Genomic DNA, 71,780 nt, shown 5'->3' on the forward strand with positions numbered 1-71,780 from the left:
CCCCAAACTATTGAGGCAATGGTTCTGGGCGAGGCTTGGAAGGCAAAGGATGGGATCCTTAAACTGGAATGAGAAGGGTTCGGGGTCAGGCCTGCAAGGGAAAGGCAGAGGGGCTAGGTTTGGAAGTCAAAGGCTGGAGTGCCAAAACTGGAAAGAAAAGGATTCAGGGCCAGGCCTGCAAGGCAAAGGCTGTGGGACCAAAACTGGAGAGAGAATGGTTCGGGGCCAGGGCTGGAAGGCAAAGGCTGGGGGGCCAATACTAGAATGAGAAGGGTTCTGGGTACGCCTGGAAGGGAAAGTCTGGCGGGGCAAACCTGGAATGAGGAGGGATCCGTTTCAGGCCTGCAAGGGAAATGCTGTGGTGGCAAAACTGGAACGGGAAGCTTTCTGGGTCAGGTTTAGAAGGTAAAATTTGGGAGGCAAAACTGGAATGAAAAGTGTTAAGGGCCATGCCTTGAGGCCCACGGCCAGGGGGCTCAAACTGGAACAAGAAGGGTTTGGGGCTAGCCCTGGAAAGGTAAGGTTGGGGGACCAAAACTGGACCAAGAGTGTTTGGGGCCAGGCCTCGATGGCAAAGCTGTGGGGCCAGGCCTGGAAGGCAAATGCTGAGGGCCAAAAACTGGACCGCAAAGCGTTCCTGGCCAGGCCTGGAAGGCAAAGGATGGAAGGCCAGGCCTCGAAGGCAAAAGCTGGAGGGCCAGGCCTGGAAGACAAAGGCCAGGGGGCCAGACCTGGAAGGCAAACACAAGCCGACTAAAACTGGAAAGAGAAGGCTTGGGGGCCAGGCCTGGAAGGCAAAGCCTGGAGGTACAAAACTGGAATGAGAATGGTTTGGGGACAGGCCTGGAAGGTACAGGATCTAGGGCAAAACTAGAGAAGCAGCGGGGCTCAGTGGAAAGAGCATGGGCTTTGGAGTCAGAGGTCATGGGTTCAAATCCCGGCTCGGCCATTTGTCAGCTGTGTGACTTTGGGCAAGTCACTTAACTTCTCGGTGCCTCAGTGACCTCATCTGTAAAATGGGGATTAAGACTGTGAGCCCCACGTGGGACATCCTGATTCCCCTGTGTCTACCCCAGCGCTTAGAACAGTGCTCGGCACATAGTAAGCGCTTAACAAATACCAACATTATTATTAACTATTAAGAGAAGGGTTCGGGGCAAGGCCTGGAAGGCAAAAGATGTGGAGCCAAAGCTGGGATGAAAGGTTTTCTGGGCCAGGCCTGACAAGCAAAGGTTGGGGTGGCAAAACTGGAAAGAGAAGGATTCAGGGACAGGCCTGGAAGGCAGAGACAGGGGTACCAGGCCTGGAAGGCAATGACTGGGTGGGGACGAGGCTTGGAACAAAAAGTGTTCGGAGACAGGCCTGAAAGGCAAAGTTTGGGGTGGCAAAACTGGAATGGGTTAGTTTTGGGGCCAGGCCTGCAAGACAAAGGCTGGAGGGCCAAAATTGGAACGAGAGGACTATGAACAGGAAAGGTTCGGTGCCAGGCCTAGAAGGCAAAGGCTGGAGGGGCAAACCTGGAAAGAGAAGGGTTCCGGGCCAGTCGTGGAAGGCAAGGGCTTTGGGGTCAAAACTGGAACGAGAAGCTTTTGGGGTCAGGCCTGGAAAGCAATCTCCTGGAGCCAGGCCTAGAAGGCTAAAACTGGAACAAGAAGGGTTGGGAGCCAGGCCTGGAAGGCTAAGGTTGGGGGGCCAAAACTGGAACAAGAGGGTTTGGGTCCAGGCCTCGAGGGCAAAGGCTGGGGAGCCAGGCCTGGAAGGCAAAGGTTGAAGGGGAAAACTGGAACGGGAAGGGGTAGGAGGAGATCTGGAAAGACCTGGATGGGGGACAATCCTGGAAGGCCAAGCCTGGGGGGCCAGTAATGGAGAGCAAAGGCTGGGGTGGCAAAGGGGAATGGGATGGTTTCTGGGCCAGGCCTGGAAATCATAGGTTGTGGGGGTGGCGGAGAAAACTGGAAAGAGAAGGATTCGATGACAGGCCTGGAAGACAAAGGCTGGGCGGCCAAAACCCGAATGAGAAGTGTCAGGGGCAGGCCTTGAAGACAAAGACTGGGTGGCCAGGCCTGGAAGAAGAAGGATTTGGGGGCAGAAGGATTTGGGGGCAGGTCTGCAAGGCAAAGGCTGGAAAACCAGGCCTGGAAGGCAATGGATGGGGGACCAGTCCTGGAAGTCAAAGGCGGGGGGACAAAACCGGAAAGAGAAGAATTTGGACACCGGCCTGGAAGGGAAAGGCTGTGGGGCGGGGTTTCCAAAACTGGACCGAGAAGGGTTCTGGACAAGACCTGGAAGACAAAGACTGGGGAGTGAAAGTGGAAAGAGTAGGGTTCGGGGCCGGCCTGGAAGACAAAGGTTGTGGAGGCAAACTGGAACGAGAAGGGTTCAGGGAAAGAGCTGGAAGCCAAATGCTGGCGAGCCAGGCATAGAATGAGAAGGGTTTGGGGCCAGGTCTGGGAGGCAAAGGCTCGGGGGCCAAAAGTGGAAACAGAAGGGTTTGGGTCCAGGCTTGAAAGACAAAGGCTGGGGTGGTGGTGGGGGGCAAAACTAGAAAGAAAAGGGTACGGGGCCATGCCTGGAAGTCAAAGGCTCGGGGACCCGGACTGGAAAGCAAAGGCTAAGGAGCCCAAACTGGAACATGAAGTGTTAGGTGAAAGTGTTCGGTAACAGGCCTGGAAGGCAAAGGCTGGAGAGCGAGGCCTGGAATTCAAAGGTTGAAGGGCCACACCTGGAAGACAAAGGCTGGGGGGCCAAACCTGGAATGAGAAGGTTTTAGAGCCAGGCCTGGAAGGCAAAGGATGGGGGCTAAACCTGGAATGAGAAGGGTTGGGGCCAGGCTTAGAATGCTGGGGTGCCATAACTGGAACGAGACGTTTTCAGGGTCAGGTCTGGAAGGCAAAGCCTTGGGGGAGCTTAACTGGATAGGGATGGGTTCAGGGCCAGATCTGGAAAGCAAAGGCTGCGGGGGGAAGTGCCCGGAACAAGAAGGGTTTGCGGCCAGGACTGAAAGGCAAAAGCTCTAGGGCCAAAAGTATTAAGAGAATAGTTCTGGGCCAGGCTTGGAAGGCAAAGGATGGGAGGCCCCAACTGGATCAAGAAGGGTTCTGGGCCAGGCCTGGAAGGCAAAGGCAGAGGAGCCAGGTCTGAAAGTCAAAGGCTGAAGAGCCAAAACTGGAAAGAAAAGGATTCAGGGCCAGGCCTGCAAGGCAAAGGTTACGGGACAAAAATGGAAAGGGAAGGGTTCAGGGCCAGGCCTGGAATGCAAAGGCTGGCGGGGCGGTTGGGGGGCTAGGTGGGGGGGGGCAAAACTAGAACGGGAAGGGGTAGGAGCCAGACTTGGAAAGACCTGGATGGGGGACAATCCTGGAAGGCAAGGTCCGGGGGCTCAGGCCTGGAAAGCAAAGGCTGGTGTGGCAAAAAGGGAATGGGATGGTTTCTGGGCCAGGCCTGGAAGGCATAGGTTGGGAGCGGGCCGGGGACAGAACTGGAAAGAGAAGGATTCGGGTCACGCCTGGAAGACAAACGCTGGGGGGCCAAAACTGGAATGAGAAGTGTTAGGGGCAGGCCTTGAAGGCAAAGACTGAGTGGCCAGACCTGGAACAAGAAGGATTTGGGGACAGGTTTTCAAGGCAAAGGCTGGGGGACCAGGCCTGTAAGGCAATGGCTGGGAGACCTGGCCTGGAAGTCAAAGGCTAGCGGACCAAACTGGAACGAGAAGGATTTGGGCACAGGTCTCGAAGGCAAAGGCTGTGGTGTGTGGGGGGTGGCAAAACTGGAACGAGAAGGGTTCTGGACAAGGCCTGGAAGGCAAAGGCTGAGGTGTTCAAGTGGAAAGAGTATGTTTCTGGGGCAGGCCTGGAAGGCAAAGGTTGTGGAGGCAAACTGGAACGTGAAAGGTTCGGGGAAAGGGCTGGAAGCCAAATGCTGGGGAGCCAGGCTTAGAATGAGAAGGGTTTGGTGCCAGGTCTGGAAGGCAAAGGCTCGGGGACCAAACCTGGAATCAGAAGGGTTTTGGGCCAGACCTGAAAGACAAAGGCTGGGGTGGGGTTGGGGGGCAAAGCTAGAAAGAGAAGGGTACAGGGCCATGCTTAGAAGGCGAAGGCTCGGTTACCTGCATTGGAAAGCAAAGGCTAGGGAGCCCAACGTGGAACAAGAAGTGTTCGGTGAAAGTGTTCGTTGACAGGATTGGAAGGCAAAGGCTGGGGGGCCAGCCCTGGGCCACACCTGGAAGACAAAGGTTAGGGTACCAAACCTGGAATGAGAAAGGTTCCTGGCCAGACCTGGAAGGAAAGGGCTGGGGGGCCATGCCTTAAAGGTTAAGGCTGGGGGCCCAAAACTGGGAGGAGAAGGCTTTAGAGCCAGGCCTGGAAGGCAAAGGATGGGGGCTAAACCTGGAATGAGAAGATTTGGGGGCAGGCTTTGAAGGCTTGGGTGTCATAACTGGAACGAGAAAGGTTCAGGGTCAGGTCTGGAAGGCAAAGCCTTGGGGGAGCTAAACTGGAAAGAGATGGGTTCAGGGCCAGGCTTGGAAGCCAAAAGCTGGGGGGGAAGTGCCTGGAACAAGAAGGGTTTGGGGCCAGGCCTGGAAGGCAAAAGCTCTAGGGCCAAAACTATTAAGGGAATGGGTCTGGGCCAGGCTTGGAAGGCAAAGGATGGGAGGCCCGAACTGGAACAAGAAGGGTTCGGGACCAGGCCTGGAAGGCAAAGGCAGAGGGGCCAGGTAGGGAAGTCTAAGGCTGAAGAGCCAAAACTGGAAAGAAAAGGATTCAGGGCCAGGCATGCAAGGCAAAGGCTGTGGGACCCAAACTGGAGAGCGAATGGTTCGGGGAAAGGGCTGGAAGGCAAAGGCTGGGGGGCCAAAGCTAGAATGAGAAGGGTTCTGGGAAAGACCTGCAAGGCAAAGGAAAGGGTATTAGGTCTGGAAGTCAAAGGCTGGAGAGCCAAAACTGGATAGAAAAGAGTTCGGGGCCAGGCCTGCAAGGCAAAGGCTAAGGGACAAAAATGGAAAGGGAAGGGTTCAGGGCCAGTCCTGGAATGCAAAGCCTGGGGTGGCTAAGGGGGCAGGATGGTGGGGCAAAACTAGAACGGGTAGGGTTCAGGGCCAGGTCTGGAAGGCAAAGTCTTGGAAGGTAAATCTGGAAAGAGAAGGGTTCGGGCCAAACCTGGAAGTCCAAGGCTGTGGGGGCAAAGCTGGAACGAGAAGGATTCAAAGTCAGGCCTGGAACGCAAAGGCTGGGGGCCCTGGCTTGGAACGATAAGGGGTCGGGGCCAGGCCAGGAATGCAAAGGCTGGGGGACCAAAACTGGAACAAGATGGGTTCTGGGCCAGGTGTGGAAAGCAGTGGTTGAGCGGCCAGGCCTGGAAGGCAAAGGCAGGTGGGCTAAAAGTAGAAAAACAAGAGTTTATGGCCAGGCTTGAAGGAAAAGGCTGAGGGTACAAAACTGGAAGGAGAAGGGATAGGAGCCAGACCTGGAAAGATCTGGCAAGACCTGGTAGGGGGGCCAGTCCTGGAAGCCAGAGCCTGCATGGATAGGCCTTGAAGATAAAGGCTGGGAGGCCAAAACTGGAATGAGAGGTTTCCGGGTCCAGACCTGATAGGCAAAGCCTGGGGGACCAGACCTGGAAGGCAAAGGCTAAGGGACCAAAACTGGGACAGGAAGGGATAGGGGCCAGACCTGGAAAGACCTGGAGGGGGACAGTGCTAGAATGCAAAATCCGAGGGGCCAGGCCTGGAAGGCATAGAGTCTGTGGCTAGGCCTGGACAGCAAAGGTTGGAAGGCCAAAACTGAAATGAGACATTTTCAGGGCCAGGCCTGATAGGCGAAGTTTCGGGGGCTAAAACTGGAACGAAAAGGATTCAGGGCCAGGCCTAGAAGGTAAAGGCTTGGGTGGCAAACCTGGAATGAGAGGGGTTCTTGTCCAGAGCTGGAAGGCAAAACCTGGGGGCCAAAACTGGAAAGAGAAGTGTTCGAGGCCAGATCTGGAGGGCAAAGCCTGGGCGGGGGGAGGGAGAAGCAAAATTGGAGTAAGAAGGGTTAGGGGCTAGGCCTGGAAGGCAAAGGGTTTGGGGCCAAAACTGGAGCAAGAAGGCTTTGGGGCCTGCCATGAAAGGCAAATGCTTGGGGGTCAAAACTGGAATGAGAAGGGTTCAAGGTACGCCTAGAAGGAAAGGTCTGGCGGGGCAAACCTGGAATGAGAAGGGTTCGGTGTTAGTCTTGGAAGGCAAAGGCTGGGGTGGCAAAACTGGAACAGGAAGGAAACTGCGTCAGGTCTGGAAGGCAAAGGTTGGGGGGCAGAACTGGAATGAGAGGTGTTAGGGGCCAGGCCTTGAAAGCAAAGGCCGGGAGGCTCAAACTGGAACAAGAAGGGTTTGGGCCTAGGCCTGGAAGGCTAAGGTTGGGGAGCCAAAACTGGAAAAAGAGTGTTTGGGGCCAGGCCTCGAGGGCAAAGGCTCTGAGGCCAGGCCTGGAATGCAATTTCTGAGGGCCCAAAACTGGACCTCCACGCGTTCCTGGCAAGCAAAGGATGGAGGGCCCGGCCTCGAAGGCAAAGCCTGGAGGCCCAGAGTTGGAAGACAAAGGCCGGGGGGCAGACCTGAAAGGCAAAGACAAGCCGACTGAAACTGGAAAGAGAAGGGTTGTGGGCCATGCCTGGAAGGCAAAGGCTGGGGGGACAAAACTGGAATGAGAAGAGTTAGGGGCCAGGTCCTGAAAGCAAAGGATGGGGGGCTCAAACTGGAACAAGAAGGGTTTGGGGCTAGGCCTGGAAGGATACGTTTTGGGGGGGACAAACTGGAACAAGAGGGTTTGGAGCTAGGCCGTGAGGGCAACGGCTGTGGGGCCAGGCCTGGAAGGCAATGCTGAGGGCCCAAAACTGGACCACGAAGGATTCCTGGCCAAACCTGGAAGGCAAAGGATGGAGGACCAGGCCTCGCAGGCGAAGGCCGTGGGCCAGGCCTGAAAGGCAAATGCTGAGGGCCCAAAACTGGACCGCGAAGCATTCCTGGCCAAACCTGTAAGGCAAAGGATGGAGGGCCAGGCCTCGAAGACAAAGGTTGGAGGGCAAGGCATGGAAGACAAGCTGACTAAAACTGGAAAGAGAAGGGTTGGGGGCCAGGCCTGGAAGGCAAAGGCTGGGGGGACTAAACTGGAATGAGAATGGCTTGGGGACAGGCCTGGATGGTACAGGATGTAGAGCGAAAACTATTAAGAGAAGGGTTCGGGGCAAGGCCTGGAAAGCAAAAGATGTTGAGCCAAAACTGGGATGAAAAGTGTACTGGGCCAGGCCTGACAAGCAAAGGTTGGGTGACAAAATTCGAAAGAGAAGAATTCGAGGACAGTCCTGGAAGGCAAAGGCAGCGCTACCGGGCCTGGTCGGCAAAGACTGGGTGGGGACGAGGCTTGGAACAAAAAGGGTTCTGGGACAGGTCTAGAAGACAATGGTGTGGGGGGGGCAAAACTGGAATGGGATGGTTTTGGGGCCAGGTCTGGAAGGTAAAGGCTGGGGGACCAAAATGGGAGCGAGAAGACTTTGAGGACAAGCCTGGAAATCCAAGGCCTGGGGGCCAGGGCTCGAAGGAAAAGGCTGAGGGCCAAAGGTGGCAGTAGAAGGGTTTGGGGCTTGGCCCAGATGGCAAAGGTTGGGGTCTAAAACTGGAACCAGATGGGTTTGGGGACAGACCTCCAAGGCAAAGCCTGGGGGGCCAGGCCTGAAAGGCAAACGCTGAGGGGCCAAAACTGGTCCGTGAAGCATTCGGGCCAAGCCTGGAAGGCAAAGGCTTGAAGGACCAAAACTGACAAGAGAAGGATTCGAGGTCTGGAGAAACCTGGCCGGGAAGACAGGCTGGAGGGCCAGGCCTGGAAGACAAAGGCCAGGGGAACAGACCTGGAAAGCAAAGGTTGGAAGGCCAAAACTGGAATGAGACATTTTCAGAGCCAGGCCTGACAGGCGACGTTTCGGGGGCTAAAGGTGGAACGAAAAGGGTTTAGGGCCAGACCTAGAAGTCAAAGGCTAGGGTGGCAAAACTGGAATGAGAAGCGTTCTGGGTCGAGATATGGATGGCCAAACCTGGGCGCCAAAAGTGGAAAAAGAAGGGTTTGAGGCCAGGAGGGGAGGGCAATGGCTGGGTGGGGGGGGAGGGGGAGGGCAAAACTGGAGCGAGGCCAGGAGGGGAGGGCAATGGCTGGGTGGGGGGGGAGGGGGAGGGCAAAACTGGAGCAAGACATGTTAGAGGCCAGGCCTGGAAGGCAAAGGCTTTGGGGTCAAAACTGGAACAAGAAGGCTTTGCAGCTTGGCCTGAAAGGCAAGTGCTTGGGGGCCAAAACTGGAATGAGAAGGGGTCGGGCCAGACCTGGAAGGGAAAGTCTGGCGGGGAAAAGCTGGAATGAGAAGGGTTCAGTATCAGGCCGGGAAGGCAAAGCTTGGGGTGGCAAAACTGGAACGGGAAGGTTTCTGGGTCAGGTCTGGAAGGCAAAGGTTGGGGGGCAGAACTGGAATGAGACGTGTTAGGGGCCAGGCCTTGAAGGCAAAGGATGGGGGGTTCAAACTGGAACAGGAAGAGTTTGGGCCTAGGCCTGGAAGGCTAAGGTTGGGGGGCCAAAACTGGAACAAGATGGCTTGGGGCCAGGCCTCTAGGGCAAAGGCTGGGGGGCCAGACCTGGAAGGCAAAGATAGAGGGGCCAAAACTGGAACGGGAAGGGTTAGGGGCCAGACCTGGATGGGGGACAATCCTGGAAGGCAAAGCCTGGGTGGCCAGGCCTGGAAAGCAAAGGCTGGGGTGAAAAACGTGACTGGGATGGTTTCTGGGCCAGGCCTGGAAGGCATAGGTTGGGAGGGGGCGGCGGGCAGATCTGGAAAGAGAAGATTCGGGGACAGGCCTGGAAGACAAAGGCTGGGGGCCAGAAATGGAATGAGAAGTGTTAGGGGCAGGCCTTGAAGGCAAAGACTGGGTGGCCCGGCCTGGAACAAGAAGGATTTGGGGACAGGTTTGCACAGCAAAGGTTTAGGGACCAGGCCTGGAAGGCAATGGCTGGGGGACCAGGCCTGGAAGTCAAAGGGTGGGGGACAAAACTGGAACGAGAAGAATTTGGACACCAGCCTGGAAGGGAAAGGCTGTGGGGCGGAGTTTCCAAGACTGGACCGAGAAGGGTTCTGGACAAGACCTGGAAGACAAAGACTGGGGAGTGAAAGTGGAAAGAGTAGGGTTCGGGGCCGGCCTGGAAGACAAAGGTTGTGGAGGCAAACTGGAACGAGAAGGGTTCGGGGAAAGGGCTGGAAGCCAAATGCTGGCGAGCCAGGCATAGAATGAGAAGGGTTTGGGGCCAGGTCTGGGAGGCAAAGGCTCGGGGGCCAAAAGTGGAAACAGAAGGGTTTGGGTCCAGGCCTGAAAGACAAAGGCTGGGGTTGTGGTGTGGGGCAAAACTAGAAAGAAAAGGGTATGGGGCCATGCCTGGAAGTCAAAGGCTCGGGGACCCGGACTAGAAAGCAAAGGCTAAGGAGCCCAAACTGGAACATGAAGTGTTTGGTGAAAGTGTTCGGTAACAGGCCTGGAAGGCCAAAAGCTGGAGGGCGAGGCCTGGAATTCAAAGGTTGAAGGGCCACACCTGGAAGACAAAGGCTGGGGGGCCAAACCTGGAATGAGAAGGTTTTAGAGCCAGGACTGGAAGGCAAAGGATGGGGGCTAAACCTGGAATGAGAAGGGTTGGGGCCAGGCTTGGAACGCTGGGGTGTCATGACTGGAACGAGAAGGGTTCAGGGTCAGGTCTGGAAGGCAAAGCCTTGGGGGAGCTAAACCGGAAGGAGTTGGGTTCAGGGCCAGGCCTGGAAGGCAAAAGCTGGGGGGGAAGTGCCTGGAACAAGAAGGGTTTGAGGCCAGGACTGGAAGGCAAAAGCTCTAGGGCCAAAACTATTAAGGGAATGGGTCTGGGCCAGGCTTGGAAGGCAAAGGATGGGAGGCCCAAACTGGAACAAGAAGGGTTCGGGACCAGGCCTGGAAGGCAAAGGCAGAGGGGTCAGGTAGGGAAGTCTAAGGCTGAAGAGCCAAAACTGGAAAGAAAAGGATTCAGGGCCAGGCATGCAAGGCAAAGGCTGTGGGACCCAAACTGGAGAGAGAATGGTTCGGGGAAAGGGCTGGAAGGCAAAGGCTGGGGGGCCAAAGCTAGAATGAGAAGGGTTCTGGGAAAGACCTGCAAGGCAAAGGAAAGGGTATTAGGTCTGGAAGTCAAAGGCTGGAGAGCCAAAACTGGAAAGAAAAGAGTTCGGGGCCAGGCCTGCAAGGAAAAGGGTAAGGGACAAGAATGGAAAGAGAAGGGTTCAGGGCCAGGCCTGGAATGCCAAGGCTGGGAGGGCGGGCTAGGGGGGCTGCTGAGGGGCAAATCTGGAACGAGTAGGGTTCAGGGCCAGGTCTGGAATGAAAGGCTGGGGGGGGGGGGACAAGGGGGGCTGGGGTGGGGAGGGGAAATTTGAACGAGTAGGGTTCAGGGCAAGGTCTGGAAGACAAAGTCTTGGAAGCTGAATCTGGCAAGAGAAGGGTTCGGGCCAAGCCTGGAAGTCCAAGGTTGTGGAGTCCAAGCTGGAATCAGAAGGATTCAAAGTCAGGCCTGGAACGCAAAGGCTGGGGGCCCTGTCTTGGAACGATACGGGGTCGGGGCCAGGCCTGGAATGCAAAGGCTGGGGGACCAAAACTGGAACAAGATGGGTTCTGGGCCAGGTGTGGAAAGCAGTGGTTGGGGGGCCACGCCTGGAAGGCAAAGGGGCGGGGGCTAAAACTACAACAACAAGAGTTCATGGCCAGGCTTGAAGGGTTGAATGAGAAGAGTGCCATGTCAAGCCTGGAAGGCAAAGGCTGGGGTGGCAAAACTAGAATGGCAAGGTTTCTGGGTCATGTCTGGAAGGCGAAGGTTGGGGGGCAGAACTGGAAAGAGAGGTGTCAGGGGACAGGCCCTGAAGTCAAAGGCCGGGGGGCTCAAACTGGAACAAGAAGTGTTTCGGTCTAGGCCTGGAAGGCTAAGGTTGGGGGACCAAAACTGGAACAAGAGGGTTTGGGGTCAGGCCTCGAGGGCAAAGGCTTTGGGGCCATTCCTGGAAGGCAAATGCTGAGTGCCCAAAACTGGACCATATAGCATTCCTGGCCAAGCCGGAAGGCAAAGGCCGGAGGGCCAGGCCTGGAAGACAAAGGCCAGGGGGCCAGACCTGGAAGGGAAAGAGAAGCCGACTAAAACTGGAAAGAGAAGGCTTGGGGGCCAGGCCGGGAAGGCTAAGGCTGGGGAGTTAAAGTGGAAAGAGTAGGGTTCAGGGGTAGGCCTGGAAGGCAAAAGTTGTGGAGGCAAACTGGAATGAGAAGGGTTCGGGGAAAGCGCTGGAAGCCAATGTCTGGGGAGCCAGGCATAGAATGAGAAGGGTTTGGGGCCAGGTCTGGAAGGCAAAGCCTCTGGGGCCAAAACTGGAAACAGAAGGGTTTGTTCTAGGCCTGAAAAACAAAGGCTGGGGTGGAGCTGGGGGGCAAAACTACAAAGAGAATGGTATGGGGCCATGCCTGGAAGGCAATGGCTCGGGGACCCGGCCTGGATAGCAAAGGCTAAAGAGGCCAAACTGGAACAAGAAGTGTTCAGTGAAAGTGTTCAGTGACAGGCCTGAGAGGCAAAGGCTGGCGGGCCAGGCCTGAAGTGTTATGGCCACAGGTCTGCAAGGTATAGCCTGGGCGACCAGGCCTGGAAGTCAAAGGCTGGGGGACAAAACTGGAACGAGAAGGATTTGGGCACAGGCCTGGAAGGCAAAGGCTGTGGTGGGGGGTGGGTGGCCAAAGTGGAAGGAGAAGGCTTCTGGACAAGGCCTGGAAGGCAAAGGCTGGGAAGTTAAAGTGGAAAGAGTAGGGTTCAGGGGCAGGCCTGGAAGGCAAAGGTTGTGGAGGCAAACTGGAACGAGAAGGGTTAGGGGAAAGAGCTGGAAGCCAAAGGCTGGGGAGCCAGGCATAGAATAAGAAGGGTTTGGGGGCAGGTCTGGAAGGCAAAGCCTTGGGGCCCAAAACAGGAAACAGAAGGGCTTGGGGGCCAGAATGGTTCTGGGCCAGGCTTGGAAGGCAAAGGATGGGAGGCCCCACTGGACCAAGAACGGTTCTGGGCCAGGCCTGAAAGGCAAAGGTAGAGGGACCAGGTCTGGAAGTCAAAGGCTGGAGAGCCAAAACTGGAAAGAAAAGAGTTGGGGGCCAGGCCTGCAAGGCAAAGGCTAAGGGACAAAAATGGAAAGAGAAGGGTTCCGGGCCAGGCCTGGAATGCAAAGGCTGGGGGACCAAAACTGGAACAAGATGGGCTCTGGGCCAGGTATGGAAAGCAGTGGTTGGGGGTTCCAGGCCTGGAAGGCAAAGCCAGGGTGGCTATAACTAGAACAACAAGAGTTCATGGCCAGGCTTGAAGGCAAAGGCTGACGGTACAAATCTGGAATGAGTAGGGATAGGAGCCAGACCTGGAAAGACCTGGCTGGGGGGCCAGTCCTGGAAGCCAGAGCTTGCATGGGTAGGTCTTGAAGACATAGGCTGAGAGGCCAAAACTGGAATGAGACATTTCCGCGTCCAGGCCTGATAGGCAGAGCCTGGGGGACCAGACCTGGAAGGCAAAGGCTAAGGGGCCAAAACTGGGACAGGAAGGGATAGGGGCCAGACCTGGAAAGACCTGGAGGGGGACAGTCTTATTATGCAAAAGCCAGAGGGCCAGGCCTGGAAAGCTAAGGTAGGAAGGCCAAAACTGGAATGAGACATTTTCAGGGCTAGGCCTGATAGGCAAAGTTTCGGGGGCTAAAACTGGAACGAAAAGGGTTCAGGGCCAGGCCTAGAAGACAAAGGTTGGGTGGCAAAAATGGAATGAGAAGGGTTCTCGTCCAGACCTGCAAGGCAAAACCTGGAGGCCAAAACTGGAAAGAGAAAGATGGGAGGCCAAACCTGGAGGGCAAAGGCTGGGCGGGGGGGATGGGGGGCGAAACTGGAGCAGGAAGGGTTAGGGCCTTGGGGCCAAAACTGGAACAAGAAGGCTTTGGGGCCTGCCCTGAGAGGCAAATGCTTGGGGGCCAAAACTGGAATGAGAAGGATGCGGGCCAGGCCTGGAAAGGAAAGTCTGTTGGGGCAAACCTGGAATGAGAAGGGTTCGGTGTCAGGCCTGGAAGCCAAAGGCTGGGTTGGCACAACTGGAATGGGAAGAGTTCTGGGTCAGATCTGAAAGGCAAACGTTGGGGGGTGAAACTGGAATGAGAGGTTTTAGGCGCCAGGCCCTGAAGGCAAAGGCCGCGGGGCTCAAACTGGAACAAGAAGGGTTTGGGGCTAGGCCTGAGGGGCTAAGGTTAGGGGCCCAAGGCTGGGATGTCAAAACGGGAATCAGATGGTTTCTGGGCCAGGCTCTGAAGGCATAGATTGGGCGGGGGGGCGGGGAGCGGGGGCAGAACTGGAAAGAGAAGGATTCGGGGACAGGCCTGGAAGACAAAGGCTGGGGAGCCAAAAGTGGAATGAGAAGTGTTAGGAGCAGGCCTTGAAGGCAAAGACTGGGTGGCCAGGCCTGGAAGAAGAAGGATTTGGGGACAGGTCTGCAATTCAAAGGCTGGGGGACCAGGCTTGGAAGGCCATGGCTGGGGTACAAAACTGGAACGAGAAGGATTGGGGCACAGGCTGAGAAGTCAAAGGTTGTGGTGGGGGTGTGGCCAAACTGGAACGAAAAGGGTTCTGGATAAGGCCTGGAGGGCAAAGGCTGGGGAGGTAAAGTGGAAAGAGTAGGGTTCAGGGGCAGGCCTGGAAGGCAAAAGTTGTGGAGGCAAACTGGAACGAGAAGGGTTCGAGGAAAGAGCTGGAAGCCAAAGGCTGGGGAGCCAGGCATAGAATGAGAAGGGTTTGGGGCCAGGTCTGGAAGGCAAAGGCTCGGGGGCCAAAACTGGAAACAGAAGGGTTTGGGGAGCAGGCCTGAAAGACATAAGCTGGAGTGGGGGTGGGGGACAAAACTAGAAAGAGAAGTGTACGGGGCCATGCCTGGAAGGCAAACGCTCGGGGACCCGGACTGGAAAGCAAAGGCTAGGGAGCCCAAACTGGAACAAGACGTGTTCAGTGAAAGTATTCGGTGACAGGCCTGGAAGGCAATGGCTGGGGGGTCAGGCCTGGAATTCAAAGGTTGAGGGGCCACCCCTTGAAGACAAAGGGTGGGGGGCCAAACCTGGAATGAGAAGGGTTCCTGGACAGCCCTGGAAGGCAAAGGCTGGGGTGCCATGCCTGAGAGGTTAAGGCCTCGAGGGCCAAAACTGGAATGAGAAGGTTTTTGAGCCAGGCCTGGAAGGCAAAGAATGGGGGCTAAACCTGGAATGAGAAGGGTTGGGGCCAGGCCTGGAACGCTGGGGTGTCATAACTGGAACGAGAAGGGTTCAGGGTCATGTCTGGAAGGCAAAGCCTTGGGGGAGCTCAACTGGAAAGAGATGGGTTCAGTGGCAGGCCTGGAAGGCAAAAGCTGGGGGGGAGGTGCCTGGAACAAGAAGGGTTTGGGGCCAGGCCTGGAAGGCAACAGCTCTTGGGACAAAACTGTTAAGAGAATGGTTCTGGGCCAGGTTTGGAAGGCAAAGGTTGGGAGGACCAACCTCGAACAAGAAGGGTTCTGGGCCAGGCCTGGAAGGCAAAGGCAGAGTGGCCAGGTCTGGAAATCAAAGGCTGGAGAGCCAAAACTGGAAAGAAAAAGATTCAGGGCCAGGTCTTCAAGGCAAAGGAAGGGGCATCAGGTCTGGAAGTCAAAGGCTGGAGAGCCAAAACTTGATAGAAAAGAGTTCGGGGCCAGGCCTGCAAGGCAAAGGCTAAGGGCCAAAAATGGAAAGAGTAGGCTTCAGGGCCAGGCCTGGAATGCCAAGGCTGTTGGAGCTAGTGGGCCTGGTGGGGGGCAAAACTGCAACGAGTAGGGTTCAGGGCAAGGTCTGGAAGGCAAAGTCTTCGAAGCTAAATCTGGAAAGAGATGGGTTCGGACCAAGCCTGGAAGTCCAAGGCTGTGGGGGCAAAGCTGGAACGAGAAGGATTCGAAGTCAGGCCTGAAAGGCAAAGGCTGGGAGCCCTGGCTTGGAACGATAAGGGGTCAGGGCCAGGCCAGGAATGCAAAACCGGGGGACCAAAACTGGAACAAAATGGGTTCTGGGCCATGTGTGGAAAGCAGTGGTTAGGGGGGCCAGGCCTGGAAGGCAAAGGCGGGGTGGCTCAAACTGGAACGACAAGAGTTCATGGCCAGACTTGAAAGCAAAGGCTTAGGGTACAAAACTGGAAGGAGAAGAGATAGGACTCAGACCTGGAAAGATCTAGCTGGGGGGCCATTCCTGGAAGGCAGAGCCTGCATGGATAGACCTTGAAGACCAAGGCTGGGAGGCCAAAACTGGAATGAGAGGTTTCCAGGTCCAGGCCCGATAGGCAAAGCCTGGGTACCAGTCCTGTAAGGCAAAGGCTAAGAGGTCCAAACTGGGACAGGAAGGGATAGGGGCCAGACATGGAAAGACCTGGAGGGGGACAGTCCTAGAATGCAAAAGCCGGGGGGCCAGGCCTAGAAGGCAAAGGCTGTGTGGCCAGGCCTGGAAAGCAAAGGTTGGAAGGGCAAAACTGGAATGAGACATTTTCAGGGCCAGGCCTGATAGGCAAAGTTTCGGGGGATAAATCTGGAACGAAAAGGGTTCAGGGCCAGGCCTAGAAGGCAAAGGCTAGGCTGGCAAAACTGGAATGAGATGGGTTCTGGTCCAGTCATGGAAGGCCAAACCTAGGGGCCAAAACTGGAAAAAGAAGGGTTCGAGTCTAGACCTCGAGGGCAAAGGCGGGGCGGGGGTAAGGGGGAGGGCAAAACTGGAGCAAGAAGGGATAGGGGCTAGGCCTGGAAGGCAAAGGCTTTGGGGCCAAAACTGGAACAAGAAAGCTTTGGGACCTGGCCTGAAAGGCAAATGCTTGAGGGGCCAAAACTGGAATGAGAAGAATTCGGGCCAGGCCTGGAAGGGAAAGTCTGGCGGGGCAAACCTGGAGTGAGAAGGGTTTGGTGTCAGACCTGGAAGGCAAAGGCTGAGGTGGCAAAACGGAAAGGGGAAGGTTTCTGGGTCAGGTCTGGAAGGTAAAGGTTGGGGGGCTAATCGGGAATGAGAAGTGTTAGGGGCCAGGCCTTGAAGACAAAAGGCTGGAGGGTTCAAACTGGAAGAAGAAGGGTTTGGGGCTAGGCCTGGAAGGTTAAGGTTGGGGGGCCAACACTGGAACAAGAGGGTTTGGGGCCAGGCCTCGAGGGCAAAGTCTGTGGGGCCAGGCCTGGAAGGCAAATGCTGAGGGCCAAAAACTGGACCGCGAAGCATTACTGGCCAAACCTGGAAGGCAAAGGCTGGAGGGCCAGGCCTCGAAGGCAAAGACTGGAGGGCCTGGCCTGGAAGACAAAGGCCAGGGGGGCAGACCAGGAAGGCAAAGACAAGCCGACTAAAACTGGAAAGAGAAGGGTTGGGGGCCAGGCCTGGAAGGCAAATGCTCGGGGGACAAAACTGGAATGAGAATGGTTTGGGGACAGGCCTGGAAGATACAGGATCTAGGGCCAAAACTATTAGGAAAAGGGTTCGGGGCAAGACCTGGAAGGCAAAAGATGTGGAGCCAAAACTGGGATGAAAAGTGTTCTGGGCTAGGCCTGACAAGCAAAGGTTGGGGTGGCAAAACTGGAATGGGCTGGTTTTGAGGCCAGGCCTGGAAGGCAAAGGCAGGGGGGGCCAAAATTGGAACGAGAAGACTCTGGGGACAAGTCTGGATAGCCAAGGCCAGGGGGCCAGGCCTTGAAGGAAAAGGCTCAGGACCAACAGTGGCAGGAGAAGGGTTCGGGGCTTGGCCCAGATAGCAAAGGTTGGGGGTCTAAAACTGGAACCAGAAGGGTTCGCTGCCTGACCTCGAAGGCAAAGCCTGGGGGGGCCAGGCCTGAATGGCAAACGCTGAGGGGCCAAAACTGGACCGTGAAGCATTCGGGCCAAGCCTGGAAGGCAAAGGCTTGAAGGGCCAAAATGGAAAAGAGAAGGATTTGCGGACAGACCTGGAAAAACCTTGCCGGGAGGACAAGGGCAAAGGCTGAAGGGCCAGGCCTGAAAGGCAAAGGCTGCGTGACCAGACCTGGAAGGCAAAGGATGCATTGCCAGGACTGGAAGGCAAAGCCTGGGGGACCAAAAGTGGAACAAGAAAGGTTCTGGGCCAGGCCTAGAAGGCAAAGGCTGGAGGGGCTAACCTGGAAACAGAAGGGTTCTGGGCCAGGCGTGGAAGGCAAAGGCTTTGGGGTAAAAACTGGAACGAGAAGCTTTTGGGGTCAGGCCTGGAAAGTAATGTCTAGGAGCCAGGCCTAGAAGTTTAAAACTGGAACAAGAAGGGTTGGGAGCCATGTCTGGAAGGCTAAGGTTGGGGGGCCAAAACTGGAACAAGAGAGTTTGGGGCCAGGCCTCGAGGGCAAGGGCTGGGGGGCCAGGCCTGGAAGGTAAATGTTGAGGGGCCCAACCTGGAATGGGAATTGGTAGGGGCCAGACCTGGAAAGACCTGGATGGGGGACAATCCCGGAAGGCAAAGCCTGGGGGGCCAGGCATGGAAAGCAAAGGCTGGGGTGGCAAAATGGAAATGGGATGGTTTCTGGGCCAGGCCTGGAAGGCATAGGTTGGGGGCGGGGCAGAACTGGAAAGAGAAGGATTTGGGGACAGGCCTGGCAGAGAAAGGCTGGGGGGCCAAAACTGGAATGAGAAGTCTTAGGGGCAGGCCTTGAAGGCAAAAACTGGGTGGCCTGGCCTGGAAGAAGAAGGATTTGGGGGCAGGTCTGCAAGACAAAGCCTGGGGGACCAGGCCTGCAAGGCAATGGCAGGGGGACCAGGCCTGCAAGGCAATGGCTGGGGGACCAGGCCTGGAAGTCAAAGGCTGGGGGACAAAACTGGAACGAGAAGGGTTTGGGCAGAGGCCTGGAAGGCAAAGGCTGTAGGGGGGGCGGTGGCAAAACTGGAACAAGAACAAGGCCTGGAAGGCAAATGCTGGGGAGTTAAAGAGGAAAGAGTAGGGTTCAGGGGCATGCCTGGAAGGCAAAGGTTGTGGAGGCAAACTGGAACAAGAAGGGTTTGGATCTAGGCCTGGAAGGCTAAGGTTGGGGGGCTAAAACTAGAACAAGAATGCTTTGGGGCTAGGCCTGGAAGTCTAAGGCTGGGGATCTAAAATTGAAATAAGAATGGATCAGGGCCAGGCCTGGAATCAAAGGCTGGGGTTCCGGGCCTCGAAGGCAAAGGCTGTGGGGCCAAAATTGGTGCAAGAAGGATTCGGGGCCAGGCCTGGAAGGCAAAGGCTGGGGGGCAAATTTGGAACGAGAAGTATTCGGTGCCAGGCTTGGAAGGCCAAGTCGAGGAGTCAGACCTCAAAGGAAAATTCTCAGGCCCAAAACTGGCAAGAGAATGGTTTAGGGCTTGGCCTGGAAGGAAAAGACTGGGGGGCCAGGCCGGGACGGCAAAGGCTCGGAGGACAAAACTGGAATGAGAAGGGTTCAGGGCCAGGCCTGGAAGGCAAAGGGTGTTGAGGAAAAACTGGAATCAGAAGGTTTGGAGGACTCGTCTTGGTAGAAAAGACTAGGGGGACAGGCCTGAAAGGAAAAGACTTGGGGAGGGCAAAACTGATAAGAGAAGTTTTCCAGACAGGACTTGGAAGAAAAGCCATGGCCGGGAGAGGTGGGGGAGACTGCAAAGTGAAGTTTTGGGGGACAGGCCTTGGAGGAAAAAGCATGGGGGAGAGGCCTGGAAGGATAATGCTGGGGGACAGGTCTGGAAGGAAAGCCTGGGGGGAGGGGGATTGGAAAGAAGGTTTGGAGGACAGTACTTGAAAGAAAAGGCTTGGGGGACAGGACTGGAAAAAAATTCTGGAGATGCAAAACTGGAAAGAGAAGGGTATGTTTCTCTCCATCCTATCAAAAGTCACTTGTACTGAAAGCTTATATTAAAACCATTTAGTGACAGAGAACAGTTTAATGATATTTTCTCTACTGAAGCCACTGAACTTATTTGCACGAAATTAATAGGCTAAGAGAAACATGACTCAAATAGAGTCCTCTAGTGAGCTGTATGCTAATTGAGCACAGAAGAATTAATTCTTCTTCAGTTAATTTATTTTCATTGTACGTGGAACTGAAAATTGGGGTTATCAAAATGAATTCATATATGATTTCGTGTCAAATGAGATTTAACGAGAGATTTATTTTCGTGTTAGTGAGATTTAGTTTGACGACACAGAGAAGAATAAACTCCAATTAAATCAACAACCTCATTTCATTCTACTTAATAAGAAAGATAGAAAAAATGGTGCCAGAGAGGGTTTCAAGCTAATGACTCATACAAAAGACTTCATTAGTGATGAACTGAACACTGTAGAAGAAGCAGTAATGTACATATTTTCTATTACTCTAGATTTGCAATTGAAATTTCTAGAAGATTGCATATAACTTTTCTGACCAAAAGAAGTCCATAGCAAGCGGCTTCATTAGGATTGAGAGACATACACATCCAATCAAATTAAATTGTATACAAATTAAGATAGAAAGAAAATGATTCAGCCATAAAAGTACAATCTTGGTAACTTGCAAGTTGCATTGCCCAGACATGTTTAGACGTCTTATGTCGCATGGTACTAACATGTGTGAAATATCCTGAACTTCACAGTTGGCATTTCGTGCTAGTTGAAGTTTAAATCGTGACTTTTATAAACTAGACAACACGACTTTTACTCAACAAACTCACACTTTGCAAGCTAAAAGAAAAAACTCAAGTAAATCAATTGATTCTTTGCAGTGCTGTACACTGTAACGTTAGAATCAGGGTAGGTATCGTATATTTCTGAATTCTTGTTGTGTATGGAACTGTTCTTTGAAAGTACAATGAACATAGTCAGTATTCGTGCCAAAGAGTTTTAATCTCATAGGATAAAAACTCACATTCTACCAACCTTTTATTTACGGTATCTTCTTTAAAAGTATAGAAAGAAAATGATTTTTGCAGACCACTACATTCCAGATAAGCTGCATATGGTAGAACAAGGAACAAGAGTAAACAATATTTATTTCTGTGTTGTTAGTTTAATTGAACTGACTGTTATGTTCCAGAGGGGAATTCAAAAAACGTGACTTGTACAGATTGCAAGAAATGCACAATTCAATTAACCCATTCACACTGATTTACTAAGCTAGGAGAGAAATGAACATACAGAGAAGATTAGAATCCAGATGAGTTGTAATTTGCAAGTATAGAAACAGTGAAGGTATATTACTTACCATTCTGTTGCAGTGTCTGAAATTGAGCAATTGTAATTTCAAGATGACTTCATAAAATATTTCGGGCCAACTTGGTTTCCACAAAAGTCGCAGGAATAGGATAGAGAGAAACACATATAGTCAATTGCAATTTTATCTCTCTTCATAACAGGATAGCACAGTCATTTCTTTCTTATACTTACAGAACGCTTGGTGGGTTGCATACTGCCGTGCAAAGAATCAAGGTAGGCAGCCTCTGTTCCTGTATTTGATATTTTACAATAAGCTTAAGAGTTGAAATTTGCGGCAGGACCGAAATAACATTTTATCCCAGAGGAGGATTCAATGAAAGTAGCTCATACAGATTGGAGGAAATGCCAATTCACTCAACACAATTACAACTGCTTCACAGTCTAGAAGAAGAAGAAATACTCAAGAAGAGAACTAGACTTCTGCTATGTTGTACGTTGCAAGACAAGAATTGGTGTAGATGCCTTCTGTTTCAGTATTTCTGTTGTGAGGTCATAGGAAATTACAGGAAAAGCTGATTTGTTATTTTGGTCCTAATCGCTCTGTTAGAGCATTAAATCATAAAGCATAAAATCAACCAACTTTTTATTTGCCATGCCTTCTTAGCATCGGAAGATGACTCAAAAGATTAGATTCCTACTGGGCTCTTTACTGCAAGACCATTTCTTTCTTATTTCTTTGAGAACACTAGAGCTAGATGGGCAGCATAGTACTGTGCAAGAATCGAAGTAGGCATTTTCTGTTTCTGTATTGGTATTTTACATGACACTGAAGGGTTGAAATTTTCTGAAGCTCCGAATTAGATTTCATGCCAAAGGAGGTTTCAACAAACTAGCTCATATAGATTAGAGAAAACGCCAATTCACTCAACACATTCACAATTGCTTCAAAGAGTAGACGGAGCACTCAAAAGAAGAAATAGACTCCTGCTGTGCTGTACACTGCAAGGCAAGAATTCGTGCATATTAAACTGGATCTTGAAAATTCAGAAGGAGCTTATTTAGTACTTTGTGCCAAACGGGTTTCGATGTAAGTGGCTCTAATAAGATTGAAACAGACAACTTTTCACTTACCTTGCTTATTGAACAAGATAGAAAGAAAATAAATAAGCTGGACTTATAAAAGGCACTACAACTACAACTACTAGACTACAACTACTAGAGCAACTAGACTTTCCACATTAGTTCACATGGCATTTCATGCTAAACAGATTTCAATGCAATAACATAAATAGGATTGAGAGAAACACATAGTCAAATCACTTTGTTCATTTAACCTGCTAACTTCTGCAGGATAGAAGGAAAATAATGTAGGCAGAAAACTAGATCCCTGAAACTATTGCAATGAAAAGATCAGTGTTGGCATCTTCTGTTTCTGCAATAATACAGCTTTTTTTTCTATATTTTATTTTGTATTACTGTTTTGAATGTTTATTTTTCATGAAACCACCATTTATCATTCTTTGTTTCAGGGGTTTCGATGCAAGCAACTCTTAAAAAATGGAGAAAACGACAATTCACTTAACTTAGTACTGTTATCAAGCAAGCTAGAAGAAAAATGACTGACACAGGAGACTTGAGTCTTCATGAGCTGGACAATGCAGGTCAAGGATCGGTGTAGATATCTTCTGTGACTGGATTGCAGGGTATGGTAAGGTCCCGATATGTACATGAAACTGAACAATTGACATACGGGTTTCACCATTCGTGTTTTTGAAAAGATGGGAGACAATTACCCAATCAACTTTCTAATTTAACTTGCCTTCTTTGCAGGAAAGAAAAAAATGGTACATAACAGAAGACTAAGCTTCCGTTGAGTTGCTTACTGCAATGCAAGGGTCGGTGTAACTATCTCTATTACTGTATTACAATTTTCCAGCTAATATTTCATGTCAGAGGTCTGTCACCACAAGTGACTTTTACAGAATGGAAAAAAGGTACATTCAGCAGACCAGAAAAAATAACTCTTCTTGATAGACTTGCAGAGCAATAATCATTTTAGGTAGCTTCTGTGACTGAAATGGAACCGAACATTTAAATTTTCAAGACAAGCCTATTGGACAATGGTTAGAGTTAGTGTTAGGACAAGAGTGAGCTTTAGGATTTAGTGTTAGGGTTAGCTAAAAGGCTAAATTTAAGGTGACGGTTAGTTCAACACTAAGGTTAGAACCAAGTTAAGAAATATGCCTGGGGTTTGGTTAAAGTGAGATTTAGGTTTCAGGTTACGATTAGACATACACTGAGGTTTATTGATCAGGTGAAGTTTAGGATTAGAGCTAGGGCTATATTCAAGTTCATAGCTAAGAATGTTTTTAAGGTTACAGCTAAGCCTAAATTATGGTTTGGTTTAAAGTCTTTTAGGATTAAACATGAAGGTTACGGCTCCTGCTGGGTTTAGGTTTAAGGTTAGCATTAGATTTGGTTATTACTGAAGTTAAAGTTTGGGTAAGAGTTTTGGGCTAATTTCAAAGATCAAGTATAGCGTTAGAGTAAGGGTTAAGGCTAAGGCTAAGACTGAAATTAAGGCTAAGTTTAGGCTCACTGACAGGCTTCAGGTTAAAAGTAGAGCTAGTCCTAACAATAGGGCTAAATGTTGGGATTAGAAATTGAGTTTCTGGCTATTTCTTTGATTATAGTACCAGTTAAGGTTTGAGTCATAGTTAGGCTTAGGGTTAAGAATAAAGTTATAATTTGGAGTAACTGTTGAAGTTACAGTTATGTTCAGATTTGATATTATGGACAGATTTAGAGAAGCATCATTGGAAAGAGCAGGGGTCAGAGGACATGCGTTCTTTGCTCACCCTCTCCACTTGTCAGATGTGTGACTTTGGGCAAGTCACTTAAGTACCTCAGTTACCTTATCTGCAAAATGGGGATTAGGACTGTGAGCCCCTTGTGGGGCAACCTGATTACTTAGTATCTTCCCCAGAGCTTAGAACACTGCTTGACACATAGTAAGAGCTTAACAAATATATCTTTTTATTATTATTATTGTGATTATTGGAATGCAAATTATTAGATAGTATGACCTTGAGAATCGGAATCAAGACAAAGACTGACATTGATTTCTGTGAATTAAATTTTTTATTGCCAACATCTTCTTTATCCAACCTAAGCGATGACAGTACACACGGATTTCACCAGATAGATTATATAGGAAATCGAATAGACTATATTGTCTATAGAATCGAATCTCACAAACCCCAGGCCCAAACCTAGTCCCAAAACTAACCTTATCCTTAACTCTTGCCCTAGTCAAACTATTAACTCTAGTTAATAGTTAACTATTAACACTATATATTATCGGGTATAAATTATAGTTAAGTGTAGCAGATATATGTTTCAGATAGTTTTTAAGCTCAGGGTGAAGGTAGCTCAAACCTCTTTGCGTTAGCTCAAGGTTTGGAGTTAAATTAGAGTTTGGGAAAAGAAGAGGAGAAGAAGAGGAGAAGAGAAGAGGAGAAGAGAAAAGAAGAAGAGAACATAAATTAGAGCGCGGATTAAGATTTGGTTTAGGGTTAATATTATATATACCCGTAGGATTGGTTTTCGTGTTAGGGCTAGGGCCAGTGTCATATCTTGCATTCGAGGTAGGGGCAATTCTACAGGTCGTTTTGGGTTTAAGACTTGGCCAGGGTAATGGCTAACATATAGCTAGGGCATAACCCAGTATTAGAGACAGGGTTAGGGTTTTAGCCAGGACCAGAGTGAAGCACAGTGTGATGTATAGTATGTTATGTATACTGAGGTCTTCGTAAGGGGGAGGAGGAGGAGAGAGCTGGAAAGGAACAGTCAAGAATGAAAGGGAGTTTATTTATAATGGTTCCATAGGGCATACTTGGCAGCTGCTGTAGAGAAGGGGAAGGGAGCGGGGGGCGGTGGATGGGAATGAAATGGCAGGGATATGAGCGGGGAGAGGGAGGGTGAGGTGTGGTGGTGGGACAGGAGAACTGGAACGGGACGTGAGCAGGGAAGAGGGAAGGTAAAGGTTCGGTGGGGAAGAGAGCAAGAAGAGGGGGATGAGGCATGGCGCTGGTAAAGTGGGATTCTAAGGAGGGGGGTAGGGAGGAGGGGAGGAGGCAATGGAAAGTGAGGGAAAGAGCTGGGTGGGAGAGGGGAAGGGGAATGTGAGAATTGAATTTATTGAATCATATTTATTGAGCACTTACCGTGTTCAGAGCACTATACTGAATTCTTGGGAAAGTACAATACCACAATAAAGAGAAACAATTCCTGCCTATAATGAGCTCACAGTCTGGTGGGGGGTGGGAGACAGACACAATACAAGTAAACAGACATCACTGTATATAAATAAAATTGCAGATATATGCACAAGTGCTTTGGGGTGTGGAGGGGGGAGTGATGCAGTAGGGAGTGCGAGTTGAGGAAAAGTGTGGCTTAGTTTCAGAAGGATTTTTGAGGAGATAAACCTTCAGTAAGGCTTTGAAGGGGAGGAGATTAATTAATCTGATATATTTGAGGAGGGAAAGTGTTCCAGACCAAAGGTCGGACATTGGTCAAGGACTGGTGGCGAGACAGGCGAGAATGAACCACAGGCGAGAAGGAGGAGGAGAGGAGCAAAGTATGTATGTAGAAGGAGAGAAGGGAGTTGAAGTAGGAAGGGGCAAAATGATGGAGAGCTGTAAAGCCAATAGTGTGGGGTTTTTGTTTGATATGGAGATGGGTAGGCAACCACTGGAAGGTAGGAAGGAGATGGCATGCCCTGAACATTTCTATAGAAAGATAATCCAGACAGCGAAGTTAAGTGTGGCCTGGAGTTGGGGGAGGCAAGAGGTTGGGACATCAGAAAGGAGGCTGTTACTGTAATCTAGGACGAGTGATTGCACTTAACATGGTAACGGTTTTGATGGAGCGGAAAGGGTGCATTTTAGCGATGTTGTGAAGGGTGAGACTGACAGGTTTTGGTGACGGATTGGATATGTGGGTTGAATGAGAGAGCGGAGTCAAGGATGATGCCAAGGTTACGGACTTGTGATAAGGGAAGGATGGTTGTGCCATCTACAGTGATGGGAAAGTCCGGGAGAGGACTGAGTTTGGGAGGGAAGATAAGGAGCTCTGTGTGGATATGGATCTCTGTTTTGAACACTTTGGACTCCACCTGAGATTTCTGCAGCACTTGTAAAGGCCACTGTTGTGTGATGGTTCATGCGGTAATAATAAAGATGGTATTTGTTAAGCACTTAATATGTGCTAAGCACTGTTCTAAGCACTGGGGTAGATACAAGACAAACAGATTGTCCCATGGGGGGCTTACAGTCATAATCCCCATTTTACGGATGTGGTAAGTGGTAAGTGAGACTCAGAGAAGTTAAGAGAATTGCCCAAAGTCACAGTCACACAGTCACACAGTGATAAATGGTAGAGCTGGGATTAGAACCCATGACCTCTAACTCCCAAGCCCAGAGCTCTTTCCACTAAGCCACGCTCCTCTTTATCCTGGTGGTGTCCCCCACTGTCAATCCATTCCCTGCTTCTCAAACTGAAGTTTTCAAACTCTTGGCCACAGTTGAAAACTTGGTCTTTGTTAACTATCCAATTAGGTGTCTGAAACCTTTTTGCATAAATTGTTGGTTTTCTTAAGTGACTGGAGAGTTTGACTGTCAGCTCCTTCTCAACTCCATCAACTCGGTATCCTATTCCCCCAACATGTCCTGCAGTGCTGGGCATAGAATAAATGTTCAATAATTATGAGTAGGTTTTCTCTTCATTTTCTCTTTGCAACTATCTCCTCAGTGCTTACACCCATCCATCACATTTCTGTACACAAAGAGCATAGTTTACAGATATGCATATAATTGCTGGAGGGCCACTAGCGAATGTTCAAAGTTCACAGATCCCAGTGTGTAGACGATGCAGAAGGGAGAAGGAGTCGTGGGGAAAGAGGGTTTAATTGGGGAAGTTGTCTTGGCGAAGTTGTTACCTTTCTGTTTTGGAGATGGGGGAGTAATGGTGGTCTGGCATATGTGGAGGGAGAGAGAGGGAGTTCCAGGCCAGGAGAAGGACTTGGGTAAGGAGTCAGAAGCCAGGTAGAGGAGATGGAGGCCCAAGGAGTAAAGCCGGCGCTGGAGGAGCAAAATGCCAGCAGGTGGCGATAGAGAGACACGGCCTTCCAGAATCACTATCTAGGACAGCAGCGCCGCCTAGTGGATACAGCTCGGACCTGGGGGGTCAGAAGAACACGACTTCTAATTCAGGCCCTGCCTCTTGTCAGCAGATTGACCTTTGGCAAGTCACTTCATTTTTCTATGTCTCAGTTTTCTTGTCTCTAAAATAAGAATAATATTAGAACTGTCTCCCCCCACCCTCTTTAGACTGTGAGCCCATTGTGGGCAAGAATTGTCTCTCTTTACTGCTGTATTGTACATTCCAAGCGCTTAGTACAGTACTCAATAAGCACACAATAACCACTCAATAAATACGATTGAATGAATGCGTTCAGGTGCAGCCTCTCTGAACAAGCCATCTGTTACCAGAGGTTAATAGAAGTGTGCAGCCCCCGAGAATAACGATTAGTGCCACCAGGGGGCAGGCTACTGCTCTCAGAACAGAGGATGGTTCTGATTCCAGGGGCCAGGGGAATCTCTTCATAGCAGCTGCTCAGTGCTTCTACTTGGCCTCGAGGATCATCCCCTTTACTCTAAGGACACATTTGACTCCAAGATTTACCCCATTACTGAATGGGCTGAATTGCTACCCCAAAGAGAAGGCTCTGTGTGTGGTGTGTGTGTGTGTGTGAGATAGTGAGTAATAGAGGGGTGGGAGAAGAAGAGTACTGAGGCAACTGCCCTTCATGAGAGAACAGGGGCTTCTGGAGCTCTGTACAGGAAGCTAGTTCTGGATTGGACTGAGAAGATCCAGGGCCTTTAATTCTATAGACGGGTCAAACTTCCCTGCGACTATAGCAAAAGCTCCTCACCTTTGGCTTTAAATCAGTTAACCACCTTTCCCCTCTTACCTCCCCTTGCTGCTCTCCTACTACAACCCAGCCCACATACTTCACTCTTCTGGTGCTAACTTTAGCATTGTAATTTGATCTTGTCTATCTCACCACTGACCTCTCGACCACATCGTACCTCTGGCCTATAATACCTTTCCTCCCGTATCAGACAGATAATTGCTCTCCCCCACTTCAAAGCCTTATTGAAGGCACATCTCCTCCAGGAAACCTTCTGACTGAGTCCTCCTCTCCTCTTCTCCCTTCTCCCTCTCCCTTCCACAACACTCATACTTGATCCTTCACTCGGCTTCTCTCCCTTCTTCAAGCACATATGTATAGATCTGTAATTTATTTATCTATTCATTTATGTTAATGTCTGTTTCCCCCTCTAGGCTCTGAGCTCGATGTAGGCAAAGAAAGTGTTTGAAGTTATCTGGTACTCTCCCAAGCACTTAATACAATGCTTAGCACACAGTAAGCACTCAGTAAATGTGATTATTAATAACAAAAAATAATAATGATATAATCTTCTCTGCAGGATCACTGCACAGGCTCAGTCCCCAGAGAAGGGACCCTTTGGGGCTCAACGCAGAAGCTTGTACAGTCTAATGCTAGGAGGAAGTCAGGGTGTCTAACAGTATCTCTAAGCTATTTTTCTGAGAAGTGGAGTGTCCTGCCCACGACCAAGCCAACAGGGATGTGGGCAGGGGGGACAGAAGGTGGATATTGTACTAGAAACTGCATTCTATTTATTCTATTAAAGGGGAGAATAGTGAGGAGGGGACTGCCACACCCAGTACAGGGGCTGGGAATCTGTTTAGGGCACCGGTTCTGTTTGACTTGGCAAGAACATTGAAAAGACTCATGGCCCTTAATTCTGTAGAAATGTATAACATCCTTGTGCCCACCTGTCTTGCTGGGCCACCCTGCATATCCTCAGCCCAACTCAGAAATGAACGCTTGTCTGTCAAAGAAGCTTTGTGACAAACAGAGTTGGCTTCTGGGGATCGGTGTCAGGGGGACACGATGTAGCTTAGAGTTTCCACTCAATTTGTCTTTGAGAAACAGAGTTGTTTGGGCTCCTGTGACTAAGTCACCAGGGGTGCAAGTGTGAGAGCAGAAGGTAAGTATTGTAGCAGAAACAGGTCTACTGGGTCTGCAGTTCTGGACTTCCAGTCCCTATGAAATGAGTCTCTCCTGGGGATTGGAGGAATGTGGGGTGGGGAAGTGTTAGTAGGGCAGAGTGTAGCAATTGGCTTAGCTACAGTTTTTTGGGTGTCCACCTATTCTCTGAAATGGGGGCAAGTGTTGGCCAAATCAGTCAATCTATCAATCAAGTAATGGTATTTATGGAGTGCTTACTCTATGCAGAACCTTGTTCTAAGCCCTAGGGAGAATACAGTACATGAAAATTAGCAGACAGGTTTCCTGCCTATAATGTAGTTTCGTTTAGCAGCTAAGCAGCCAGGTACCGTATTAAGTGAAGGGGTGGATACAAACAAATTAGTGGGGTTGACACTCTCAACCCCCATTTTACAGATGAGGGAACTGAGGCCCAGAGAAGTGAAGTGACTTGCACAAGGTCACACAGCAGACAAGTGGCTGAGCAGGATTAGAATCCATGACCTGCTGAATCCCAAGTCCCTGCTGAATCCACTATGCCATGGATGTCTATCTCCATCCCTTTGTCCTGAGGGATGAAGACAGATGTGAATATGAATGCATTATTCATAATCAATAATTGAAAGCAAGTCATTTCCTGCCGCCCATAGCACTCCCTCTCCAGCTGTGAGCACTCTCATTTCCTGGCAGCAGATGTGGTCCTCATCTGTTGACAGAAGGCAGGATGGGGGAATCTGAACCATCCTTAATCCAGGTTCCCCAGTTCTGCATGTCCATTGACTGGAGACAGTGGAGAAGCTCCAGTGTCGCCTCACTCTCGTGAGGCCAAGGATCCTCTTCCCCATCCCCAGAAGAGGCTTTGATGGTGAGTCCCAAAGTTGTCTGGCCAGTTGGCTCTAAGGTCTGAGAGGAAAAGTCTCACAGGCCTCCTCCTCCAGAAATATGCAGGTTGGGGCTGGATAACCAAGGTCAGAACCCGACTAGTTGTTGCTCCTTCTGTAGATGCAGCTCATCCCAAGTCCCCAGTCCTGAGGACTTTCCCCCTGCACTTGGGCATTCAGCTAAATTCTCAAATGCACCCAGCCACTGAAAGCCCTATAGTACAGTCCCACCCAAAAGAAAGGTGTGGGGGGGTGGAGTTTGGGAATATGAGTGTGTGTGTGTGTGTGTGTGTGTGCATGTGTGTGTGTGCGTGCATGCATGAACATACAACCCAGCCCACATCCATCTACTCTTTCTTACCACCGACCTCTTACCCACATCCTGCATCTGGCCTGGAATGCCCTCCCTACTTACCTGACAGACAATGACCCTAACCTCCTTTGAAGCCTTACTGAAGATCTCCTCCAATAGGTCTTCCCTGATTAAGCCCTCTTTTCCTCTTCGCCCACTCCCTTGAGCATCGCCCTGACTTTACTTACTTCCTTATTGCTTTCCCCTACCTCACTCTTCCAAGCCCCTCAGGACTTATAAAGCAGCATGGCTCAGTGGAAAGAGCACGGGCTTTGGAGTCATGGCTCATGAGTTCGAATCCCAGCTCTGCCACTTTTCAGCTGTGTGACTGTGGGCAAGTCACTTAACTTCTCTGTGCTGTCCCTCATCTGTAAAATGGGGATTAAGACTGTGAGCCTCACGTGGGACAACCTCATTCCCCTGTGTCTACCCCAGTGCTTAGAACAGTGCTCGGCACATAGTAAGCGCTTAACAAATACCAACATTATTATTACATATCTGTATTGTATTTCTTTATATCAGTGTCTGTCCCCCCGCACCCAGCCTCTAAAGTCATGCTGGTCAGGGAATGTGTCTGTTATATTGTTATGTTGTACTCTCCCAAGCTCTGCACACAATAAGGGCCAAACAAATAGAACTGACTGACTGACTGACTGACTGACTGACAGTAAGGGCCAGAAAAATAGAACTGACTGACTAACGCTGCTTAGCCAGGGGTTTGGCCCTGTTGGTTTGGGTGCAAGGCAGAAGTCATTTTAGGCCACTGGTAGTTGGTCTTCTGTTTGGGCAAAACCTTGAACAGTAACTAAACGGTCCACTGACACTTGCCTGGCTGGATGATTATCCAACCCTCGTGTCCCTACTTTCCTCACCCCTGATTCTCCACCAATGACCCAACTTAGACCATCCAATACTCCCACCTCTCTTCTTCCCATCTCTGACTCTCCCCCAGTTACCAGGCAGGGACTGTCCAGTACCTCTCACTTCTCCATTAATTTCTGGGCCTCAGTTTCCTCATTTCCTCATTTTTAAAATGGGGATTTCCTCAGTTTCCTCATTTTTAAAATGGGGATTAAAACTCTGAACCCATTGTGGAACAGGGACTATGACCAACTCAATTATCTTGTGTCTACCCCAGTGGCTAGTACAGTGTCTGGCACATAATAAGTACTTAACAAATACCCCAGTGCTATTGTTATTATCTCGGAAGTCAGATTTGGCCATTCTTTAGGGGATTGATCCGCATAGGTGCTGCTCTAATTTCTTCTGCCATCTATTTTTAAAATGTCTTTATTTTAATTATGATTTTAAAGGTATTTTTTAGGCCTTGGTTCTGTCTGTTGGGCTGCACTGTATATCTATTAACCGTCTTCAAGCAGTGGGGTCACTAGTGAAAACGGGTCTGGGCCAAAATGCCAGATCATACAATCAATCCAATCGATGGATCAATGCTAATTTATTGAGACCTTACTCTGTGCAGAGCACTATAGAGGAGGAGGAGATGTTCGGAAGCTAATGGGTTCTAATCCTGGCTCCATCACTTGTTTACTGTGTGACCTTGGGCAAGTCATTTAACTTCTCTGTGCCTCAGTTCCCTCAAGATAATTTGGGGATCAAGACTATGAGCATCATGTGGGACAAGGACCAGGGTCCAGAGTTCTACATGCCCAAGGGCTGAGACCAGAGGAGATGCTCCCATACCACTTAACTCCTACGAGACTAAAGTTCTTCTGTCCATCTGCAGAAGAAGCCTGACGGAGTACTGAGAACCCCCTCTCCTCCATTTGCATGTCCAGTCTGCTCGAAGCCCTACAGTCACAACTCCCTGGCAGCACAAAGATCAGATTGAGGGGAGAATACAATTACTCATTTTAGAAAAACTGTTCAATGCATCATTTTTCTAATGTGGACCAAGGTAAATGCCCAGACATGCCCTGTTGTCAGAATGGAGCCATGGCTTACACAGTCCTCCAAAAGGGAAGGACTGTATGTGTGTATGTCAGTATTTTCACATGTGTGTAAAAATAATAGCATTTGTTAAGCACTTACTATGTGCAAAGCACTGTTCTAAGCGCTGAGGGGGAATACAGGTGATCAGGTTGTCTCACATGGGGCTCACAGTCTTAATCCCCATTTTACAGATCAGGTAACTGAGGCACAGAGAAGTTAAGTAACTCTCCCAAAGTCACACAACTGACCAGCAGCAGAGGCAGAATTAGAACCTATGACCTCTGGCTCCCAAGCCCAGGGTCTTTCTATTGAGTCAGGTTGCCTCCCTTGTACAATCTGCCCTACTAACACTTGTCCAGCTCACACTCCTCTGATCTCCAGGAGAGGCACATTTCACAGGTCCAGAACTGCAAGTACAGAACTGCAGATCCAACACAAAATTTTCTAGTATAATACTTATTTTCTGCTCTCCCAGTTGCACCCCTGGTTGACTGTTAGCCCGTCACTGGGTAGGGATTGTTTCTATTTGTTACCAAATTGTACATTCCAAGCACTTAGTACAGTGATCTGCACATAGTAAACGCTCAATAGATACTGTTGAATGAATGAATGATTTGATCACAGGAGCCTGTGACCAACTCTGCCTCTCAAAGACAAATGGAGTGGAATCAATAAGTAATATTGTGTCCTCCTGACATAGATCCCCAGAAACCATCCCTGTCACAAAGTTTCTGTGGCTGATATGAGTTTATTCCTTTGTTATTATTATATTAGTGGGGCTGAGGATATATGGAGAGTAGCCTAGCAGACGGGACTGAGTACAGGGGTGTTGGACCTTTCTACAGAATTAAAGGCCTTGGGTCTTCTCAGTGTTGCAGTCAAGTCAAACCCAACTTGTGCCCTGCACAGAGGCTCAGCCCCTCTACTGGGTATGGCAGCCCCTTCTTCATTAATTCTTCCCTTCAAGCTTAGGCTTTCATAAATAATAATAATGATAATAATAATAATAATAATAATGAATGTGGTATTTGTTAAGTGCTTAATGGGTTCCAGGCACTGTACTAAGTGCTGGGGTGCACACCAGAAAAATGGGTTGACACAGTCCCTGTCCCACTTGTCCCATCAATCCCCATTTTATAGATGAAGGAACTGAGGCTCAGAGAAGTGAAGTGTCTTGCCCAAGGTCACAAAGGAGACACAAGGCAGAGCCGGGATTAGAACCCAAAACCTTCTGACTCTCAGACCCAAGCTCTCTCCATCACACCAGGCTGCTTCTCAATTATGGTATTTGCTAAGCGCTTACTGTATACCAAGCACTGTTCTAAACACTGGGGTGAATTCAAGCAAATCGGATTGGACACTGTCCCTGATTTATGAGGGGGCTCACAGTCTCAATCCTCATTTTACAGATGAGGGAATCGAGGCCAAGAGAAGTGAAGTGACTTGCCCTACATCAAACAGCAGAAAAGTGGTGGAGTTGGGATAAGAACCCACGACCTCTGACTCCCAAACTTGTGGCACAGTGTCACTAGGCCATGCTGCCTCTCTACATACATACACAGTGTGGCTTACTGAAAAGTGCATGGATGTGGGAGTCAGAAGCCGTGAGTTCTAATGCCACCCCTGCCACTTGTCTGCTGTATGACTTTGGGAAAGCCACTTAACTTCCCTGTGCCTCGGTTCCCTCATCTGTAAAATGAGGATTAAGACTGTGAGTCTCACATGGGACAATCTGATTACCTTGTAACTACTCCAGCGCTTAGAACACTGCTTGGCACATAGTAAACACTTAACAAATACCATAATTATTATTATCATAATTATTATATACACGTGCAAATACAGACACACACACAGACACACACAGGACTGTGTAAGCCATGGCTCCAATCTGATAGCAGGGTATGTCTGGGTCCACATTAGAAAGACAAGCCTCAAGGTTGGAGAGATGCATTGAACAGTTTTTCTAAAATGAGTAATATTCATTCATTCAATAGTATTTATTGAGCACTTATTATGTGCAGAGCACTGTACTAAGCGCTTGGAAGGAACAAGTCGGCAACAGATAGATACAGTCCCTGCGGTTTGACAGACAGACAAGAACAATGGCAATAAATAGAGTCAAGGGGAAGAACATCTCGTAAAACAATGGCAACTAAATAGAATCAAGGCGATGTACATTTCATTAACAAAATAAATAGGGTAATGAAAATATATAGAGTTGAGCAGACAAGTACAGTGCTGAGGGGATGGGAAGGGAGAGGTGGAGGAGCAGAGGGAAATGGGGGGAAAAGAGGGTTAAGCTGTGGAGAGGTGAAGGGGGGGTGGTAGAGAGAGTAGAGGGAGAAGAGGAGCTCAGTCTGGGAAGGCATCTTGGAGGAGGTGAGTTTTAAGTAGGGTTTTCAAGAGGGGAAGAGAATTAGTTTGGCGGAGGTGAGGAGGGAGGGCGTTTCAGGACCGCTGGAGGACGTGGCCCAGGGGTCGACGGCGGGATAGGCGAGACCGAGGGACGGTGAGGAGGTGGGCGGCGGAGGAGTGGAGCGTGCGGGGTGGGTGGTAGAAAGAGAGAAGGGAGGAGAGGTAGGAAGGGGCAAGGTGATGGAGAGCCTTGATACCTAGAGTGAGGGGTTTTTGTTTGGAGCGGAGGTTGATAGGCAACCAATGGAGGTGTTTAAGAAGGGGAGTGACATGCCCAGATCGTTTCTGCAGGAAGATGAGCCGGGCAGCGGAGTGAAGAATAGACTGGAGCGGGGCGAGAGAGGAGGAAGGGAGATCAAAGAGAAGGCTGACACAGTAGCCGGGATATAACGAGAGCCTGTAGCAGTAAGGTAGCCTTTTGGGTGGAGAGGAAAGGGCGGATCTTGGCGATATTGTAAAGATGAAAGCGGCAGGTCTTGGTAACGGATAGGATGTGTGGGGTGAACGAGAGAGATGAGTCAAGGATGATACTGAGATTGCGGGCCTGAAAGACGGGAAGGATGGTCGTGCCATCCACGATGATTGGGAAGTCTGGGAGAGGACCGGGTTTGGGAGGGAAGATGAGGAGCTCAGTCTTGCTCATGTTGAGTTTTAGGTGGCGGGCCGACATCCAGGTGGAGACATCCTGGAGGCAGGAGGAGATGCGAGCCTGAAGGCAGGGGGAGAGGACAGGGGCAGAGATGTAGATCTGCGTGTCATCTGCGTAGAGATGGTAGTCAAAGCCGTGAGAGCGAATGAGTTTACCGAGGGAGTGAGTGTAAATGGAGAACAGAAGAGGGCCAAGAACTGACCCTTGAGGAACTCCAACAGTTAAAGGATGGGAGGGGGAGGAGGCGCCAGCAAAAGAGACCGAGAATGACCGGCCAGAGAGGTAAGAGGAGAACCAGGAGAGGACGGAGTCCGTGAAACCAAGGTGAGATAAGGTATGGAGGAGGAGGGGATGGTCGACAGTGTCAAAGGCAGCAGAGAGGTCAAGGAGGATTAGAATGGAGTAGGAGCCATTGGATTTGGCAAGAAGGAGGTGATGGGTGACCTTAGAGAGAGCAGTCTCGGTAGAGTGGAGGGGACGGAAGCCAGATTGGAGGGGGTCCAGGAGAGAATGGGAGTTAAGGAATTCTAAGCAGCGATTGTAGACGACTCGTTCTAGGATTTTGGAAAGGAGGGGTAGTAGGGAGATAGGGCGATAACTGGAGGGGGAAGTGGGGTCAAGAGCGGGTTTTTTTTAGGATGGGGGAGACGTGGGCATGTATTGTATGTATGAATACATACAATATGTATGTATGAATACAATAATGTATTCATGTATGAATACAATAATATTGTATTCTCCCGTCAACCTTCCCACCCTGAGCTGTGTGTTGCCAGGGGATTGTGGCTGTAGGGCTTCAAGCAGACTGGACATGCACTTGGGGGGGAGGTACTCCTCAGTATTCCCTCAGGCGTCTTCTGTAGATGGACAGAAGAACTTTAGTCTCATAGGAGTTAAGTGGTATGGGAGCATCTCCTCTGGTCCCAGCCCTTGGACATGTAGAACTCTGGACCCTGGTTCTTGTCACACAACTTTCCTACTACAACCAAGACTGCGCACTTCACTCCTCTGTTGCTCACCTTCTCACTGTACCTAGATCGCGTCTACCTCACCGCCAACCTCTCACCCACAACCTCCCTCTTGTCTGGACTGCCCTCCTTCCTCATATCAGACAGATAATTGCTCTCCCCCACTTTGAGGCCTTATGGAAAGCACAGTTCTTCCAGGAAGTTTTCGTGACCTAGCCCTCCTCTCTTCTTCTCTCAATCCCTTCTGCGCCTCTCATGCTTGTTCCTTCATACATCCTCTTTCCTTTCCCCATGCCACATATGTGTGAATCTGTAATTTATTTATTTGTTTATTTATTTCTCCTTTTATTTATTTATTTTGATGTCCGTCTCCCCCTCTAGACTGTGAGCTTGTTGTGGGCCGGATATGCATTTGATGCTATATTGTACTGTCCCAAGTGCTTAATACAGTGCTTGCACATAGTGCTCAATGAACACAATTATCATTATTAATAATGGTAATAATACTAATTAAGTCCTCAATGCAGGATAATTTCACAGCCTCAGTTTCCAGAGAAGGGACCCTTTTTGGCTCAACATAGAGGTTTGTAGGACCTAATGTCAAGAGGAGGACAGAGTGTCTTTCAGTGACTCTACTTTATTTTTCTCTGAGAAGTAGAGTGTGCAGACTCCTGCCTGAGATCAAGTCAACAGGGATGTGGGCTGGGAGGACAAAAAGCGGGTATTGTACTACAGACTGCATTCTATCCTGTGTGCACTTCTGTACCTTCAATCAATACATCGGGTTGCTGGAGCACTTACTGTATGCAGAGCGCTGTATTAAACACTTGGGAGAGTGCAATATGACAGATACTATCCCTGCCCACAGCAAGCTTACAGTCTGGGGGGGGGTCTGGAGTTCTTAGACTAACAGAAATGAGGGACTGGGGGAGAGGGGGAGCAGGGACAAGTCTTAGTAGGACATTGTAACAATCTGTCTGTGCACATCCTCTCTTGAACGTTATGGCCAGTGATCTTAGAGAATGGGGAGACTAGTGTTTGCCCTAAACTAGTCTGTCTACAACCTCTTACCCATCTCTTTCTAGCTCTGATACTACTGGTTTCTTCTTTCTGGCCACGAGACTGAAATGTCAACCATGGTCCTCAGCTGTTTCCAGAGATTAGGATGCTGGAACCTGGACCTCGGGATCAGTAGTCCAGTCATCTCTCATGATCTGGTTGCACAGGTCTAGAACTGCCAAACTTGGTGGCGAATGATGAGTCTTTCTCTTTCTCCTCTCCTCACCCCCAGTGGTGCACGGCATGACCAAAGGTGGTCTGTTGAACTGTTTCTCTTTCTACAGACTGTCCCAGTGAAGCATGGGTTTATGGTTGTCAGTTCCCAACCTTGCCCAACCTTGCCCGACCACTGGAAAGGCCTTGATGCCCTGCTAAGGGAAGGTCATGTGTGTGTGAGAGAATGTTGGGTGAGGGCAAGAATAGTGCAGAGGGGACTGTCACCATCACGGAGCCCCGAGAGAAGTACCCCTTCTGTAACTGAGAGCGATGGCTTCTGGGGAATCTATGTCAGGAGGAAGACCCTATGTCAATCAGTTTGTCCATCCCAGTCTTTTCTGAGAAATGGAGTTTGTGGTGAGCAAGAGTGTCTTTTAACGCAGAAGCTAATTCCTGAGAGTCTACTCTGAGAGCACTTGAGCAACAAGGGCAAAGGAGGAATAGGAAGGGAAACTGAATTATCTTGTGGGAAATTTTGAGGAGGACTTAAATTGCTGAGGAAGAACTGATTTATCTTGCTCAAAAGTTTGAAGAGGATGTGAATGGCTGAGGAGAAACGGAATTTGTTTGCAGAGAGGTTTGTAGAGAAGTTAAATTTTTCTCCTGGGCAGGAGAAAGACTGCTGGATCGGTTTAAGCCCGAGGGGCTAGCAAGGGAGTGGTGAGGGGTTGGTATGGGCAGAGTGGGGTCCCTGTCCTCCCTGTCTTCTCTGAGCTGAAGACAGCAGGGAATTGGAGCAGGAAATCTGAACTCTGCAAACTCCCCCCAGCCACCACCCCTCTAAACAACCCATAAAAGTGGGAAATAATTGGTCTCCGGGGGCCCTGGAACAAAGACAAAAGCTATCTTACACAGGCGCTGAGACACCTTACTGGGGTCGAGGCCAAAGCACCTAAGACCTGAACTAGATGACTTGCTGCGGGTGGCCAGACTTTTTGAAACTCCTCTCACAAAACATGGGGAAGCTAGTCAGATTGGTAACTTTTTTTTGGTCGTAAATGTGTGTGTGTGTTGTAAATGTGTGTAGGCATCTACCTCCCTTTTAATTAGTCCAAGTATGGGCTAAATTGTTCCACTGCATACAGTGGTGGCTTGGTTTCATTTTTTAACTTGTTACTGAGAGCCTGAAATTGAAGGGGAGACGATTCTCCTTTTACAGGCTCATCCTTTGAGCACCTGAATTGAAAGGGGAGACAATCCCCAGGGAAGGGTTCATACATTGAGTACCTTAAACTAAACGGGGGGACAATCCCCCCCGTGACAGGCTCAAAACAAGATTTGTGTGGGTTTCTAGCTGAGATCAAGTCAGTAGAGCAGGGAAGGGCTGGGGTTGTGGGGAAAAGAGAGGGGAAGTGGGATGGCTTTCTGAACAGTGGTGGCTGGTGACTCTGCCGAACAGGTGATCCTGAACCACTAACCTCATGGATAGACCATGGGTCTTGGAGTCACAGGACCTGAGTTCTAACCCTGGCATGTCACCTGTCTGCTGTGTGACCTTGGGCAAGTCACTTTTTTGCGCCTCAAGTTACCTCATCTGTGAAATGGGAATTAAGACTTCATGTGGGCCATGGGACTGTGTCCTACCTGATGAACTTGCATATAACCCAGGGCTCAGAACAGAACTATGGTAAGCACATAGTAAATGTTTAACAAGTACCATTAAAAAATAATAAGCAAGCCTTACCTAGGGAACATTGGAGAGGTCAGGCAACCCCTGTCTACATGGTACTGGGCCCAAACCACCAATGGAGTAAAATCCAAAATGCATTTTCTGGACTCTGACAACTCTCACTTCCTCCATAGCTGCCACTTCTTCCCTGCCTGTTCCCAGTAGATCTGGTGTGCAAAACTGACCCAGTCAGCTACACCTGGGCTCCTGGCTCTCCAGCTCCCTGCTGTCCATTACTGGAGGGTTGACCTCTCCTGCTGGATCATAAGCTCCTTTAGGGCAGGAGCTCTCCTGTACTCATTACAGCGACCTGCAGGCAATATGTCAGCAAATGTTACTGATGGATTTGTGTCCATCCTCCTGTTGGCCTCATGGATGGATTGCTTGGTAATAAGCCCTGAAACAAAGATTCATTTTTTCACTCATTCACTTATATTTATTGAGCGCTTACTGTGTGAAGAACACTTTACTAAGTGCTTGGAAAGTACAATTCAGCAACAAAGAGAGACAATCCCTGCCCACAACGGGCTCACAATCTAGAAGGGGGGAGACAGACATCAAAACAAGTAAAAAGGGATTAATAGCATCAGTATACATAAATAGAATTATTCATTCATTCATTCATTCAATAGTATTTATTGAGCGCTTACTATGTGCAGAGCACTGTACTAAGCGCTTGGAATGTACAATTCGTCAACAGATAGAGACTATCCCTGCCCACTGACGGGCTTACTGTCTAATCGGGGGTGACAGACAGACAAAAACAATAGCAATAAATACAATCAAGGGAATGTACATCTCATTAACATCTCATTAATAATTATAGATATATATAGACATCAGAACAAGAAAAACAGACATTAATATAAATAAATAGAATTATAGATATGTACATATTTACACAAGAGCTATAGGGGCGGTAGAGCAAAGGGAACGGGTCAGGATGACGTGGGGAGCTGAGGAAAAGGGGAACTTAGTCTGGGAAGGCCTCTTGGAGGAGGTGACCCTTCATTAAGGCTTTGAAGGTGGGTAGTGTGATTGTTTGGTGGATTTGAGGAGGGAGGGCAGTCCAGGCAGAGGTAGGATGTGGGCCAGGGGTTGATGGCGGGACAGGCGAGAATGAGGCACAAAGAGAGGGTTAACACCGGAGGAGCGGAATGTGCGGGCTGGGATTCAACCTCCAAACCCCATTCTCCCACCCTCCAGCCTGAAACTCTTGCCACACTAATCCTTATCCCATTTCTTCTTCTCCCACTCCCTTCCGTGTCGCCTTTGCCCACCCTTTATTCATTCCTCAGCTCCACAGCACTTAGGTCCATTTTATCTATATTAACATAGATAAATATTAATTTATCCTCTAGAGACTGTAAGGACACTTTGGGCAACCAATTCTGTTTATCTTGACCTCTCCCCAGCTCTTTGTAAAGTGCTCTGCACAGAATAAAAGTTCAATAGAAATGATTGATGGATTTCTCCTGGCAGATACTCCCTGGGTCACCAACTCTGAAAGCAGGTAACAGGGACCTCCCTGTTGCTGCCAATACCAGCAACTCACCAGGGCTTGTGCTTCTGTTGTCTCAGCAGAGTCGTGAGCACTGAGAATGGGGGTTAATAGGAGGAGGAGGAGGAGGAAGATGACTCTGCCATGCTAACATTTGCCCACCCGGCACTCCTCCGATCCCCAGGAGAGGCTCATATCACAGGGACTGGAAGTCCAGAACTGAAGATCGAACAGCCCTATTTCTAATACAATACTTACCTTCTGCTCTCCCACTTGCATCCCAGGTAACTTAGTCTCAGAGGCCCACACAACTCTGTCTCTCAAAGAAATGTGAACTGGAAAATAATCAAGCCAAAACTATGAAGCAAAAACTCACTATTGGTTTCACAGCTCTCCATCACCTTGCCCTTCTTACCTCATCTACCTGTTCTCCTTCTACGTCCCAGCTGGCAAACTCAGTTCCTCTGGTCCTAACCTTCTCACTGTGCCTCGTTCTCACCTGTCCCGCCGTCGACTCCTGGACCACACCCTACCTCTGACCTGTAATGCCCTTCCTCAAATCTGCCATACAATCACACAATCCCCTTCAAAACCCAACTGAAGGCTCACCTCCTCCAGAAGGTCTTCCCAGACTTAGCCCCCCCTTTCCTCTGCTCCTTCTCCCCTCCCTATCTCCCTAACTCTCTCCCTAACCCCCTGTCCACAACAGCACTTGTTCCCCCCAAGCCTTTTCCTTCAATCCATGTCCCCCCTGCCTTTTCTATCAAGTCCTGTCCTCAAAACCTTCTTTTTACAATTTTGTCTCCCCAGCCTTTTCCTTCCAGTCTTGTCCCAACTGCCTTTTCCTTCCAGGCCTGTCCCCCCAGCCTCTTCTTCAAGTTCAGTCTTCTAAATCTCTTTCCAAATTCCGCATCCCCCCAGCCTTTTCCTTGCAGCTCTGTCCCCCCGCCTTTTCTTTCAAGTCCTGTCCCAACACCTTCTCTTTCCAGTTTTCCTCTCCCAGCACTTTCCTTTCAGGCCTGTCCCCACAGCCTTTTCCTTCCAGACCTGTCCACCCAGGCTTTTTCTTCCAGCCCTGACCCCCCTGCCTTTTTTCTCAAAACCTGTCCCCTCTGTTTTTTCTTCCAAGACCTGTCCTCATACCTTCTCTTTCCAGGTTTGCCACCCAACCTTTTCCTTCCAGGCCTGTCCCCCCAGCCTTTTCTTCCAAGTCTAGTCCTCCAAACCTTCTCTTGCCAGTTTTTACCCCCAGGCTTTACCTTCCAAACCTCAACTTTCTTATATAGCAAGAAAGTACCCAAATAACACATGGGGGAAGAAAACAATCCTGATGTCGTGAACATGTTACGGGAAGTATCGACTTTGATTGCTTGATTGATTACGCTCCTACTAGTGCCCATGGAAAGGAACATATGAAATTTCAAAAAACCCTCAAATGACATTCTGTGCAAGGACGGTATCCTTGCAAGCTCCTTGGACACAGTGAAGATAAGCACACAGTATCTGATGTACCTTTCTTAGCAAGATAGATTAAAAAAAAAATATGCTAATTAATCAAAACAGTTCCGTGTTTAGATGTTTTGGCTAACGTTGTCTGAGTTATAGCTAGGATTTAGTTTGAAGAAGAAGACTGGGATTCCTGTTAGGTATTGGCATAAATTTAGGGATCATGATAGAGTTGGCCTAGGACTAATGAGAATGTTAAGGTTATTGATAAGGTTAAGTTTGGAGTTAGGGTGAGTGTTCCTGGTAAAATTAAGCTTAATGTTTCAGTTGTGGTTAGGCTTAGTGTCAGGGTGAGAGTCCATTCTATATGTAGGATTAAGTTTAGAACTAAAGAGAGTTGTTAAGGTTTGGTAGACTGCAAGATTTAAAAAAAGATTAGTGTGAGTGCCGGGCTGAAGGTAAAAATCTAGTTTCGGGCCAGTTACAATTTGGTTTGAGCTACTAGGCTGACTAGGCCTAGGTTGAAATTTTAGAGTTAACGTTATTGTTAAGTTTAACTGTCTGGTTAAAAATGTCGGCCAAGGACTAAACTCAAGATCAGGCATAAGGAGAAGGTGAGGGTTAGGTATGGATTAAATTAGCAAGTTCAATGACGATGTTTACTATAGCATTGTACTGAAATGCTAAGGAAGGTATATATGACAATATTTGTTTTAGGTCAAAGTTTGGATTTGGGCTTGAGATTAAGGTACAGGATAGAGCTCAGGTTAGAGATAGGATTAATATTAAAGTTATGTTTAAGGTTAATGTTACATAGCCCTTTGAGTGTAAGGGTGGGCCAAGGGATCGGGTATCTTTAAGGCAAGAGAGAAAATTAAGGTTACGGTATCATTTGGTTTAGGATGGCTAATTACTATGAGTGTTTCATTTAGGGTTAAGGTGAGGGTTAAGATTAGTGTCAGAAGTTTCATTAAGTTTTGAGTTAAAGCTAAGGATAAGGTGAGACCACGAATCAGAATTGAAGTTACTCTTAAGGTTAGGAGTTGGTTAAGGTTGGACAAGGACTTTGCATTTATATTTAAGAAATCATTTAGACTAAGATTTGGGGTAGAGTTGATGTCTTAGGTAAAGGTTTGGCCGTGAGTTAAGATTAGTTTTATAGCTAGGAATGGGGCTCAAGTTACAGCTTGGATTGGGGTTAGATTTAGGGTTAATATTAGATACACATTTTTAGGTTGGCCCCTAGGATTAGGTCCAGAGTTATATCTTGAATTCAAGCTATGAGTAGGTCCAAGTGTCAATTTGGGGCTAAGAATAGGCCAGCATAAGCCTAGCATATGACGAAGGGCTAGAGAAAGGGTTGAGATTCTGGATAAAGCCACCGTGAATCCCTTGTGTTAAGGTGAGTACTCTAGGTAGGGTTCTCTGGTATTTCGTTGTCATCTTTGTTTCCTTAGGGACTCAGAGGCCATCGCGCCCTTAAAGCATCACGTCTTTCTGGAAGTGTCCCCATCGAGTTTTCCAACTAAAATTAAGGAAGTGGTTTTCCCCAGCTTTCCTCCTTACAGTAAAACTAAGACTCCGCACTCTACTCTCTCCCAAATCACAAACCGTCCATTTTGTATTTTGTGACTTAGGTGATTCAACTCATGTGTTTTTACCAGGAGTGAAACAGAGTCACTCCTCTTCCTTATTTAGTAGGATGGTGGAAAGCTGGCACATGCCGAAATCTAGACGCATGAAGGGATGTATACAGAACAAGGATCAGTTTAGCTACCTGCTGTAAAGTATTGAGAACTACTATACAAAGAAATGAAGATCTGGAATGCCAAGAAAAGGTATTTCGTGCCCGGCAAGTTTTCAGACAAGAGACTTTTTACAGGATGGAGAGACAAACACTGCCTCAAACCTCTTGGGTAACAGGAGAATAGATAAAACACAAAGAACACATGAGGCAGCAAGCAATCTTGATAGGGTGTACATGTCGGGGCAAAAATCCCTCTATATTTTAACACTTCTCTGTTACTTTCTGACTATGGTACATTGAAAGGAACCTATGAAATTTCAAATAGACCCCAAATGGCATTCCGGGCCAGAACAGTTTCCATGCAAGCTCCTTGGAAAGAAAGGAGTTAAACAGACATTGTCTGACGTTTGTTTCTTAGCAAGCTAGAAGAAAAATTAAATATGCCTTTGATTAGAATCCTCGACAGGTCTTCGTTTAGACTTTAACGCAAAGGTTAGTTTTAGTACTATGGCTAGAATAAGTTTCGAAACGTAGGATTTAGGATTCTGTTACGTATTTGGCTTAAATTTAAGGACCGTCTTAGGGTTTCTCCTGGTCTAGAGAAAGTATTAAGCGCGAAGGATAAGATTTAGTCTATTTTCATGCTAGAAGAGAAATACACACAGAACAAAGTTTTCATTTACCCTGGCTAAATGAAACTGGAATAAACAAGAGAGAAAGAAACTGATATATATAGAACAGTAGATATGTTGCCCACTGCAGTGCGATGATGTCGGTAATCGGCATCTGTTTCCGAATTATTTTACATGCCACAGAAAAGTTGAAGTTTCCTCGTGAAAGAGTGAGATTCGATCGAAATTACTCTTACAGTTCATTCAACACTTTCAAATTTATTTTGCAGGCCAGAAGAAAAAGACCTCAATCTGTATACTGCAAGAATCACAATCGGTGTATATATATCTTCAGTTTCTGTCCTGCTGTTGTATTGGTGATCATATGAAAATATAAGAACATTTCCTTTGGCATTTTGAGCCCAATAGGTTTTAACGTTTGTACCTCTAATAAGATGGAAACATATATAAATCATATTTTCATTTAACAAGCTTATTTAAGAGGATAGAAAGAAAATAACTACCCAAAACTAGACTGCTTGAAGGGGTGTCTAGTGCAGTACTGCACTACGGTACTGTAGAGTTGAAGCTTTGTGCATCTCCCACATACAGTTTCATGACAGAGCAGGATTTTAACCGAACAATTCTTACAGATTGGAGCGTTTTCTCCAATCAATCCACTCAAACTATTTACACGTAATTAGTAAGTTAGAAAAAAACGACTTGTCCCTGCTGAGTCGTATGCTATCAATCACGGACTGATGGAGACATATTCTGGTACCTAATTTTTGTTTCATATTTAACTGAGATTTTTCGGATTTCCAGATGAGTTCATATAGCTTTCGTGGCAAACGGGATGCAAAGCAAGTGTCTTAGAGGAACTCACCTTATTTAAAACAACAGTCTCATTTAAATAACTTACTTGGTAGGATAAAATAAATAGTAAACTCAGAACACTAGGCACACTAGTGCAAAGTGGACTGCACACTATGGTGCAAAGATTGACATAAGTAAGATCTGTTTTTATTATTTTACATAGAACCGGAGGAATTGAAATTTCTTAACCCTTAAACTATTCAGATTTCTTGGTAGGTTGGCAGTAAAATCATATACAGAAGACTGCATTACTAATGATGTGATCATTGTAGTGCAAGCAATAAAGTGGATCTCTTCTGTTACTGTATTTCTCTTTGTAAAAGTACTTTATAAAAGTAAATTTCTGGATGAGTACATAATAACATTTCTGACCAAACAGGATTCAGCATAAGTGGCTTTATTAAGATGGAGAGCAATAAATAGTCAACTTAGTTAAATTGTCTACTAAATAAGGTAAGGTAAGTAAGTAAGTAATGAGTCTTGGCACAAACTAGACTCGGAAAATCAGCATGTTATAAGTCGATAGACTAATGCAGACATCTTCTTTTTCTGTATGGGACATGGTATGGCCCCTGTTGAAATGTCCTGAACCTCCTTCATAACACTTCATGATGGAAAAGCTTTAACCCCTATGACTTTTACTAGGCACACTATGGTGCAAAGATTGACATAAGTAAGATCTGTTTTTATTACTTTACATAGAACCCGAAGAATTGAAATTTCCCAACCCTCTCTCGTAAATAACAATTCGAGCTTGAGTGGTTTAATTGCAAAGGGCAATTAATAGAGAAAAGAATAGAAAAAGACTAGAGAAAGAATAGAAATATAGAGAATAAAATGGAGAAAGAATAGAGAAAGCACCAAGTTCCTTAAACTATTCAGATTTCTTGGTAAGTTGGCAGTAAAATAATATACAGAAGACTGCATTACTGATGATGTGATCATAGTAGTGCAAGCAATAAAGTGGATCTCTTCTGTTACTGTATTTCTCTTTGTATGTCCATTTATAATGTAAATTTCTGGATGAGTACATAATTACATTTCTGACCAAACAGGATTCAGCATAAGTGGCTTTATAAGATGGAGAGCAATAAATAGTCAACTTAGTTAAATTGTCTACTAAGTAAGGTAAGGTAAGTAAGTAATGAGTCTTGGCACAAACTAGACTCGTAAAATCAGCATGTTATAAGTCGATAGACTAATGCAGATATCTTCTTTTTGTGTATGGGACATGGTATGGTCCCTGTTGAAATGTCCTGAACCTCCTTCATAACACTTCGTGCTGGAAAAGCTTTAACCCCTATGACTTTGACCTATTAAACACCCATTTACTCAACACATTCACAAATATTGCCCAGGCTCTATTAAAACGGCCTCAAGCATTGCACTAGATCCCTGCTGAGCTGTACACTAACAAGATCAGAATTTACGCCGATATCTTCTGTTTCTGTACTGATGTTGTATATTCAACTGATAATCAGAAATTACGTGTTATATGTTTTGATCTTATTAGCGGAACATAAGTGAAAACCTGCTGGGCACACAATACCAAATGAACTCCTCCTATAAATTCACACGGTCAGGGCAATAAAGAAGAGCAGTGTAGTACAGGGATAAAGAAACATATTTACACCTATTCTGATTTTTAAAGTGTATGAAACAGCAAACCCGGTGCACTGATTGAGTCACTCTTCTTCTGGCCTGCAAAACAAGTTTGAATATGTCGGGTGAATTTTCATTTTCTCCAATCAGTTAGCGTAACCTGGATCGAATTCTACCCTTTCACGAAGAAACTTCAACTCTTCCGTTCCAAATACAAACTAAAAAAATGATAATACAGAAACAGATGTCAACTCCCAAGATCTTGTACTGCAGTATGCAGTCTATCAGGGAGTCTAGTGTTTTGTAAATATCATTTTCTATCCATCTTGTTAAGTCACAGTAAATGAAAAGTGAGTTCTTTGTGTAGTTCACCCCTAGCAGAGCCACTTGCCGAAGAAAACCATTTGGCATGAAATAGTAAATAGGCTCTTCTTGTAAATTCAAGAGTTCAATTTTATTTCAAGAGTTCAGAATATAACAGCAATTCAGAAACAAGAGATACACTTTGTTTCTTTTATTCTAGGTTTGCAGTGTACATCACAACAGAGAGTCTAGACATCTGCTTGAATCCTTTATGTTTTGGACTGCGAAGTTCGTGTGAATGTGGGCAGTCTTGTTTAATCTGTAAAAGTCAACTGTGGTGAAGCCTTCCAGCACGAAATGCTAGTAGGGCCCTTCAGGCAATTTCAACAGGGTTAACAGTATTGACAGAAAACGTAGTTAGCCAGAAAAAAATTCAGAAAAACAAGATATTTACAACCGGTTTTTCTAATGTGGCGTACAGACTACCTAGAGTCTAGTTTTTATGAGTGAATCATTCTCTTTCTAGGTTATTAAGTAACCAAGATAAGTAAGTTGGTTGGATATGTATTTCTCTCAACCAGAATAAAGTCAGTTGTGTTGAAACTAGTTTGGTCTGAAATGCCATATATGTACTCATCTTGAAATTTCAATTGTTAACTTCGATGTATAAAAACAAATGCAGTGACTGAAGATATTTACCTGTCTGCTTAACTCTACAATGATCAGTTCATCTGAATGAGTCATTTTACTTCCTTCTGACTAAGACAAGCAGAATGGGTTCAATAACAGTCCAATTTCTCTGGCCTGTAAACGTTCCTTGCAATCAAACCACTCTGCCTCGAAATGCTATTTAAGAGGGGAACTTCAGGAAATTTCAACTCTTCAACGTCCATGTAAAATAAGGAAAAAACATATCCCCTTCGATCTTTGCACAGTAGCGTACACAACTATCAAGAGTTTAGTGCTCTCTGTTTAACAATGCTTTCTATCTTTACTAAATAAGGGACCAAGTAAAGGACACTGAGACTGTTGATTTATGTAGGGTGTGTTCCTCTCATTCTTTTATTCATTCATTCAATAGCATTTATTGAGGGCTTACTATGTGCGGCGTACTATACTAAGCGCTTGGAATATACAAATTGGTAACAGATAGAGGGAGTACTTGCCTTCTGACAGGCTTAATTCTCTCATTGGAAGAGGCAGACAAGAACAATTGCAATAAATAGAATCAAAGGGATGAAAATCTCATTAAAACAATAGGAAATAAATGGAATCAAAGTGATGTACATCTCATTAACAAAATAAATAGGGTGAAGAAGATATATACTTTTGAGCAGACGAGTACAGTGTTGAGGGGAGGGGAAAGGCGAAGAAGAAGAGCAGAGAGAAAGAGAAGAAAAGAGGGCTTAGCTGAAGAGCGGTGAGGGGGTGTAGAAGGAGAGGAGAGGGAAGAAGAGGAGCTCAGTCTGGGAAGGCCTCTTGGAAGAAGTGAGGCTTTAGTAGCGTTTTGAAGAAGGAAAGAGAATTAGTTTGGCGGAGGTGAGAAAGGAGGACATTCCAGCACCACGGGAGGAATGGTCCAGTAGTCAACAGCGGTATAAGCGAGAAAAGGGGACGTTGAAGAGGTGGGCGGCAGAGGAGAGGAACGTGCCCGGGTGGGCAGTGGAAAGAGAGAATTGCGGAGAGGTAAGAGAGGGGCAAGGTGATGGAGAGCTTTGAAGCTTGAAGTTTTTGTTTTGTGCAGAAGTTGATAAGCAGCCACTGGAGGTTTTTAAGAAAGGGATTGACATGACCAGAGGGTTTCAGCAAGAAAATCAGCCGGGCAGCAGAGTGAAGTATAGATTGGAAGATTGAGGAGGAAGGGAGATCAGAGAGAAGGCTGGCACAATAATACAACCGGGATATTATGAGAGCCTGTAACAGTAAGATAGCCGTTTGAGTGGAGAAGAAAGGGTGACTCTTGCCGATATTGTAAAGGTGAGACCAGCAGGTCTTGGTAACGGATCGGATGTGTGGGGTGAACGAGAGAGACGAGTCAAAAATGACACCTAAATTGCAGGCCTGAGAGACGGGAAGGATGGTCGCACCATCCAAGGTGATAGGGAAGTCTGGGAGAGGACCGGGCTTAGAAGAAAAGCTGAAGAGCTCAGTCTTGCTCATATTGAGTTTTAGGTGGCGGGCCGTTATCCAAATGGAGACATCCTGGAAGCAGGAAGAGATGTGAACCTGAAGGGAAGGGGAGAGGACAGGAGCAGAGATCTGCGTGTCATCTGCGTAGAGATGGTAGTCAAAGCTGTGAGAGCGAACCAAGGGAGTGAGTGTAAATGGAGAACAGAAGAAGGCCAAGAACAGACCCTTGAGGAACCCCAACAGTTAGAGGATAAGAGGGGGAAGAAGAGCCTGCGAAGGAGACTGAGAATTAACGGCCAGAGAGATAAAAGAAGAGCCAGGAGAGGACGGAGTCCGTGAAGCCAAGGTGGGATAAGGTGCGGAGGAGAGGTGGATGGTCTAAAGAAGTGTCAAAAGCAGCTGAGAGGTCAAGGAAGATTAGGATTGAGTCGGACCTATTGCATTTGGCAAGAAGGAGGTCATGGGTGACCTTAGAGGGATCAGTCTCCGAAGAGCGGAGGGGACGGAAGCCAGATTGGAGGGGGTCCAGGAGAGAATGGGAGTTAAGGAATTCTAGGCAGCGAGTATAGACGACTTGTTCTAGGAGATTGGAAAGGAAGGGTAGTAAGTAGATAGGGCAATAAATGGAAAGGGAAGTGGGGTCGAGAGAGGGTTTTTTTTAGGATGGGGGAGACATGAGCATGTTGGAAGGCAAGAGGAGAAGAAACCACTGGATAGTGAGTGGTTAAAGATAGAAGTTAAGGAGGGGAGGAGAGCTGGGGTAATGTTTTTTATAAGGTGAGCCAGAATGGGTTCCGAGGCACAGGTGGAAGGGCTGGCACCTGCGAGGAAGGAGGAGATCTCCTCAGAGGATACAGCAAGGAAAGACGGTAAAGTAAGGGAGAAGTTTGGAGGGGGAGGCAGGCGGGGGAAGGGTGACTCTGGGAAGGTCAGACATGATTGTGCTAATTTTCGTGATGAAGTAGGTGCCCAGATCATTGGGGTCGAGATGTGGGGGACAGGGAGGAAGGGGGGCCTTAAGGAGAGAATTAAAGGTCCGGAAAAATTGTCGGGGTTGACGGCATGGGTGTCGATGAGGGAAGAAAAGAAGTTTTGCCTGGCGGAGGAGAAGGCAGAGTTAAGGCAAGAAAAAATAAATTTGAAATTTGAAATGGATGAGGTCAGTTTGGCCAGCAGCACTCCGCAGCTCGAGCATAGGAGCGTAGGAGTCGGATAGAAGTGGTGATCCAAGGCTGAGGTTTAATGGAGCGAGAGCCGTGGAGGGAAAGGAGGGCGAGTGAGTTGAGATGAGTAGAGAGTCTTGTTAAACTACTGTTGTTGAATCCCGCTTGACACGAAATGCTATAAGAACTTATTTTGAAATCCCAACTTCTGAGTCCTATTTGCTACGAAATTAAAGTAACTTGAAGATATAGCTTCATTCGTCCGTGTTCTGAAAGCATACTGCTCACCGGAAGACAAGGTCTCTGGTTTGAGTGGTTTCTGCTGGCTTGTGTGAACAGATTGAGTGAGTGAGAAAAGACTCCAATCTGTAAGAGTTATTTGGATTAAATTCCGCTCTGGTGCGAAATTGTATGTCGGGGATGCAGGAAAATTCCAATCTTCAGTTCCATTGAAAATAACAATAGAGAAACTGAAGCTGTTAACCTTGATCTTTGCACTGCAGTTATGCAAACCGTCAGGGCGTCTATTATTCTCTATACTTTTCTTTTTGTCCTGATAGATAAGCACGGAAATGAACAGTGGGTTTTACGTGAGTTTCACTCTTCTCAGTACAGTATGACAAGAAATACCCAATGAGCTCTTTCCGTCAATTCGAATGATCAGTTTAATACCCAACAACAGTTTAGAAGCAAAAGCTTACAGACCCTGATTCTTCTCCCGCACTTTTCAGTCCACCAAGAGTACTCTTTCTTCTAGCTTCTGGTCACCTGGAATAATTTGAGTGAATTTGCATTTTCCGCGATCTCTCAAAAGATTCACTTCCGTTGAAACCCTTGTAGCACAAAATGCTAAGGGACAAAGTCAGCGAAATCCAATTCTTCCATTCCATATGAAATCACAATACAGTAACACCATACTAGGCTGACCTTTGCACTGCACTGCCTGTTAGGAGTCCAGTTTTTTTTTGTATATCATTGTCTTTCTGCCCTGTAATAAGGGCACGGTAAATGAAAAGTTGGTTGAGTGCTTCAATCTTGATAGAGCCGCTTGCCCCGAAACCCGTTTGGCACAAAATACCAAATAAGCCCCTTTTGGTATTTCAAGTTCAGCAGGGCATAGCCCAACAGGAGTGTTAGATCGCTGCTTGAGTCCTTTTACTTCTGGACTGTGAAGAAATTGTAACTGCGTTGAGTAAATTGGCGTATTACCCGATCTGTACGAGTTACTTGTGCTAAATCCCTTTCTGGCACGAAATGCTATGGTGGAGCTTCAGTCAATTTCAACACTTCAGTTTCATGTAAAATATCAATCCAGAAACAGTGGTTGCCTACCTTGATTCTTGCACGGCATGCAGAACGCAGCCCATCAAGCATTTAGTGTTCTGTGAAGTATGAGTAAGAAATGATTTTGCTATCCTGAATAGAAAGCAGACCCAAGTCCAAGTTGACTGAATATGTGTTTTTCCTTAATCCTATTCAAGCCACTTGTGCTGAAACCGGTTTAGCCCGAATTCAACACATCTTGAATTCTAATTGATGAGTTGTAGACACTATTAGCAGTACAGCATCAGTAGATATCGACATTACTCCTATCTTCGCAATTTTGCAGGTCATCAGGATTCTAGTGTTCTATATGAGTCATTTTTCTTCTGGCTTGGTATGTCAGTGTGAATCCATTAACTGAATTGTGCGTTTCCTCCAAACTGTAAAAGTCACATGCGGTGAATCTTGCTCTGAAGGAACTCCAACTGTGCAATTCTAATTAAAATAACAGTACAGAAATACATATTCTCTGCTTTTGATCTTTCCCCTGCAGTATACAGCCAATCAGGAATCTAGTGTTACGCATAAATTATTTCCTTTCTATTTTGTCAAGATAGATACCGTAAATGAAAAGTGGGTGGAATATGTGCTTTAATACCATTTAGAGCTACCTCTTTGAATCGCTTTCTCCAAGAAATACTCACTTGTATTCTTCCTGTTGTTTCAAATGATCACTTTAATATTCCACAGCAGTTCAGAAACAGACACCATCTACACTGAGTCTCGCTTTGCAGTGTAGGGCCCAAGAAAGAGTCTCTTGTTCTGCATGAGTCCTTTTTTTACTGAACAGCCGAAGTATGTGTGCATGTGTTGCGTGAAGGGACGTTTTCTCAAATCTATAAAGTCACCTGTGTTGAAGCCCTGTGAGCACAAAAGTCTATGTGGGATCTTCAGGAAATTTCAACAGTGTCAGTACCATGTGACAGTAATACAGAAAAAGAAGATATCTGCACCGGTCTTTTCAATGCAGTATAAAAGCTGGCAAGACTCTTGTGACTGAATCATGTTCTTTCTAGTCTATAAAGTAGGAAAGTAAAGAAAGTTGAGTGAATATATATTTCTCTCAATCCTCGTAAAGCCACTTATACTGAAATCCTTTTGGTCCGAAATGATGAGTACATCGTGAAACTTTCAATTGCCAAGTTCCATTCATAAAAAGAAATTCAGTAGCAGAATAACGATTTCATATTTGTTAAGCGCTTACTATGTGCAGAGCACTGTTCTAATCTCTGGGGTAGATACAGGGTAATCAGGTTGTCTCACGTGAGGCTCACAGTTAATCTCAATTTGACAGATGAAGCAACTGAGTCACGGAGAAGTTAAGTCACCTTGCCCAGAGTCACACAGCTGACAAGCGGCAGACTCAAGATTCGAACGCATGACCGCCTACTCCCAAACCCGGGCTCTTTCCACTGAGCCACGCTGCTTCTCTTCTAGATAATGTAGATATTTATGTTTCTGCTGCTACGATAATAGCAGTACTATTATATTACTACGGCATTCAGTTCATCAGTAGGCAGGTCTTCTATATGAGTCCTTTTACTTCCAGCTTCCTAAGAAAGCAGAATATCTTTCTGCACAGAACACAGCACAGAACAGGTTAAATATCTGTGTTCTTTCTTTATTCTATAAAACTCACTTACAATTACAACATTCAATCTCGAAATGTTATTTGCGAGGGAGCTTCAGGAAATTTAAGCTCTTCAATGTTCTTTGTAAAATAACAAAAACAGTACATATCCATATCGATCTTCCCATCAGGGGTCTAATGTTCTACGTTCACCACTTTTTTTCTGTCTTACCCAAGTAGGCGAGTTAAATGAGACTGTTGTTAAATGAGATGTGTTTCTCTCAGTCTTGTAAAAGCTATTTGCGTTGTTGATCCCGTAATTCTCAATTCCATTCACAACAAAAAGAAAATCACAGAAGATATCTTTATTATTCAGTGTTCTGTAGCATACAGCTCACCAAAGGACAAGTTGTCTTTTTGCTGAAGAAATATGTTTCTTCTAGCTTGCCAATTGGGTTGAGTTAATTCAAAGGGGAAAACGTTCCAATCTCTGTGAATTACATGTCTATGAGTGTCGCTCTTGCACAAAATGTTTATGTGGGAGATGCAGGAAACTTCCACACTTCAGTTCTATGTAAACTGATACTACAGTAACAGAAGCTTATCTAACTTGATTGTTGCACTGCAGTATGCAACCTAACAAAGTCTAGTTTTACGTAAGGTAACATTTTTCTTTCTATCCTGTTAAGTAGGCGATACAAAGCCAGAATCTAGGTAGATACCCCTGCATAGAAGGATAGAAAGAAAATGATAGACACCGATGAGCTGCGTTCTGCAGTGCAAGAATTTAGGTCCTGTACTGTATTGATTGAAATTTGCTGAAGCTTACAAATAGAATTTCGAGCTAGAGGAGGACTGGACCAAGCAGCAATTCAGTCAACACAGCAAGGCAAGAATCGGTTTAGATACCTTCTGATTCAGTATTGCTGCTGTATATTGACCTTATCATATGAAATCACAAGAAGAGCTGATTTGCTATCTTGGTCCAAACGAGTTTCGACGTAAGTTGCTCTACCAACTTTTTATTTACTAAGCCTTCTTAGGACAGAAAGATAACGACTCAAAAGATTAGATTCCTACTGGGCTGTATACTGTAAGAGCATTTCTTTCTTATTTCTTTCAGAACACTTAGAGGCTTGATGGACTGCATGCGACCGTGCAAAAATCAAAGTAAACAGCTTCTGTTTCTGTATTGATATTTTACATCACACTGAAAAGTTGAAATTTGCTGAAGCTCCGAAATGGCATTTCGTGCCAGAGGAGAATTCAACGAAAGTAGCTCATATAGTTTGGAGAAAACGCCAATTCACTCTACACAGTTACAATTGCTTCACAGTCTAGAAGAAGAAGGTCTCAAAAGGAGCACTAGACTCTTGCTGTCCTCTACAGTGCAAGGCAAGAATCGGTTCATCTTGAAACTGATCTTGAAAATCCAGAAGGAGTTTAGTTGGTATTTTCTGCCGAACGCGTTTCACTGTAAGTGGCTCTAAGAAGATTGAAACAGACACTCAATCAACTTTTCATTTACCTTAACAAGATAGAAAGAAAATGATGCAAACAAAAAGCTGGACTCCTAACGGGCTTGGTTCGGGCAGTGCAAGGTGAAATGTCAAGTAGCTTGACTTTCTGAATTGTCATTTTATATGGAACGCAGGAGGTGGTATTTACTGAACCTGTCACTTAATATTTCGTGCTACAAAGATTTCAATGCAAGTGACTTTTTTAGAGTTAGGAGAAAACAGAAGCAGCGTGGCTCAATACAAAGAGCTCGGATTTGGGAGTCGTAAGTCATAGGTTCTAATCCCACCTATCCCGCTGGGCAGGTCTGTAAGCTTCGAGCAAGTCACTTCACGCTTCTGTGTCTCAGTTGGTTCATCTGTAAAATATGGATGAAGACAGTGAGCCCTACATGGGACAATCTGATAACCTTGCATCTATCCCAGTGGTTAAAACAGTGCTTGGCACATAGTAAGTGCTTAACAAGTACTAACATCATTATTAATACGCAAATTCACTCAAAATATTCCAAGTGACCACAAGCTAGACGGTAAAGAATCATGCAGAGCACAACTCCTATTGTAGTATAAAGTTCAGGTCAAGAATCTGTGTAGATGTCCTTTTCTCAATTGTTGATGTATACTGAACTGATCTTTTAAATTACAAAAGGTGTTCATTTAGTATTCCGTGCCATAGATACGGTTTTCAACGCAAGTGGCTCTGAAAGGAAGTGAAACACAAAAAGAACCCTCTTCCCATTCACCATGACTACTTTACCAGATAGAAAGAAAATAATATATAAAGAACAGTAGACTTCCTGATGAGCACTGCAAGACTGACGGTAGACAGAATCTGTTTCTGTATTATTATTTTACATGGAACGGATGAATTGAAGTTTCCTAAGTTCCAGAGTGGGATTCGATCCAAAGTTACTCTTGTATGTTGGAGAAAGTGAAAATTCACTAGACCCAATCACACATGCTTCGCCGGCTAGAAGAAAAAAAAACCTCAAGACGCGCAATATGACGGGAACAACCTTGTCCTCTGGTGAGCTGTATGCTATATAGCACGTAAGGATGAAGATATCCACTGTTCCGTAATTTTGTTGTACTTTGAACTGGGAATTTGCTATTTCAAGATGAGCTCATATAGAATTTTGTAACAAGCGGGATTCAACGATTGTAATTTTTAACCGGACTGAGAGGAACACACTCTATATAAATCATCGGTGTCATTTAATTGGCCTATTTGGGAGGGTAGAAAAAATGGAAAACATAGTACACTGGACTCCTGATGGACTGCACTCTGCGTTAAAAAGATCGATGTAGGTATCTTCTCCGTTTGTTATTTTACATAGGACTTTGACGAGTTGAAATTTCCTGAAGCTCTGTTTAATCGCATGTGATTTTACAGAATAAGGAAAGCCCACAGTTATTTAAACTATTCTGCTTTCTAAGTAAACTAGAAGTGAAATGACCTATAAAGGACTGCATTCCTGATGAACTGATCATTGTAGAGCAAACAATAATGTAGATATCTTCTATTACTCTTTTATTCTATTATTCTTTCTATTCGTGGATCTACAGTTGACATTTCTGGATGAGTGCATGTGGTGTTTCTGACAAAACGGTTTCAACACAAGTGGCTTTATTAGGATTGAGAGAAATACACATCCAATCAAATTAGTTAAATTGTCTACTTTATAGGAAAGACAGAAAAGGATTCAGCCACAAACCGGGACTCTTGACAGACTGCTGTAATGTAACTCTACATAACAAGAATCTATGTAAATATCTTCGGTTTTTCTACTGCTGTTCTATATTGAACCGAGCGTTAGAATTTGCAGCATGAGGTCATTGAGTTTTTCGTGCCAAACGGGTTTCAGCACAAGTAGCTTTAATAACATTGAAAGACATATTTCCCCAAGGTATTTAACGTGCCTCCTTATAACAGGACAAAGAAAAAGTGATAGATGCAGACTACTAGACTCCAGATGGGCTGCACACTGCAAGGATCAAGGTAGACAGCATCTGTTTCTGGTTTTGTCGTTTTTCATGGAACTGAAAAGTTGAAGTTTCCTGCAACTGTTACATAATATTTTCTGCCGGAAGTGGAGGGCGGCATTTGGCTTAAAAAACTCTTCAGACTGGAGAAAGTGCACAGTTCACTCAGCACATTCACACGTAAATAGCAACCTAGAAGAAAAAAATAACTCAGAGGACTTGCACCCTGATTAGCTGAATGTTGTTGCAGAGTATGGAATAATGAAGATATCCTCTGTTACTGTATTTTTGTTTAACATGGAAGTGAGGAGTGGAAATTTCAAGCTGAGTTCATGTAGCAGCATCTCGTTGTCCAACGAGTTTCAAGGTAAGTGACTTGGATACGATTGAGAGGAACACATCTTTAATCAACAGTCCTATTTAACTCGCCTACCTTTTAGGATAGATACAAATGGTAAACGTAGAGCACTCGCCTCCTGATGAGTCAGTATAGGCAGTGCTAGGTTTCTATTGTTATTTCACACGGAACTTGAAGACTTGAAATTTCCTGAAGTTCCCACCTAATAATTCGAACCACAGGGCTTTTAAAAGCAAACAGCTTTTGCAGATTGGCGCAAACGCCCAACAGCAGGCTAGAAGAGAAACGATTCAAGCAGAGGATAGACAACTGATGTAAACTGTAACCTCCAGGGAAATGATCAGTGTTGAGATTTACGGTTAATGTAATTGTTCTTGTACCTGGAATTGAGCAATTGGACTTTCTCCACCTGGATGCCTGCCCGCCACCTAAAACTCAACATATCCAAAAGCGAGCTCCTTATCTTCCATCCCAAACCCTGTCGGAACTCTCCTGACTTCCTTGCCACTGTGGTCGGTACGACCATCCCTCCCGTCTCTCAAGCCCGCAACCTGGGGGTCATCCTTGACTCAGCTCTCTCATTCATCCCACACATTCAAATCCGTCGCCAAAGGCTGCTGGTCTCACGTTTACAGTAACGCCAAGATCTGCCTTTTCTTCTCCATCCAAACGGCTATCGTACCGGTACAAACTCTCATAATATCCCTGCTGGATTATTGTGTCAGCCTTCTCTCCGATCTCCCTTCCTTCTGTCTCTCCCCACTCTAGTCGATTCTTCATTCCGCTGCCCGGAACATCTTCCCGCAGAAACGCTCTGGTTATGTCACTCCCCTCCTGAAGAACCTCCAGTGGTTGCTTATCAACCGCCGCATGAAATAAAAACTCCTCACGCTGGGCTTCAAGGCTCTCTATCACCTTGGTCTCTTATCACACCTCCCATCTCTCTTTCTACTTCCTACCCCGCAAGCTCTGCTCCTCACCGTCCACTTGCTCACTTCCCTGTTCCCACCGTTGACCTGTAGCTCACGTCCTACCGCTGTCCTGGAATCCCCTCCCTCCTTCCCTCTGTCAAACGAACTCTTTTCCCCTCTTCAAAGCTCTACTGAGAGTTCACCTTCTCCAAGAGGCCTTCCCAGACTGAGCTACGCCTTTTCCCTCTGCTTCCTCTGCTCCCTCTTTGCCCTTTGCTCCTTCACCTTTCTCCCTTTCACCTCCTCTCAGCTAAACTCCCTTTTCCCTCTGCTCCTCTCCTTCTCCTTTTCCTTCTTCCCTTCTTCATCTGTATATAGGTGTATATCATTTTATTACCCTATTTATTTTGTAATGAGAGGTACATCTCCTTGATTCTATTCATCCTGATTATGTTATTTTGTTTTGGTCTATCTGTCTCCCCGGATTTCACTGTGAGCCTGTCAATGGGTAAGGATTGTCTCTATCTGTCACCGAAATGTATATCCCAAGTGATGTGCTCAGTGATGTGTATAGTATGCTCAATAAATACTATTGAAGGAATGGGTAATCCCACCCCCTCCGCTTGTCAGCTGTGTGACTTTGGGCAAGTTATGTTAATTCTCTGTGCCTCAGTTACTTCATCTGTAAAGTAGGGATTGATACTGTAAGCCCTCTGTGGGACAACAGATTTACTTTGTTTCTTCCTCTGTGTTTAGAACTGAACTTGACACATAGAGAGAACTCAACAAATACCAATTTATTAACGAATTATTAGTATATTTTTTCCTATTGGAATACAAAAAATTGGTAAAAGGCTGTTGGAAAATATGGTCTAGGGAATCGGAATCAAGACAGAGACTTACACTGATTTCTATGAATGAAATGATTTTTTTTTTAATGCCATCACTTTCTTTAACCAACCTAAACAATGACAGTGCACATGGCTTTCACGTGAGAGTCTTCATAGAAATCGAGTAGACTATATTGTCTATATATCAAACTTGCAAACCCCAAGCCCACAGCTAGACACTAAAACTACCCCAACTTTAACTCTATGATTAGGTTAACTACTAACCCTTGCCTAAACCCAAACTATTGCTCTGTCACCATTCTTAATACTAAATTTACTCTAGATCTAATTTTAATCTTAACAATAACTTTCAGGCCTAACTTTTAATTTTACCACTAACGATAAACTTAACTATAACTTTAACTTGAAGTGTTAAGTCCTCAGAAAGACCTAATGCTAAACTTGTTCTTAAGACAAAATATAAATCAAAGGCTTAAATTCACTCTTATGCTTAACGCTAACTTTATAATGAATACTAGACCTCAGCCTGGCTTCAGTCTGCAATTGACTATAGCAATTGACTATTGACTTTAAGCCTAACCTTAACATTAAATCTGGTTTATATACAAATACTAACTCATCCCTACTACTAAAAATTAAAATACCATTAACTCTAACTCCAAGGTTAACCTTGATCTTACTCCTAGCTACAAAAATAATCCTAATTAGATCTGTCTTTACTTTAGCCCTAACTCTCATCCTAATCCTCAACAAAACATTCCGACAAATTTCTAATATTCATTCATTCAATAGTATTTATTGAGCGCTTACTATGTGCAGAGCACTGTACTAAGCACTTGGGATGAACAAGTCGGCAACAGATAGAGACAGTCCCTGCCGTTTGACAGGCTTACAGTATAATCGGGGGAGATGGACAGACAAGAACAATGGCAATAAATAGAATCAAGGGGAAGAACATCTCGTAAAAACAATGGCAACTCAATAGAATCAAGGCGATGTACAATTCATTAACAAAATGAATAGGGTAACGAAAATATATACAGTTGAGCGGACGAGTACAGTGCTGTGGGGATGGGAAGGGAGAGGTGGAGGAGCAGAGGGAAAAGGGGAAAAAGAGGGTTTAGCTGCAGAGAGGTAAAGGGGGGATGGCAGAGGGAGTAGAGGGAGAAGAGGAGCTCAGTCTGGGAAGGCCTCTTGGAGGAGGTGAGTTTTAAGTAGGGTTTTGAAGAGGGAAAGAGAATCAATTTGGCAGAGGTGAGGAGGGAGGGCGTTCCAGGACAGCGGGAGGACGTGACCCAGGGGTCGACGGCGGGATAGGCGAGACTGAGGGACGGTGAGGAGGTGGATGGCAGAGGAGCGGAGCGTGCGGGGTGGGTGGTAGAAAGAGAGAAAGGAGGAGAGGTAGGAAGGGGCAAGGTGGTGGAGAGCCTTGAAGCCTAGAGTGAGGAGTTTTTGTTTGGAGCGGAGGTTGATAGGCAACCACTGGAGTTGTTTAAGAAGGGGAGTGACATGCCCAGATCGTTTCTGCAGGAAGAGGAGCCGGGCAGCGGAGTGAAGAATAGACTGGAGGGAGGCGAGAGAGGAGGAAGGGAGGTCAGAGAGAAGGCTGACACAGTAGTCTAGCCGGGATATAACGAGAGCCTGTAACAATAAGGTAGCCGTCTGGGTGGAGAGGAAAGGGCGGATCTTGGCGATATTGTAGAGGTGAAACCGGCAGGTCTTGGTAACGGATAGGATGTGTGGGGTGAACGAGAGAGATGAGACAAGGATGACACCGAGACTGCGGGCCTGAGAGACGGGAAGGATGGTCGTGCCATCGACGGTGATAGAGAAGTCTGGGAGAGGACCGGGTTTGGGAGGGAAGATGAGAAGCTCAGTCTTGCTCATGTTGAGTTTTAGGTGGCGGGCCGACATCCAGGTGGAGACGTCCTGCAGGCAGGAGGAGATGCGAGCCTGAAGGGAGGGGGAGAGGACAGGGGCAGAGATGTAGATCTGCGTGTCATCTGCGTAGAGATGGTAGTCAAAGCCGTGAGAGCGAATGAGTTCACCGAGGGAGTGAGTGTAAATGGAGAACAGAAGAGGGCCAAGAACTGGCCCTTGAGGAACTCCAACAGTTAAAGGATGGGAGGGGGAGGAGGCTCCAGCGAAGGAGACCGAGAATGACTAGCCAGAGAGGTAAGAGGAGAACCAGGAGAGGACGGAGTCCGTGAAGCCAAGGTGAGATAAGGTATGGAGGAGGAGGGGATGGTCGACAGTGTCAAAGGCAGCAGAGAGGTCAAAGAGGATCAGAATGGAGTAGGAGCCATTGGATTTGGCAAGAAGGAGGTGATGGGTGACCTTAGAGAGAGCAGTCTCGGTAGAGTGGAGGGGACGGAAGCCAGATTGGAGGGGGTCTAGGAGAGAATGGGAGTTAAGGAATTCTAAGCATCGATTGTAGACGACTCGTTCTAGGATTTTGGAAAGGAAGGGTAGTAGGGAGATAGGGTGATAACTGGAGGGAGAAGTGGGGTCAAGAGCGGGTTGACCTCTGCTCTTCTTAAGATTCTTAATTAAATCTAGCTATAGTTTTCAGATTGGGAATTAAATATAGTTAGGTTTCGTAGAAATATGTTAATATGTTTAAATATATATCGATATATAGTAGATGTATTTTTAAATGCTTAGAGTTTAAGATAAAGGTAAGGTTAGTGATATTCTTCGCGTTAGCTCCAACTTCTGTGTTAAGAAGAGGCCTTAAGTATAGAGCTAGGATTAGGGTTGAGTTTAGGGTTAATTGTATATTTACCTTTCCTGCTCTCTCATTTCGCGCTCTTGAGCTTGTTCACTTCTAAACTAAGAGCATGAAACCCTCTCATGGGACTGTGAGATCAGAGTCGTTTCTCTCATAAAATTCCGTAAATTCTCTTAATGTTGCAGGATGAAAGAGAGATGACACAAGCAGAAATCTAGACGCATGAAGGGATGTACACCGCAAAACCCGGATTCAGTGTAGCTCCCTGCTGTAAGTAAACAACTACTGTAGAGAGAACTGAATATCTGGAATCCCAAGAAAAATTCATTTGCCCTTTCACGTCATGCAGGTTTCAATGTTTAAGGTCAGTCTTGAAGGTAAGATTTAGGTTGAAGTTAAAGTTGGATTACATTTGCGGCAAGATTTAGGATTCCGTATTAGTGTGAGTGCTAAGGGCTAGTTTCAGGACAGATCCAATTTAAGTTAGGGTCAGAACAAGATTTAGAGGCTAAGGCTAGGCCGAGATTTTAGAAGTAATGTTAATGTTAAGCTTAGTTTTCTGGTTAAAGATAAGCTTAGCATCAGGATCAGACATAGTGATAGGGAAAAGGTGGGTATGTTTTACGGTAAAATTCAGTATCTATGTTTAGAAAAGCGTTGTATTCTAACTACAGAGTAAGGACTCAATGTAAACAGCCTGGGCTTGGGGGTCAGAGGTCATAGGTTCTAATCCCGACTCTACTATTTGCCAGCTGTGTGACTTCGGACAAGTCACTTCACTTCTCTTTGTCTCAGTTACCTCACTGTTAAAAAATGGGGATTATGACTGTGAACTTACTTGGGACAATCTGATCACCTTAATCACCCCCAGTGCTCAGATCAGTGCTTTGCACATAAGAATCGCTTAACAAATACTATTATTATTATGTTAGCTAGCGTGTTTCTGTTGAGTTAAGGTTTGGACTTAGTTGTAAGGTTGTTAGGCTTCGGGAATAGGGCTCAGGTTAGAGCTAAGATCAGAGTTAAATTTAGGGTTAAAGTTATATATACCTTTGAGGGTCGGGGCTAAAGTCAGGTTAGGGTAGGACCCAAGGGATTGAGTTATCTCTAAGGTCAGAGAGAAGATTTGATTTACAGTCACTATTTTGTTTAGGATTACTAATTATTATGAGTGTTAAAGTTGAGGTTAAAGGGAGGTATACGACTAGTGTCAGGACAAGTCTAATTAAGGTTTGAATTAGAGCTAGGATTAAGATTTGAGCTAAACCTTTAAATAGAATTAAGGTTTTTGTTAAGGTTAGTAGTGGAAAGTACTTGGTTAGCAGTGAGACTCAACTTGTATGTATAAAATCATGCATAGAGATAGGGTTAAGGGTGGACACGGGTAGCATATATGTTTAAGATGGCCTTTAGGCTAAGGGTAACAATAATGTTTGCGTTAAATCAAGGTTTGGGTTTAGGTTAGGGTTAGAGATAGGGCTCTGGTTAGAGCTCAGATTATTGGTTAAGTTTAGGGTTAATGTTAGGTAACACTTTTTAGGGTCAGTCTTAAGGTTAGAACTAAGCCCAGGGTTATATCTTGCATTCGAGCTAGGAGTATTCCCAGAGGTCACTTTGGGGTTAGGACTAGGACAGAGTCACGGCTAGCATATGGCTAATGCAGGACCTAAGGCTTAGAGTCAGGGTTAGGGTTCAGGCCAGAGCCAGCGTGAAGCCCAGTGTTGTGGAGAGTATTCAATCTAGATTTCATAATATTTTGACACAGAGAAGAGACTGGGTTCCTCTAGAAAGCCATACAGCTGGCCAAGCATCCCATTAGGCTGCGCAACACTCCTGGAGCCTCCTCTGGATGCTCTCAACACAGTGGTCACCACCCCTCCGCCCGGTTTTCTCATTGCAGTGAAGGAGTGATCCGAACGGCCCACTAAATAGGAGGCTGTCCAGCGTAATTCATTCATTCATTCATTTATTTGTTGAGCGCTTAATATGTGCCGACCACTGTACTAAGGGCTTGGTATGAACAAGTCGGCATTAGAGACAGTCCCTGCCCTTTGACGGGCTTATAATCTAATCAGGAGAGACAGGCAGACAAGAACAATGGCAATAAATAGAGTCAAGGGGAAGAACATCTCATAAAAACAATGGCAAATAAATAGAATCAAGGTGATGTACATCTCATTAAAGAAAATAAGCAAAATAATTAAGGTGATGAAGATATATACAGTCCAGCGGACGAGTACAGTGCTGAGGGGGTGGGACGGGAGAGGGGAGCAGGAGGGGAGGAGGAGAAGGAAAGGGGGAGAACAGATTTTTAGCTGCGTAGAGGTGAACGGGAGGTAAAGGGAACATTGGGAAAAAAAGGGGAGCTCAGTCTGAGAAGGCCTCTTGTAAGGATTTGAAGAGGGGAAGAGAATTAGATTGTCTGAGGTGAGGAGGGAGGGCATTCCAGGACCGCTGGAGGACGTGGCCTAGGAATCAACGACGGGATAGGCGAGACCGAGGGACGGTAAGGAGGTGGGCGTCAAAGGAGCGGAGTGTGCGGGGTGGGCAATAGAAAGTAGGAGAGGTAGGAAGGGGCTAGGTGATGAAGCCTAGAGTGAGAAGTTTTGTTTCTAGGGGAGGTTGATAGGCCACCACTGGAGGTTTTTAAGAAGGGGAGTGACATGCCCAGATCGTTTCTGCAAGAAGATGAGCCGGGCAGCGGAGTGAAGAATAGACTGGAGTGGGGCGAGAGAGGAGGAAGGGAGATCAAAGAGAAGGCTGACATAGTAGTCTAGCCGGGATATAACAAGAGCCTGTAGCAGTAAGGTAAACGTTTGGGTGAAGAGGAAAGGGCAGATCTTGGCGATATTGTAAAGGTGAGGTCTTGGTAACGGATCGGATGTTTGGGGTGAACGAGAGAGACGAGTCAAAGATGACACCGAGGTTGCGGGCCTGAGAGACGGGAAGGGTGGTCGTACCATCCACAGTGATAGGGAATTCTGGGAGAGGACCGGGCTTGGGAGGGAAGATGAGACATTCTGGAGGCAGGAGGGGATGCGAGCCTGAAGGGAGGGGGAGAGGACAGGGGCGGAGATGTAGATCTGCGTGTCATCCGCGTAGAGATAGTAGTCAAAGCCGTGAGAGCGAATGTGTTCACCAAGGGAGTGAGTGTAAATGGAGAACAGAAGAGGGCCAAGTACTGACCCTTGAGGAACTCCAACAGTTATAGGATGGGAGGGGGAGATGGCACCTGCGAAGGAGACCCAGAATGACCAGCCAGAGAGATCAGAGGAGAACTAGGAGAGGATGGAGTCTGTGAAGTCTAGCTGAGATAAAATGTGGAGGAGAAAACGATGGTCGACAGTGTCAGAGGCAGCAGAGAGGTCAAGGAGGATTAGAATGGAGTAGGAGCCATTGGATTTGGCAAAAAGGAGGTCATGGGTGACCTTAGAGAGAGCAGTCTCCGTAGAGTGGAAGGGACCGAAGCCAGATTGGAGGGGGTCCTAGAGAAAATGGGAGTTAAGGAATTCTAAACAGTAATGAGTTTTTCTGGGTTCCAGATGGCCGCCCTAATGTCCCTGCAAGTGCCCTTAGAGTTGTTTGCTTACAGACTCACCAAAATAACCCACTATGGAACGGGGGCCCTGGGCTGCTACAGTTTCCATCCTGCAGCTTAAGCGAGTAACCATGGGTTGTCCCATCTGCCAGATTTATAATATTCATAATAGTCTGGGATTGCCTAGTCTTATGCTGTTGTGTATTTTCCCATCTTTAAGGATTCCGTGGGCCCATCTCTCCCTGAAGGCCTCACCTCTTTCTGAAATCTCTCTGGTATTCCCATTGGTAAAAATAGAGCAGTGGTTTTCCCCTGCCTCCTTCTCCGCAATAAATCCTGAGAGGCCACCCTCCACTCTCTCCCAGTTGGCGAAGAGCCCTTTTGGCATTTTGTGACCTAGGTGATTCAACAACAAGTGTCTTTCCCAGAAGGGAGTGAAACACAGAGTCACTCAACTGTCTTATTGCACTAAACGACTGACCATCCTGTCTCTGTTCTGTCTCCTTCCAAGATTGTAATAGACATCCTGTCTCCGTTTAACCGCCTTCCTGCTATCCTTTCAAGTTTGGATTAGCAATGTGTCAATTACTTTACCTTATATGGACCACTCCCAAGAAATGGGTTTTGACTGGAGGCTGGAAAAACGGGCAATTCAAGGGGATTGGGTAACTACCAGCTCACATTCTTGTCCTGCAATTTTAGTCCAGAAAAGGTCCTTTTTCTTCTAGCTTGTGGTCACCTGGAAAAATTTGAGTCAATTTGCCTTTTCTCTAATCTCTAAATAAATTCACTTGCCTTGAAACTCTTGTAGTACAAAATTCTAAGTGACAGAGTCAGCAAATTCCAATTCTTCCGTTTCATGTAAAATACCAATATAGTAACACATACTTGGTTAATACTTGCAAAGCACTGCCTGTTAGGAGTCCAGTTTGCTTAATTTGTAATTTTTTTTCCGCCTTGTTAAAAGGGAAGGGCAAAGATTGGGTACTTCAATCTTATTAGAGCCACTTACATCGAAACCCGTTTGGCACAAAAGCTTAAATAAGCTCCTTTTGAAGTTTCAAGTTCTGCTTAATAAGCACTGATTCGTGCTTTGCAAAGTAAAACACATCCTGAGAGTAGAACGGTGCTTGAGTTCTTTTCTTCTATGATGTGAAGGAATTTTAACAGTTTTGAGTGAATTGGAGTTTTCCCCACTCTGTTTGATTTACTTGCATTAAATTGCCTTTCGGTATGAATTGCTATGTCGGAGCTTCAGCCAAATTCTTCTCTTCAGTTTCATGTAAAACATCTATATAGAAACAGAAGCTGCCTACCTTTATTCTTGCACAGCAGGCAATATGTAGCTCATCAATGGTCTAGTATTCTACTTATGAGAAAGAAATGCTTTTGCTATCCTGCATAGAAGGCATTCAAATCACTTGTCCTGAAACGTGTTTACCCTGAAATATTTCATGAATTGAACTTGTATACTAATTTATGAAAAGAGGATCTTACTCTTGCAGTTTGAAGAAGGTGCAAATTCCGTCGTCCCATTCACACGTGCTTCTCAAGCTGGAAGAAAAAAGACTCAAGAAGGGCAGTAGACACTTGCTGTGTTGTACACTGCAAGAATCATACTCAGTTTATAAAGCTTCCATTTCTCTACTGCACCTCTGTTGTATATTGAACTCATAATGTGAGTTCATTTAGTATTTTGACCCTAACGGGTTTTAGCCTATGTGCTTTAATAAGATGAAAACACATAGGCAATCATCTTTTCATATAAACTGCCTACTCAGCAAGGTAGAAATAAAGTGCTACCTACACAAAACTAGACTCCTGATGGGTGGTGTACTGCAGTGAAAGACAATCTCTGTTATCGTTATTTTCTTATTGTTATTGTTATTTTACTTGGAGCTGAAGAGTTGTAGTTTCCAGCAGGATTCAATCCAAATAACTCTTACAGTTCAGAGTGTTTTCTCTACTGAAACTATTCACATTGACCCTATAAAAAAATATGACTCAAACAACCTGTCCTCTGGTGAACTGTGTACTACTACATAGCACGGAAGAATGAAGATGTCATCTGTTTTTTTTTTTGGCACTTTGAACTGGGATTTTGCTATTTCAAAGCGAGTTTATATAAAATTTTGTGCCAAACGGGATTCCACTAATGTGATTTTTAACAAGACTGAGACCAACACACCTTATTAAATCAACGAACCATTTAAATCACCTATTTGGTAAGAGAAAAAAACGGTAAACGTAATAACACTAGACTCCTGATGGGCTGCACACTGCGTTGTAAAGATGGATGTAGATATCTTCTGTGCTTGTTATTTTACATCGAACTTGACGAGTCGAAATTTCCTGAAGTTCTGTTTAATCGCAAGTCATTTCACAGAATAAGGAAAGCCCTCAATTATTTAAACTATTCTAGTTTCTTAGTAAACTGGAATTAAAATGACTCATACAGAGGACTGCATTACTGGTGAACTGATCATTGTAGATCAAGCAGTAAGGTTGCTTTCTTGCCATGAATTTCTAATTGAAATTTCTGAATGAGTCCATATGGTGTTTCTGACGAAACAGTTTTCAACGTAAATGGCTTTGAGAGAAATATATACCTTATCAAATTAGTTAGCTTGTCTACTTAATAGAAAAGACAAAAATTGATTCAGCCACAAAACGGCACCCTTGATAACCTGTACTTTGCAGTAAAAAGATCTTTTTCTGTAATACTCTATCACATGGCATGGACACTGTTGAAATGTCCTGAACCTCACACATAACACCTTTTGCTGTAAAAGTTTTAACACAAGTGACTTTTACAGATCAGAGAAAATCCGCATTTACTCAACACTGTCTCACTTCTTGCACAAGCAAGAAAGAAAAGGACTAAAGCATTACACTAGACTCCTGCTGAGCTGTACACTACAAGGCCAGTATCTATGTTGATAGCCTCTGTTTCTGAACTGCTGGTGTATAGTGAACTGATGAATGTAAATTACAGGATCGAAAGACTTCGTATTTTGTGCCAAATGGATTTCAGATTAACTGGTTTTAATGGGATTGAAAAATGCATTCCAACAAGCTTTTCATTTACGGCACCTACCTTAGCTTATAAAGAATATGGTTTATGCAGAACACTAGATTCCCCATGGGCAAGTATCAAAAGTAGACAGCATTTGTTTCCATGTTGTTATTTTAATTGTACCTGAGCTTTATGTTCCAACGCAAGATTTAATGCAAATGATTTTTACAGTTTGGAGAAAACTCACAATGTACTTAACACATTCAACCCACACTTAGTAAGGTTCAAGAAAAATGATTGATATAGAAGACTAGATTCTTGATGAGTTCTAAACTATTAGTATGCGATCAGGGTAAATATCTCTTATGACTTTATAGCTGTAGTATCTGCAGCTGAGCAATTGAAATTTCAAGATACCTTCAAATAGTTTTTCTTGGCAAACGGATTGAAAGCAATAAATATTCAGAAATTGCGATTTAACTCACCAACTTAACAGGATTGTAGGACCATTTCTTTCTTACACATACAGACCACTAGGCTCTTGATGGCCTGTATATACTGCGGTTGAAGCATCCGCGTAGACACCATAAGCTGCAGAGCAATACCTTTAAATTTAAATACTTTCTGAGATACAGGAATGTTCTGTGAATATTTGAACTTTCAAGCCGAACCCATTAGTTAATGGTTAGAGTTAATGTTATCAACAAAGTGTGAGTTTTAAGATTAGTGTTAGGGTTAGCCTTAAAAGCTAAATTTAGGACGACGATTAGCTTTTACACTAGATCCTAGTTGAGAGCTAGGCCTAGAGGTTTGGTTAAAGTGAGATTTAGGTTTCGTGTTAAGAATAGTGATACAATGAAGTTTATTGACAGAGTTACGTTTGTCAATAGAGCTAAGGCTAAATTTAAGTTCAAGCTTATTTTTCATTTTATGGCCTACTTGATTCAATAGAGTCTTTCACAATGAAAACATAATCACTCAGTTTTCTTCCTTAGCAGGATGGAAGAAAGATAGCACATGCAGAACATTCATGTCAGGATGTACACCCCAGAGCCAGGATCAGTGTAAGAACTGAATATCAGTTTAGAATAACTTCTGTACAGAGAACTGAATAGCTGAAATGTCAAGAGAGGTCATTTGGCCTTTCGTGCCAGGCAGGCTTCAATGCAATGACTTTGACAAGATGGAGAGAGACATTTCCTCAACTTTCATTCAATCATATTTTTTGAGCACTTATTATGTAATATAAGCATTACATTACTATGTAATGGCTTGCAATGTACAATTTAGCAAAAGATAGACCACATTCTCTGCCTGACAACAGGTTCACAGTCCAGTTGGGGGAGACAGAAACCAAAACAGGACAACATCATCAAGATAAAAAAAATCATAGATATATTCACATCATTAACAAAAGAGAACAATAAATAATACATATAAATATACACAAGTGCTGCGAAGATGGGAAGGTGAAGGGCAGAGGGAAAGTGTAGTGGGAATAAGAAAGGGAGGAGGAGCAGAAAGAAAGGGAGAGCTCAGTCTGAGAAGTTCATTAGATTTGAAGAGGGGAAGAGAGTTTGTTTGGCAGATGTGAGGAGAGAGGGTATTCCAGGTCAGTGGTAGGACGTGGACCTGGGTTCGAAGGTGGGACAGGCGCAAACAAGATACCATGAAGAGGTTAGTAGCAGAGGAACTGAGTATTCATAGAGGAAGGAGAAAAGAGACGTGAGGTAAGAAGGGACTAGGTGATGAAGAACTCTGAAGCCGAGTAAGTTTAGTTTCTTGCAAAGGTTGATGGGCAACCACTGGAGGTTTTTGAAGAGAAGAATGGCATACCCAGAGTGATTCTATAGAAAGACCACTCAGGTAACAGAATGAAGCATAGACTGGAGCGGGGGGAGACAAGAGGATGGGAGATCAGAGGATGGGAGATGGCTGACTCAATAATCCAGTCGGGATATTATTAGAGCTTGTACCAGTATAATAGCAGTTTGGATGGAGAAGAAAGTGCATATGTGGCGACATTGTGAATTTGAGACCGGCAGGTTTTGGTGATAGATTGTATGTGTGAAGAGAATAAGAGAGCAGAGTCAAGGATGACACCAAAGTTGCGGACCTGTGAGACGGGAAGAACGGTAGTGCTCTCCACAGTAACGAGGAAGTCAAGAAGGACAAGGTTTTGGAGTGAAGATAAGGAGCTCAGTTTTAGACATGTTGAGTTTTAGGTGAAGGGCAGACATAAGACAGAAGGAGATATGAGTGTGGGGAGAGGAGGCGATGTACATTTGTGTAGCATCTGCGTAGAGATGATAACTGAAGTCATGAGAGCGACTGAGTTCACCAAAAGAGATGAGAACAGATGAGGCCAAGAACTGACTCTTGAGGAACTCCTACAAGTTTGTGGATGGAAAGAGGAGGAGCCCACTAAGGAGACCGAAAATGAATAGCCAGAGAGATAAGAGGAGAACCAGGAGAGGACGGAATCCATGAAGCCAAGTTGAGATGAAGTGTTGAGGAGAAGGGGATGGTCGACAGTGCTAATAGCTGCTGAGTGGTCTAGTAAGACTAGGATAGAGTAGGAACCATTGGATTTGGCAAGAAGGTGGTCATTGGTGACCTTTGATAGGGCAGTTTTGGTGGAGTGGAAGAAACGGAATCTAGATAGTAGGGGGTCCAGGAGAAAGTTGGAGTTGAGGAATTCCAGGCAGCGAGTATAGATGACTCGTTCTAGGAGTTTGGAAAGGAAAGGGAGATAGGACGATAACTGGAAGGGGCAGTGGGGTCAAGAGGGGGATTTTTTATGATGGGGAAGATGGGTATGTTTGAAGGGGAAAGGGAAGAAGCCATTGTAAGTTAAAGATGGAATTTAAGGAAGAGAGGGAAAGGGGGATAGTTTTTATAAGATGAGCGGGAATGGGGTTCGAAGGACAAGTGGAGTGGCTGACACTTGCGAGGAGAGAGAAGATCTCCTCTGAGGATACTGCTGGGAAGGATGGGAAAGTAGGGGAGAAAGTTAGGAGCGGGGGCTAGAAGAAGAAAGAGGAGTGACTTTGGGGAGCTCAGACCTGATGGTGTTAATTTTCTGAATTGATATAAGTGGTCAAATCATTGGGGGTGAGGGATGGAGTAGGGGGAGTAACAGGGGGCCTGAGGAGACAATTGGAAGTCCGGAACAACAACTGGCGGGCGTGATGAGCATGGGCAGAGGAGGGAGCAGAGTTAAGGCCGGAAAGGATAAATTTAAAGTGAATAAGATTGGCTTGGTGCTTAGACTTTTGCCAACAGCGCTCAGCAGCTCGAACCTGAGTAAAGGAGGCAGACAGAAGCAGAGATCCAGGGCTGAGGGTTAGTGGAACAAGAACCACGGAGGTAAAAGTGAGCGAGCAAGTTGAGTTGAGTTAGAGAAGGTGGAGTTGAGAGCAGTAATTTGATCATTGAGAGAGGGAAGAGAGGATAGAGAGGTAAGGTGGGGTGTGATGTTTTAGGAGAGATGGATAGGGTCAAGAGAGCAGAGATCTCTGTGGGGGAGTAATAGAGATTTACAAGGTAAAGGACTGTGATAGGAGGCAGGTGAGAAGGCTAGGGTCAAAGAGAGAGATTTCAGAGTTAGTGAGGGAGGAGATAGTGCAGCGGTAGGAGATAACGAGATCGAGGGTGTGACCAAGTTGGTGAGTGGGCGAGGTGTGGTGGAGCAGGAGTTTGGCAGAGTAGAAGAGCAATAGCAGGCAGGCGGCAGAGGAGTCACCAGGTACATCCATGTGGATGTTGAAGTCTCCGAGGATCAGAGTGGGCAGAGAGAAGGAGAGAAAGAAGGTGAGAAAGGGGTCAAGGTGGTTGAAGAAGTCGGAGGAGGTACCAGGAGAGCGGTAGATGACGCTACAAGAATCTGGAGGAAGTGGTAGAGGCGAATGATATGGGCTTCAAAGGAGGGAAAGGATAAAGAAGGGGGAGGAGGGATAGTGCGGAAGCGGCATCGGGGTGAGAGAAGGAAGCTGACGCTTCCTCCCTTTACGGTGAGTCTGGGGGAGTGGGAGAAGGAGACGCCTCTGCTGGAGAGAGCAGCGGTGGAGACCGTGTCTTCAG

Source organism: Ornithorhynchus anatinus, chromosome 12, assembly GCF_004115215.2.
Source record: "Ornithorhynchus anatinus isolate Pmale09 chromosome 12, mOrnAna1.pri.v4, whole genome shotgun sequence".
Classification (NCBI taxonomy): domain Eukaryota; kingdom Metazoa; phylum Chordata; class Mammalia; order Monotremata; family Ornithorhynchidae; genus Ornithorhynchus; species Ornithorhynchus anatinus.